The following is a 72,089-nucleotide window of genomic DNA, read 5'->3' on the forward strand; positions in this document are numbered from 1 at the left end:
TGGGTTGATTAGGAATTATATTGGTGAAGGGGTTTTCATTTATTGTGCCAATAATTGCTGCTAATTCCCTGCCTTGGGTGTGACAAGGGTGTCTCAGGTCAAACCTCTCTGCTGACTAGCTTGTGTGACAACCTCTCAACCATAAACAGCACAAAGAGTTTGGAGTACTTTGAAAGTCTTAATTAGCATAGGGCTTTTCTCAATGTTGAGTCAATGATTGCCGCCAGGCCTCCATATCCTTAGGCACCTGGGAATATATTAATCAATGTATTTGGAATATAGAAAAGGAAATATAGTAGTTTTTGATGTTAGCAATACTAGACTTTTTGAGTTAATGAATTTTCTCTTTCGTTATAAATCACTGTACTTTGTTATAAATCACTGTGTCCTTGCTATGTAAAAATGCAACTTTATCACTATCTTAAGACTAAATAGATCTTAAGGGGAACATTGGTGAAGGGTTTTCATTTGGTAAGCCAATATTTGCTGCTAAATTTCCATATTCCTTGCCCTTATAATAAATATAACTAGCATATAGGAGAAATAAGTATTAACCTTTAAGATTAATCATGTTAAACCTTAGGCTAAGTAAATTCCTTTCTTAGTTGTAACTCACTACACCCTCACCCGATAGGAATGCAACTTTATTTGGAGGGTGGCGCCTGGTTTCAGAAAAAAATCACCCCTGGAAAAAATAAGTTTTCTGGTTAACTGACCGTTATCAGAAAGGGCCATAAAATGTCAGCAGGCCTCATGGCCAGAAGATGATGTAAAACACATAAGACCTTTGCATAATTTTATATGAAGCACCTGATTGTGACAAGGGTCAGGTCTGCTGACCCCCACGTGACTCTGTATTCATCCTTATGTATAACAAAAGGTATATAAACAAACCTAAAAAATAAAGAAATCGGATCAGTTTCTGGAAAGACTGATTCCCCCATGTCGTTTTCTTCCCTTCTGGCTGAATTCCCATCTGGTACGTGGGTACTCACCAAGCCTACTAACTTTGCCTGGGCTTCTAAGATCGGACCAGGGAGGCCTCAGTGCCTCCTCTCCTTTGGGAGAACGGAAAGACGCCTGTGGCCTACGTAGGTGGTGATTGGTATGCCATGTAAATTAAGTTATTCAGCCTCTTTCTCTTCACTAATTTTCCTACTACACTATTCGTTTCTAATCTCTCTATATATCTGTAATTAAATAAGTTTTTTCCTAGGACGCCGATTCCATCCCCACCTTCGAATTACCCTGGATCCACCAGGGCTGGACCCCGACAACTGGTAATGTGACCTTGATGGGAAACCAGATGGAAACCACTTGGCTAACGATTATTTCTGAACCATCTCAATGAATCAAATCACTGGTGGTCAGGTCCCCACTCCAAGAAGTTATCCATCTGCAGGTCTACAGTGTGGCCGTTAATGGAGTCATCAGCAAATCCCATTTTTTCCGGATGTTTCTTCCCCCAAACAAACGTTCAGGAGTCCTGAGCTCAAAGCCTCACACTCACCACACCTAAGACCTCTCTGTAGGGGAGGATTTAGGGCAGGAATTTCTGAGAGAGGTAAAGCTAGAATCAGGCAGAGAAAACAGGAGAACGTGCAGTTCAGCTTTGCAGTTACCCTGAGTGAAGTGGAAAAGAAACGCAAAAAAGGAAAATGGCTGTCTGGGGAGGCCTTACAAATAGCTGTGAAAAGAAGAGAAGTGAAAAGCAAAGGAGAAAAAAAAAAAAAAAAGATACAAGCATCTGAATACAGAGTTCCAAAGAATAGCAAGAAGAGATAAGAAAGCCTTCCTCAACAATCAATGCAAAGAAATAGAGGAAAACAACAGAATGGGAAAGACTAGAGATCTCTTCAAGAAAATTAGAGATACCAAGGGAACATTGCATGCAAAGATGGGCTCGATAAAGGACAGAAATGGTATGGACGTAACAGAAGAAGATATTAAGAAGAGGTGGCAAGAATACACAGAAGAACTGTACAAAAAAGATCTTCACGACCAAGATAATCACGATGGTGTGATCACTCACCTAGAGCCAGACATCCTGGAATGTGAAATCAAGTGGGCCTTAGAAAGCATCACTATGAACAAAGCTAGTGGAGGCGATGGAATTCCAGTGGAGCTATTTCAAATCCTGAAAGATGATGCTGTGAAAGGGCTGCACTCAATATGTTAGCAAACTTGGAAAACTCAGCAGTGGCCACAGGACTGGAAAAGGTCAATTTTCATTCCAATCCCAAAGAAAGGCAATGCCAAAGAATACTCAAACTACGACACAATTCCACTCATCTCAAACGCTAGTAATGCTCAAAATTCTCCAAGCCAAGCTTCAGCAATACGTGAACTGTGAACTTCCAGATGTTCAAGCTGGTTTTAGAAAAGGCAGAGGAACCAGAGATCAAATTGCCAACATCCGCTGGATCATGGAAAAAACAAGAGAGTTCCAGAAAAACATTTATATCTGCTTTATTGACTATGCCATAGTCTTTGACTGTGTGGATCACAATAAACTGTGGAAAATTCTGAAAGAGATGGGAATTGCAGACCACCTGACCTGCCTCTTGAGAAACCTATATGCAGGTCAGGAAGCAACAGTTAGAACTGGACATGGAACAACAGACTGGTTCCAAATAGGAAAAGGAGTCCGTCAAGGCTGTATATTGTCACCCTGCTTATTTAACTTCTATGTAGAGTACATCATGAGAAACGCTGGGCTGGAAGAAGCACAAGCTGGAATCAAGATTGCCAGGAGAAATATCAATAACCTCAGATATGCAGATGACACCACCCTTATGGCAGAAAGTGAAGAGGAACTAAGATGCCTCTTGATGAAAATGAAAGAGGAGAGTGAATAAATTGGCTTAAAGTTCAACATTCAGAATACAAAGATCATGGCATCTGGTCCCATCATTTTATGGGAAATAGATGGGGAAACAGTGGAAAGTGTCAGACTTTATTTTTTTGGGCTCCAAAATCACTGCAGATGGTGACTGCAGCCATGAAATTAAAAGACGCTTACTCCTTGGAAGAAAAGTTATGACCAACCGAGATAGCATATGCAAAAGCAGAGACGTTGCTTTGCCAACAAAGGTCCGTCTAGTCAAGGCTATAGTTTTTCCAGTGGTCATGTATGGATGTGAGAGTTGGACTGTGAAGAAAGCTGGGCGCCGAAGAATTGATGCTTTTGAAGTGTGGTGTTGGAGAAGACTCTTGAGAGTCCCTTGGACTGCAAGGAGATCCAACCAGTCCATTCTGAAGATCAGCCCTGGGATTTCTTCGGAGGGAATGATGCTCAAGCTGAAACTCCAGTACTTTGGCCACCTCATGAGAAGAGTTGACTCATTGGAAAAGACTCTGATGCTGGGAGGGATTGGGGGCAGGAGGAGAAGGGGATGACAAAGGATGAGATAGCTGGATGGCATCACTGACTCGATGGACGTGAGTCTGAGTGGACTCCGAGAGTTGGTGATGGACAGGGAGGCCTGGCGTGCTGTGATTCATGGGGTCGCAAAGAGTCGGACACGACTGAGCAACTGAACTGAACTGAACTGGGTGAAGTGCCTCGGGCTTCCTAGGCTGAGTGTGGATTAATCCATTCAAACCAAGATGAGGATTCTGGTAAGCACAGTGACAGTTTTGAAAGGTTGCTTCTGCTGCTAAGTCACTTCAGTCATGGCCGACTCTGTGTGACCCCATAGATGGCAGCCCACCAGGCTCTCCCATTCCTGGGATTCTCCAGGCAAGAACACTGGAGTGGGTTGTCATTCCCCTCTCCAAGGCATGAAAGGTTGCTGCTCAACCACAAAAGATGCCTGGATTTTTGGCCTCCTGTGGAAAAGAATTCAATCTGGGGCCAGAGATGAGGCTTGATCACTCAGAGCTTTTGTGTAATAAAGTTTTATTAAAGTATAAAAGAGATAGAGAAAGCTTCTGACCTAGACATCAGAAGGGGGCAGAAAGAGTGCCCCCTCACTAGTATTAGCAAAGGAGTTATATACTTTTAATTAATTATTACAGTCAATCAAAAGAATGTCTGGAGGTTGTAAAGACCTCACTAGAATGACTCCCATACTTTACATTTTTAGACAACAGGATTAGCCACAAGGTTGTTGTTTTTTTTTTTTCCCGAGAGACTGTCCTCAAGCAGGAGAATTTGTTACATAATCCTAAGAAATGTAGAGGGGAAAAAAAGTACTTCCTCCTTGAGAATTCCAGACTCCTCTCTCCTTGGGAATCCCCAGACTTAGCAGCCTTCCCAGAAATTGATTCTCTCAGTGTGATTGAAGGGGGTCCTGTGAACAGACCCTGGGGTTCAGCAAGACTGCTGGTCTCAGGAAGGTGGTCACCTAGTGCAGGTGCTCACAGGACTGGCTGGTGTGAGCTCAGGGACCCGCAGGCTGCCTGCTCCCCAGACAAATGCTGAGGCAGCAATAGCATGGAGTAGTTTAGGGAAACTGTCTACAAAAATTTGTATAATCTTTCTTATTAGAATCATCCCAGCGTCCAAGTAGTTACAAAATGGGAGAGGAGCTACAACACAGAAATGATGGAATATATGTGAAGTTATGAGAAATCTAAAGCTAGTGAGTAAACTAATTTACACATATGCCATCTCTCTGTGTTACCAAATAGTTCATTGTGGTCTCACTACAACCTTAAATAAGGTGGGTGAGGTTACTCTTGGTGGTGGGTTAACATTTCATTCATTATAATCAACCCAAACACTAAAAGCCATTCACTTTTATTAATAACCATGTATTAATTTCAAACATATTTGAAACAAAACCTTTTACAAGCCACGGTATAATCCACGATTAAATACAGATAAAAAGTACGGAGAAAAATATTCATTTTTTGATATAATGATGTGAGATTTGTAATTTTTACAGCTTACGAAACAAAGCCTAGGAAGCACTTCGCAAGCATGATATACACTAATTCCATGCCTTTTCCAGGAAGAGTTTCTTACGTTTCTAGGTTATTGCTGTCTTTATTTCAAGATTGTTAAGTAACAGTCATGACTTGTGTTGATATCATAAAGATACATCAATATTGCAGTGAACTGTCATCGTGTTCTTCTTACAAATCAAGGATATTACTATTGAAACCTTACAACCAACTTCTGTCCTACTTTAATACATGGAAAGATTAAATGATCACTTATACCATGGCAACCTGCAGATATTCCACATCAATGACAAATACCTCCATTTAGATGTTCATTGTCCATTTTACATTATGGTATCCTTCATCTTCTAATGGAGAATAGATAGAAATGGTTGCAACACATATAAAAAGGCTAATCTTTAGTAAACCGTCAAAGACCTATGTTTGCAAACACACTAGAAACAAAGCATAGTATGGATTATTTGACTGCTGAATTATGTTCATTTCAAATAATCTCAAATCACATCATTATTAACAAGCATACACACATTGCTAAGAATTGTAACTTTCTAAAGCAGAGACATTACTTTGCCAACAAAGGTCCGTCTAGTCAAGGCTATAGTTTTTCCCATGGTTGTGTATGGATGTGAGTTGGGCTGTGAGAAAGCTGAGCACTGAAGAATTGATGCTTTTGTACTGTGGTGTTGGAGATGACTCTTGAGAGCCCCTTGGACTGCAAGGAGATCCAACCAGTCCATTCTGAAGGAGATCAGCCCTGGGATTTCCTTGGAGGGAATGATGCTGAAGCTACTTTGGCCACCTCATGCAAAGAGTTGACTCATTGGAAAAGACTCTGATGCTGGGAGGGATTGGGGGCAGGAGGAGAAGGGGACGACCCAGGATGAGATGGCTGGATGGCATCACGGACTCGACGGACGTGAGTCTGAGTGAACTCCGGGAGTTGGTGATGGACAGGGAGGCCTGGCGTGCTGCGATCCATGGGGTCGCAAAGAGTCGGACACGACTGAGCGACTGAACTGAACTGAACCATTAACCTTCATGTCACAATTCATGGTAATATATCCATTTTCTATGTGTTTTAACTATGAAGTGCTCCCTGCAGTCATTCTCCTTCAGAGAAACTTCTGAAAACAAAATTGATGAAATGACTTCTAGTATGCAATCTCTGATATTTACTTCAATTTAACTTTTGATTAAATAACTTTCAACATATTTGTTACATCATTTCCATAGGTTTCTTGTATGAACTCTTGTGTTTTTTGATGCATGTTTAGGACAATCCTCTTCCATCACTTGTTCCATTACTAGGGTTTCTCTCAAGTGTGTGTTCTCAGATGTTTAGTGAGATTACTACTATGACTAAAGGCTTTGCCACATTCTGTACATTTATAAGGTCTCTCTCCAGTATGAATTCGCTGATGCTGAGTAAGATGTGCGCACTGAATAAAGGCTTTGCTACATTCTTTGCATTTATAAGGTCTCTCCCCAGAATGAATTCGCTGATGTGTAGTAAGAACTGAGTACTGATGAAAGGCTTTGTTACATTCTTTACATTTATAAGGCTTCTCTCCAGTATGAATTCGCTGATGTCGAGTAAGATTCGAGCACTGAATAAAGGCTTTGTTACATTCTTTACATTTATAAGGTCTCTTCCCAGAATGAATTCGCTGATGTCCAGTAAGAAGTGAGAGACGATGAAAGGCTTTGTTACATTCTTTACATTTATAAGGCTTCTCTCCAGTATGAATTCGCTGATGATAGGTTAGCTGTGAGTAACAGATAAAGGCTTTGCTACATTCTGTACATCTATAAGCTCTTTCTCCAGTATGAATTTGCTGATGATAGGTTAGATGTGAGTAACAGACAAAGGCTTTGCTACATTCTGTACATTTATAAGGTTTCTCTCCAGTATGAATTCGCAGATGTTGAGTAAGATGTGAGTTGTAAGTAAAGGCTTTGCCACATTCTGTACATTTATAAGGTCTCTCTCCAGTGTGAATTCTCTGATGTTTAGTAAGAAGTGAGCGAAGGTTAAACACTTTGCTACATTCTGTACATTTGAAAGGTTTCCTTCCTGTATGAATTTTGTTATGTCTACTTAGATGGCATGACTTACTAAACACTTTCCCACATATCTGACACTGGTTTTCTTTCTGTGGATTCTGAACAGTGTGCTGTTGAATAAGTTCTGAAGACTGATTAGAAACCTGACCGTATTCACTACAAATCCTCTCTTCAGGACAAGTACTCTTATCTAGAGAAAAACCTGACATTTGATCAAAGGTATTTCTACATTTACTACTTTCAGAATCCTTGTCTGAAGATTCGGGTCCCTGATGTTTCATAAGGTTTGCATCTCCTTCAACTGTATACCCAGTTTCATTGCCTGAATACCTTCTCACTCCACCATAAATATTCTTGTAATTATCGGAATTGGAGCTCTTATTTAAGGCATGACTCATTTTATTACACATAGAAAGTTGTTGTGTATTAACCATATCACAATATGTACTGAACAATAATGGTTGGATTGTGTCTGTTCCATTATCATCACCATGATACATCTTGGAATGCAGAGGAAATATCTGTTGGGGGAAGACAAATGACCCCCTGCTCATGGATCCCTCAAATTGATTAGATTGTGAGTTTGCCCACTCATTGTTAAACTGTACATGTTCAGACATGCTTGAATGTATGTTTAGTCGAAGCCTACGTTCAGAATTGTCTGAATGAGTATCTGCAGTAGAGACTAGATTACCTTTCAGACTTTCCACGTTTCCTTTCAGAGAACATGTATGTTTCAAAAGACGATGGAAATCTTCTCTTAAACACTTACACTTCTCGGCAGATGTTGAAGACTGAAGTTGGTCTTTTTCCCAATTTGACTCACGTTGTTCCTTTCTTTCTCCAGTAATGTTAGCATTATGTGTAACTGTTTCCATTTCTTTATGTCCATAGAAACATCCTCTCTGTCCTTCATATGCCCTTGTATATTCCCAGTCTTTCAGAAATATTTGATCTATTCCTAGGTTTGCTTTTGGGAATACATCTTTTAACGCTGCATTCTTCGGCATCAAATCCTGGGTGTCTTGTGGAGACATAGCTGAAAGATACCAAATAACAAGTAATTTTCCCTGCTATTCTCAGTGAATATCTTTAAAGATTTAGAAAAAATTGATGACCATTAGCTAGTTTAAAAATAAAACAGAGACGGAAGGATCAAGATGCCAGAGGCTTAGGCAGATGTGAAGCTCATCTCTTTCTCCACAAATGAATGAGAAATGAAACAATTCTCACAGAGCCCAGCTGAACACTAGCAGAGGCCCTTGGAAATCTGAAAGGACAAGAAAGACTCCTGCTGAGCCAGGTAGGACAAAAGAAAGAAGAAGGAAAAGGAAGAAGAGAGGAAGTGGATTCAGGCCTGCAACCCTGTGGGGAGATGAAACTGAGGCGAGGTCTCCATATCGGGGGAAGCCCCTCACTGGGGGAGCTCAGTTTGGACAGATGGAGAGCCTCATTCTCTGTGACAGGAGAACACGGCAACCAGCGTGTGGCAGCAGGACAGAGTGAGACCTGCACACAGAGTACTGACGCCAGCACTGCCCACCCAACCTTAGAGGCATGTTCATCAATGAAGAAAAGAGCTGCGTGCTGAAATGTGGGGTTTGGAGAGCAGACCCAGGCAGCGGACTGCCATTGGTGATGAGGAAACATCCTGAAGGGATGGGAGTAAGGGAGGAGCTCTGAAAACGGGGTGCTTGTGGTGGAAGCCTAAATCACAAGAGAGCAGAGTGCCGTTGGTGAATGATGCCCAAAGAAGAAGCCCATTGCATCCCTTGTTCCTTGTGCTGGCCCCTGCTTGACAGGGACTATGAAGAACCCCACCCACATAGGTCTTTTGAGCCCCCAGTCATGGCCTCCCCCATTGACCTCATCCACAATCAGCAGACTCCTGTGCTCTGGGTAGCCTCAGGAGCAGACACTGTGAGTTGGCCATAGGCACAGATGGAGCTGAAAGCACACGTGAACCCCAGGGATAAAGAAGAAAAGCTGAAAACTCTCCTTGCAGCAACACAAGCCAGGGTCTTATACCCACGACCGGCTTTATAACCTCAGCCCCTACAGAGCATCTGAATCAAATACCAGGGCTCTCTCATTCATGGCAGGAATAGCTTTAGCAGCTGTAGACTTTGTGGGCTCCTACACAAGGGGGTGGGCCAGGACAGAGCCTGAGCTGCCCCATAGAACAACAGCAGGTCCAGCTCCACGCTGAATGAAATCCCAGGACCTGACTTCACTGAATCTATGCTGGTGACCTTGTGAAAACAACAGCTGAGAGACACCAGGGCCATGTGCCATCATGCCCATGGTTAAGGTGGGGACAACAGCAGTGCCAACACTACATAACATAGGAGCTTGCAGAACACATGAGAGCGGGCACCAGAGCACACCCTGAGGTGACCATCCCCAGAGGAGTAATACTCAGTGACTTCTCTCCCAGTGGGTGTGCTCCAATCCCACCTGCCTCGCACCACAGATCAGAATCACAGCGAAGACTCAGATCTGGGGGCTCTATTCCACCACGCAGGGAGCAGGCCCCACCAGAGAGAGGGCAGTAACAACCACAGAACAATGGGGAAACACAGCCTTGAATATCCAGGGCAGGCTCTGGTCAAGGTTAACAGCAATCAAAGCACAGATCAAGAGAGGATAAGGGCACAAACCTCTGGACCAACCTCACCCACCAAGGTGCAGATAGCAGAAGGAAGACTAACTACATTCCTGCACTCTTCAAAACAGAGACCACACACAGAAGCCTGGACAAAATGAGATGGCAAAGAAATCGGTTATGGGGAAGAAACAAGATAAAAACCTCCAAGGACCACTAAATTAAGAGGTTATGGGCAATCTAATGATTACTTCTTGCTTTCAGTCATCTTAAGTGGAGCACCAAACATTTTCACATATCCTAGGTGCCTAGTAATTCTTAAATCCACTTCTTGCCACACATGTTTCTGAGAATGGTCTATATTTCTGAGAGGTTTCAATTTAAAAATCATAGATGATAGTGACAGAGAACTAAGCAGAAACTGAAGAGATATAAGGCACTGTCTGAGAAGCTGAATACAAATAAGAGAAACTTAATAAAGTACTAGTTTTAAGAAATCAAATAAACAGGGAGACTTTCAAACCATGATTGAAAGAGGGAACTCTACTCATTGCTCTGTGGAGACCTAAATGGGAAGGAAATCAATAGGACGGTAAAGACTAGAGATCTCTTTAAGAAAATTAGAGGTACCAGGAATATTTCATGCAAAGATAGGAACAATAAAGGACAGAAATGGGATGGGCCTAAAAGAAGCAGAAAATATTAAGAGAAGGTGCCAAGAATACATAGAAGAACTATACAAAAAAGATCTTAATGACTGAGATAACCACGATGGTGTGATCACTCACCTAGTAACAGACATTCTGGCATCCAAAGTCAAGTCGGCGTTAGAAGGCATGAAGACCAACAAGCTAGTGCAGGTGATGGAACTCCAGCTGACCTATTTCAAGTCCTAAAAGAAGATAATGCTAAAGTTCTGCACTCGATAAGCCAGCAAATTTGGAAAATTCAGCAGTGGCCACAGGACGAGGAAAGGTCAGTTTTCCTTCCGATCACAAAGAAAGGCAATGCCAAAGAACGCTCAAACTACTACACAATTTTCCTCATTTCAAACAACAACAAAGGCTCAAAATTCTCCAAGCGAGGCTTTTAACAGTACGTGAACCGAGAGCTTCCAGCTGCTCAAGCTGGATTTAGAAACGGCATAGGAATGAGAGATCAAATTGCCAACATCCCTTGGATAATAGAATAAGCAAGAGAGTTCTGGAAAAACAACTACATCTGCTTTATTGACTACACCACAGTCTTTGATTGTGTGGATAACAAGAAACTGTGGAAAATGCTTAAAGAGATGGGAACACCAGAGTACCCTACCTGCATTCTGAGAAATCTGTATGCATGTCAAGAAGCAACAGGGAGAACTGGACATGTGACAACGGACTGATTCCAAATTGGGAAAAGAGTACGTCAAGGTTATATATTGTCACCCTGCTTATTTAACTTATATGCACAGTACATCATGCAACATACCAGGTTGGATGAAGCACAAATTGGAATCAAGATTTCACGGAGAAATATCCATAATCTCAGATATACAGATGACACCACCCTTATAGCAGAAAGTGAATGAAACGTTGTTGCTGAATCACGCAAAGATGCCGGGATTCTTGTTCTGGAGGATAAGAATTCAATTCGGGGCCAGAGACGATGCTGGATTGCTCAGAGCATTTTTGTAATAAAGTTTTATTAAAGCATAGAGGAGATAGAGAAGCTTCTAGACATCAGAAAGGGGTAGACATCAGAACGGGGTAGAAAGAGTACCCCCATGCTACTGTTAGCAATGGAGTTTATATACTCTCCAATGAACCCAAAGAACGTCTGGAGGTTGTAAAGATCTCACCAGACCCACTCCCATAATTTACATTTTAAGATAACAGGATTAGCTAGAAGGTTTAGTCCAGAGACTGCCTTAGGCAGGAGACATTATTGTTGCATCATCCTTGTAAAGACCAGACCTACTCCCATAGGTTAAGATAACAGGATTATCCAGAAGGTTCAATCCAGAGACTGTCCTCAGGCAGGATACATAATCCTAAGGAATGTAAAAGAAAAAAAGTTTGTCCCTTTTTCCTCCTTGAGAATTCGGACCCCTCTCTCCTTGGGGACCCCTAGACTTCTTATCAACCTGCCTAGGAAATGACTCTCTCACAAAGTGGAACTGAGGAGTCTCTTGATGAAACTGAAAGAAGAGGGTGAAAAAGCTGGCTTCAAACTCAACCTTCAAAAAAGGAAGATCATGGCACCGGTCAGATCGTTTCATGACAAACAGTGGAAGAAACAGTGGAAACAGTGAGAGACTTTAATTTTGTGGGCTCCAAAATCACTGCAGATAGTGACTACAGCCATGAAAGTAAAAGACCCTTGCTCCTTGGAAGAAAAGCTATGACCAACCTAGGCAGCATATTAAAAACCAGAAACATTACTTTGCTGACAAAGGTCCATCTAGTCAAAGCTATGGTTTTTCCAGTAGTCATCTATGGATGTGCGAGTTGGACCATGAAGCCAGCTGAGTGCCAAAGAATTGATGTTTTTGAACTGTGGTGTTGAAGAAGACTCTTGAGAGTTCCTTGGACTGCAAGATCACACCACTCCATCCTAAAGGAAATCAGTCCTCAATATTCATTGGAAGGACATGCTGAAGCTGAAGATCCGATACTTTGACCACCTGATGCGAAGAACAGACTCACTGAAAAAGACCCTGATGATGGGAAAAATTGAAGATGAGAGAAGGGGACGACAGAGGATGAGATGGTTGCATGGCATCAGTGACTCGATGGACATGAGTTTGAGGAAGCTCTGGGAGTTGCTGATGGACAGGGAAGCCTGGCTTGCTGGAGACCATGGATCACAGAGTCAGACTCGAGTGAATGACTGAACTGAACTGACTAATATGTATAATTGATTCTCTTTGCTGTATAGTAGAACAGCTATATTCCAATTAGAAATTTTAATAGACATTTCTTTATATATCTAAAAATTGTCATAGTCTGAATCAACCATTAATAATATAGTGGAAAATGTGGTAAGATTTCATGTCAATTTATTTTAAAATTCTATGAAGTAATAGAACATAATAAAGTATTTTAGCATGTTAGAATTGGGGCAAATACACTAGATATTTAATATGAGATCATATAAGGAAAAGAGAAACTTTGAAGTCAACCTGAGTTGTGCATTCTTTCATTTTCATGAGGTTTTGCTTTCTGCAGTGAAAAATTACTTGAATTTGACATTTATTTAGAAGGTCCTATGTGTCGCTCCCAGTGGGTAGGAAATTATAAATCAGAGAACAAAAACCCGTCCCCAGTATTCCTAGCAGTTTGGCAGTTTGTCTACCACTCCACTCACACATTTCTGTCTAGAGGTAGAAAGAAACTTTAAAAGGACTGTCATACAGTTACTCAGAAATGGGCAGAGTTTTCCTAGGGCCCCCAAGAAATCAAAGAGTAACGAATGAATGCAGTTTGTCACAAGGCAAGAGGAGACTTCTAGTTCATACTGTGAGGGATAAAAATAATCACTGGAGATAAATTCATGAATGATTTCAGAGACAGAATGGGGCAGGTGAAGCATTTCTATGACAGTAGCAGACACAAACCCAGGTTTTCGAAAACCATTTCCATTGAAGCAAATCTTCCAAAACTATATGATGAAGGATCAGTTCCTCGGACCTCTCATCAGAGTCATCGTCTCCATCCATTCATACCTACCTGGGTAAATGGCTGTTGTCTCCATTCTCCTCATCCTCCTGGGATCCTTCAATTGCTCCAGAAAGGCAACCAGGTCCAGTTTAGAGACAAGACCTATTGATCAGAGAAAGGAATATTTGTGTTGTTAGAGATTCATCAGTATTGAATCCAATATGTATTCAGGTGAGATGAGAAAGCATTTTGTTCTAGAAAACGATTTCCTGAAATACTTTATTCAAAGCCACTATACAATACTAACAAACACCTAACAATCAGATCCTGAGATTCTGGTCAAGTAGTACTAAGGCAAAAGTAAGTAGTGTCACTGTGAAATTAAGAGAGGGTGCAACTATTTAATACCACAGAATTTACACAATTACCAGTAACCTAGAATGAAGGAGGCAGAGTACATTAAGGAAGAAAAACGTCACCAGCATAACGAATCAGGAAGCCTTTCTTTCTAAACTCACAAATACCTATTTTCCCCTAGAAAGCAGAGATCTGAAACTACTGTGGGAAGCAGAAAATTTCAGAAGACATTCTTGACATGACGGACAAAAACCCAGCGGGTAAGTAAGGGATTCTGGAAGGCAGTTATCCTCACCCAAGGAGGCCAGGTTCCCATAGTTCTGTAACATCACATCCCTGTATAATTCCCGCTGACCGAGGTCCAGGCATTCCCACTCCTCTTGAGTGAAGTCTATGGCCACATCCTGGAATGTCAGCTGTCCCTGAAATACAAAGTACAGATGCCATGTGTCCATGGGAAGACTTTCTAATGTGACCCAAGATGAAAACGGCAAGTTCAGAGATCTGGTTGTCAGCTGGTGGCTTGGCTGGTATAAAATATATTTTTTAATAATCTTTTTTATACTATATATATATATATTATATATTATACTTATATTTTTATTTATATTTATATTTTATAATTTGATATTTTTTATAATAATATGATTTTATAAAATACATTTTTTTGTAATCCTTTTTACCCAATTTCTAATGTGAAGAAAGGAGGATGAGTTATGATCCACAAGCCATTAGAGAAACTACTCTCATCTGAAAGAGCAATTATAAAATGATCAGGGCAACATTAACATATTTATTGTTCAGTGTTCTATTCGTGTGACATAGGATAAATTGTTTGTCAAAGAAACAGGAATTTTTTAAAGCATATTCTGAGCCAAGAGTTCTGAAGTGGGGCCAAAGTGCCACAATTCTAGCAAGGATATTTGAGTTGGTAATGTTGAAAATTCTGCTCGATGAATGACGATTTTGAACAGAAATGAAATAGAACAGTAAGGAAAGAATTCATACTTAAGTTGGAACTTTTACAGATTTTAACAGGTCTAATAGGATAATAATTTTTCTTGTGGTCTGGGCTCGTGTTGGAAAACAATTTCCAGACATGAGACAAACTGAGAGGGAAATAAAGTTTATTAGAATGGGGGATGCTGTTAGAAAAGCAGGCCAGCTCAAGGGAGAGCGGATGTTGAACAGAGGTCCTTAGTCCACTTTCATAGCCAGGATACAAGGAGTGAAATAGGGGTCTTGTGGATCATTGCTGAATGAAGAGGCACATATACAGGGTGGGGAAAGAGTAAGAAAAATACTTTCTCCTTATGGGGTAGGAGGGGAGATCATTAATACTGCTCAGGAGGACCTGAAATCAATACTCACAACAGGAGGAGGGAAAGATGGTAAGGGGTCTTGTTTTTTCGTTCCTGCATTCCAAGACTCTCCTTGGTATTATCTACTCTTTTGTCCCTGGGTCACCACACACCTCCCTATTTTTAGGGTCAATTCTTGGCCCTTGTTGATACCCTGCTCATGTCTATCTACCCATTTCCCTTCTCACACATCTGGGAATCCAGTTTCAAGGAAAAAGGGGCAATGACCGCTCTGGCTTCTTCAGGCTGAGCAGGGGCACATGGGGCTCTGGGTTCCATTTGCCTACTCTGTCAGGGTGCATTTATGAAGAGAGATGAGAATCCATGGAATGATAAGGTGACTTGTTTCAGCATTGTCTAGGTGTTGGGCAGGGAATATTCTTGCACGACCACTTGGAAATTTGTGGTATTTTAGAAGAAACAAACTTTACAAGAAAGTTAAAGTTACAAGGCCTAAAGATTAAGAGAAGTAGAAAAGCTGCTCAGGGGTTACTTAGGAGAACCAGGACCGGACATTGGTTCATGACGTTAGTGTTTCTCTAGGTACGAGAAGAAGCCAGAGTCTGGCCTCATAAAATCTTTACCTGAAAACATCTGACTATCAGAAAGCCAGTTCTAGGTTTTTCCCAGGGCACAGATTGCCTTATTTCTGATCTCTACTCTGAACAGCTTTCAGTGGGGGGGTGGGGTTGAAAGTCAGGAGCTTGCTGTGGTCATGATGTCATCTTTGTAGAGACAGCTGGCAGAGTCCAGTTAGCAGGGTTCCTTCACAGCCACATATTTGACCATGCTTTGGGGGCATTACTCGGCTATTGTGTCCCATGGCACTGGGAAGGCTCATTCCCAGGTCTGGGGAAGGTTCCATCGATAGGCCACTCAGTGAGCTTTTTCTAGGCCAGGCCTTGTGAGTAGCAAAATCTCTGGACCATACCTGTCTTACTAGCCTCTTGGTCCAGGAAAATATTCCCTTTTCTTCCTTCTTCCCACATCTAGAGTTACATTATTACAATCATTGATAGCATGTGGAACTTCATATTAGCATTTTATCACAGGCTCAGTCACACATTGAGTAACATAAGAAACAATCTTTTGAAACAAGTGACATAGAAATTAATATAGCTGTAACTAGCAGTTATTAGTCAGGACGTAAGTAAGAATGAAAAGTCAAGAACTTTCATTAGGTAGAGCCCAGTATTCCCCAGGTCATCTAACTTCACTTGTTAAATGACTATAGCCTGGAGGTAATCTCCTGGTTGTATATCATGGAGCATCTAATCTTTATCTGAAGATTGTTTACTGAGATTAGCTTTAGAAACAAACTTAGAGTATCCTTTTTAATAACTTAATTGAATCTTTTAGAAATATAAGAAGGAACTATCTCAGAAGTGAGTCTTAGTAAACACTAGATTTAATTAACAAAACTAGAAACTTAGTTTAACAATGAAAAAAAGTTAATATTCAGTTAAACATAACTTTTTCACTATGAGGGCATTAAACCTGTAGCCAGGGAAAGCTTTAACCCATCAAATAAAAACAAGGTTTGTCAGGGAGCTGGGAAAAGCCAGGCAGCCATGCTGGATTTCCCACAGCCCTGACTCTTTGATTTATAGCTGTTTTTCACCCATTTTTAATTCCCTGATTGACACGCAGACCATGGCCATGTTTTAAGAACATCAGGATGGCAAAAGTCTAACCATGAGGGGTTATTTTTGTAGAAGAATGAGTTTTGTCTAAATGTACCATAATCTTAAGTAATGCTTATTTACTTTGCCAAACTAACAAAAAGATTTTTTAAATGAATATAAATCACTTAAATGCAAAGAAACTCATAATCTCTTATTGAAAGTTGCATTCTAAGGAAACTTTGTTTTATTAATATAGAGATTAGACTAAATTCCAGTCTGGTACAAGCTTACATGTTAGTCACTCAGTCGTGTCTGACTCTTTGTGACCGCCTGGACTGTAGCCCACCAGGCTCCTCTGTCCGTGGGATTCTCCAGGCAAGAATACTGGAGTGGGCTGCCATTCCCTTCTCCAACAAGCTTACCAGATAGCAAACAAACAAAATTTGTTTATCGGAATGTGTATTCTGTTGATAGATGAAATGTTCTGTATATGTCTGTTAAGTCCATTTGGTGTAATACATAGTTTTTAAGTCTAATTTTTCCTTATTTTCTGTCTATATGATCTATCCGTTGTTGAAAGTGGGATACTAAAGTCCCCAATTATAACTGAGTATTTCTATTTTCCTTTAATGTCTGTTAATATAAACATAAATATATAATATTTAATAAAGATGCAAACTATACAAATATACAATACACATATATAATAAACATATATTTGCTTTCCCTAAAATAAAAAGAAAAATCTTTTCCATAAATCATGAAGTAGCAGTATTCTTACAAAGGTATCAGAGTGCAATGATAGAAGGCATGTTTAAATCTGATTAAACTGCAAGTAACAATGTAGCCAGGTCACTGCTGTGACTTGTAACACTTTAACAGGATAAGTAGAATTATAGTTGACCACATTGTATTAGGGCATATCAGATCTATATGAACTCCACATAATTTTAGGATATCTATGTTAGTAACATCAACTATACAGTATAATCTGAGAAGATTTATCACCCCTTCAACAGTACTTCCCATGTAATTTAACATGTCCAATGAACTCTGGTAGTTTAATAGCTCTCTGGGATGTCTCAGGGGCCCTCTGAAGCATTCCAAAGTTAGCTAGAAGTCAAGTTACTTAGGAAGTTTTGTGGGCAAATATCAAAAGGGGTTATAACACTCAGTCAGATTAAACCATATAGATCACTGGGAAACAAAGTATTTTACTTAGCCAAAGTAACAAAGAAGATTTCAAAGGTAAACATAGAACAGATCACATCAGAGGTAAAGAAACTTAAAATCCATTATCAAAGGCAGCTCAACATCTCAAGAAAACTTGTATTTATGCACAAAACTCTTCCCTTGGTGTCCACTTTCCATGAAACCTTTTTATCACTTTCTGTACCCATTACTTTGTTCTCCCATGCTGAAACAGCCACCTGTAAGTCAGACCTACCTCCTTTTCCCTTCATAAAATGTAATTTCATTCCTCATACCTTCTTTACTGAAAATACACATGCTACTTTCTGTAAGCAACCAAGAACTTAAGCATTCTGTAGATTGGTGAACATATATACGAGTGATAATTTTTTTCCCCCCATTCCTAGAGGTACTTTGCTGGTTGACAATCTTGTAACAGATATAAAAATATAACAATATTTAACTTATAATAAATCTAGGCACAAAGAAAATACTGTGCTTAATGACTCAGACATATCTACATTAGATGAGCAAACAAACACTAATACTACATATTTACTATTTATATTTCCCAGTTCACGTGAATCTGAAATTCATTTAGGTTAATTTATCTTATAGTTAGAATTGTCTGAATTGTAAGCGCTTACTTTCCTTTAGGCCAATTAAATTAGAACTCATTTACAATTTCAGCATTAAAAAAAAAACACAATAGAGTGCACACTGACACATATATAAATCCAGAGAGAGATCTCACATTTTCCTGCCTGAGATTTAAAACTTCTCTTTGACCCTTTTTTGTTTGTTTGTTTGAAGTTCTGACTTGCCCAAGGCTGAGTTAGGTCTCAGGCAAATTGGGCAATGTATTTCAAGGACACGGAAAGGGTTAACTTCAAGCTTTTCTCTAGGCAGGACTTTTAACAAGCTAGTTGTTTTTAAATGCATATGCAAAAAGAAAGGGTTTTGCAGTTTCAAAGGGAAAGAAAATTTCATTTTAACCAGTTTTCTCCAGAGTTAAAGAATATCAGGGCCATCCTGTGTCAAAAAGCCATCTTTCCTTTCTGTAGTTTTAGTTTTATAGCTAAAATATAGACCAAATAATGCTCAAATTGACTCTCATATCAGGGGCATTTCAGCTGATAAAATTCTTGGACCGTCCCTCTGGTGGGAAGTGAGGTCTTTGGCCCATCAGAAGAGTCTGAAGGGTTGAGGGAATTTGCAGGACTGGGGGAAACTTGGTCCTTCCCAGGCCTGAGAAACAGTAGTCAGAAGGGAATTCTTTAGGATGTTCAGGAGTGGGGGAAGCTTGGTTCCCTCTCTGCCTTAGAGATAAACTTCCTTAGAAGGGGATTCTTTAGAATGTTAGGACATATTTTGATCCTTCAGGCTTTTGAATATAGAAGAAAGACCTGGACCAAAGGGAACCTCAGAATCCTTTCCTAGAGATCATGTGGATATGAAAGGTTGAGTAGGGGTCATCTAGGAAATCTGATGGAGAGAGACAGAGAGGGACAGGAGACAGAGAGGCAACAGAATGCAAGGAAATTCTGAGTCCTTTCCCTTCTTTTGGCAAAACCTAGTGTGCCATTCAGAGGCCATTTTAGGGGTGTCCCCGTTTCTACTGGAGCCAGGCGTTTTGGCGTGTCAAAATCTTCCAGTGTCTGAGAATGTAGCCAAGGGCTGATTATCAAAGAGCCTCCTGGGATGTAACAGAACCCACTCTTAGCCTACCTACCATAGAATGGGAGTACTGAGAGTCACTGGCTGACAGAAAGGCGTCCCTTTTCTCCCAGTGATCTCTCCGTGTGACTAATGCACAAAATGGCCAAGTGTCCCAACAGTCACGTCCGACGGTGAGAGGAAACCTCTGAGAAACCTGCAGCTAAGCCACCAGGTGACACAGGCAGAGAAAGACAGAGATTCCCAGGAGCAACCAGGTGACTCACCATTTGGTGATTCCCTAAAACATGGAAGGCACTCTTGGGACAGCTCAGAGGCAACACCCAGGTTCCTGTAAATCAATCTGGACCAAAAGGGAAAGGGGAGAAAGTGACAGGGAAGAAGGCTGAGGAATCCGCCTTACAATATATTTGGGAGGCGGTGGTCCAGGGACAATGGTTTCTGTTTTGCTTCAACCTAACACGGTGAACAGAAGTTGTCTTGCTGGGGCCAGATGCTCTTGTGGCCTGATCCGTTCTGTGTGCCCCCTATCCTCACATGGGAGTCTTTCTGTGGAAGGCACCCTAATGGCTTTTATGTGTCTGTCCTGTGCCCACACAATATTGGTTGGCATAGTCCTCAGTCGGAAAAAACACAAAGGAGAGACCCTCACCAGGGCTTCCCTGGTGGCTCAGAGGGTAGAGCATCTGCCTGCAATGCAGGAGACCTGGGTTTGATCCTTGGGTCAGGAAGATCCCCTGGAGAAGGAAATGGCAACCCACTCCAGTATTCTTGCCTGGAAAATCCCATGGAGAGAGAAGCTTGGTAGACTACAGTCTATGGGATCACAAAGAGTCAGACAACACTGAGCGACTTCACTTTCACTTTCACTCACCCATTCAAGCTGCAGCTACTTTGGGTGCAGTGAGCAGCGGGGCCTTTGAAACATACCAGAGGTTAACCCTGGCCAGAGTTCCTATGTTGCTGCCACAGCACTTGCCTGTTGGCAGAGGTTCCCTATGAGAAAGGAGAAGCGAAGATGGGAGGAAGAAACTCCAACTCCCCGAACAAGCCACCAAAAATGTCATGGTATGGCTGCGGGTTGGAAAAGAATTTCCAGACATAAGACAATACGGATCTGGTTGATCAGTTTCTACATTCTAAGATCCTTCTTGGTTTTATCTGCTCTTCACACTTTGGGTAACCACAACCTTGGTAGAAAGAATCATTTTAACTGTTTAGTATATACTCTATACTTTTCTGACTGTTTTTATCAGTCTTGAAAGTGTAAGAGAAATAACTAAAAATCAGTAATGTTCCTCTTGTTCCTTTTGGTATATATTTTAACAAACAGCCATTAAATGGCAGAGCTGAACCTTTACTTCAGTTTATGTACTTTAGACATAATTACTTTTAACTAATAAAACAGACAGATTCACAGAGACAACTCTAAGAAAAGTTGATACAAGTTTCTACTCATTTCAGTTCAGTTCAGTTGCTCAGTCATGTCCGACTCTTTGCAACCCCATGATTTGTAGCACGCCAGGCCTCCCTGTCCATCACCAACTCCCGGAGTTCACCCAAACTCACGTGCATCGAGCCAGTGATGCCATCCAGCCATCTCATCCTTTATCATCCCCTTCTCCTGCCCCCAATTACACCCAGCATCAGGGTCTTTTCCAATGAGTCAACTCTTTGCATGAGGCGGCCAAAGTACTGGAATTTCAGCCTCAGCATCAGTCCTTCCAATGAACACCCAGGACTGGTCTCCTTTAGGAGGGACTGTTTGGATCTCCTTGCAGTCCAAGGTACTACCAAGAGTCTTCTGAGCACCACAGTTCAAAAGCATCAATTCTTCAGTGCTCAGCTTTCTTCACAGTCCAACTCTCACATCCATACATGACTACTAGAAAAACCATAGCCTTGACTAGATGGACCTTTGTTGGCCAAGTAATGTCTCTGCTTTTCAGTATGCTATCTAGGTTGGTCTTAACTTTCCTTCCAAGGAGTAAGCATTTTTAATTTCATGGCTGCAGTCACCAACTGCAGTGACTTTGGAGCCCCCAAAAATAACATCTGACACTGGTTTCCTATCTATTTCCTATGAAGTGATGGGACCAGATGCCATGATCTTCATTTTCTGAATGTTGAGCTTTCAGTCAACTTTTTCACTCTCCTATTTCACTTTCATCAAGAGGCTCTTTAGTTCCTCTTCACTTTTGGCCATAAGGGTGGTGTCATCTGCATATCTAAGATTATTGATATTTCTCCCGGCAATCTTGATTCCAGCTTGTGCTTCTTCCAGCCCAGTGCTTCTCATGATGTACTCTGTGTATCAGTTAAATAAGCAGGGTGACAACATACAGTCTTGAGAAACTCCTTTTTGTATTTGGAACCAGTCTGTTGTTCCATGTCCAGTTCTAACTGTTGCTTCCTGACCTGCATATAGGTTTCTCAAGTGGCAGGTCAGGCGGTCTGGCATTTCCATTTCTTTCAGAATTTTCCACAGTTTTTTGCAATCCACACAGTCAAAGGCTTTGGCATAGTCAATAAAGCAGAAATAGATGTTTTTTTCTTGAACTCTGTTGCTTTTTCAATGATCCAGTAGATGTTGGCAATTTGATCTCTGGTTCCTCTGCCTTTTCTAAAACCAGCTTGAACATCTGGAAGTTCACGGTTCATGTATTGCTGAAGCCTGGCTTGGAGAATTTTGAACGTTACTTTACTAGCATGTGAGGTGAGTGCAACTGTGTGGTAGTTCGAGCATTCTTTGGCATTTCCTTTCTTTGGGATTGGAATGAAAACTGACCTTTTCCAGTCCTGTGGCCACTGCTGAGTTTTCCAAATTTGCTGGCATATTGAGTGCAGCACTTTCACAAGTTTCTGCAACTGTAAAGAATACTAAAGACAAGAAAAGTTTTAGTCACTCAGTCATGTCCCATTCTTTCTGACCCCATCGACTCTAACTTGCCAGATTCCTCTGTCCAAGAAATTCCCAAGCAGGAATAGTGGAATGGGTAGTAATTCCCTTCCCCAGAAGTTCTTCAAGAAAACAAAGCAAAAAGAAAACAAGAAGAAAAAATTGATCAAGTCATGTTAATATTTTCATACATATGGTTCAGTTCAGTTGCTCAGTCATAAACGACTCTTCGCTATCCCATGGCACACAGCTTTCCAGGCCTCCACCAACTCCTGGAGCCTACTCAAACTCATCTGCACTGAGTACAGACATACACTCAAATGGGTCTATATGCTCAATTAGGGGAAGCGGGAAAGTTTTTCATGTCACTAAATCAGGTAATTTTGAACGGGGTAAAATGCTAGAGGATGATATTCTTTATTTGCACTGAGCTGTATTTTAAATTTTAATACAGTTGAGCATAGATTAGGACTAATAAGATTCTTGTAAGTATTTTAGAAAATACAAATACCTGTGTAATTACCTGTGATGAGACTCTGTGATGTAAGCATGGAGTGTACTGGAAAAGATCAGACCTGGGCTTGGGATGAAAACTCCCACTCCCAAAACCCAACATCTCTGCTAAATGCACATGAGTGTTCATTTTCCAAAGCAGAAAGAAAGTAAGAAGACATGGAGTTACTCCGTTAATTGTGATAGTTTAGACACATCCCTCACTTTTTCTTTCCAAGACACTTGTTCAAGTGGAAAAAAAAAAAATTCATAGCATGGGAATTTCACAGAAACACCTAAACCAGTGAACATGAGTCATGGAGTAAGAAGTACATGGAGGAATGCATTATCACTGCATGTGTATTTTGGCAATATTATGGAAACTATGATCTGAATCTATGATTAAAAAATGTTATTTCGGGGACTTCAGTGACTAAGAACATGAGCTCCCAATGCACAGAGGTCTGGTTCGTTCCCTGATCAGGAAACTAGATCCCACATGCAATAGCTAAGAGTTTACATGTCACAACCAAAGAAGCTGAAAATTACAAGGATAACTAAAGATCTTACCTGCCACAAGAAGACCCAGTGCAGCCAAATAAATATTTTAAAGATGTGTCGTAAGCAAAATTCACTTCATATATACCTTCCCTGATCTGTAGCCTAATGTTGCGGTCCTTTAACGGACCAGAATCTGGTGGTCAGAGTCAACGATAAGAAAGTAAAAGAGAGAAAGGGGCTGATATTCCCTGGTTTATGCAGAGAACCAATAAAGCCCTTGACACAGGGCTTGTACCACTCACGAAGGCACAGGGCATTCTCTCGAGGAGGTCTGGAAAGCCTAGGCAAGAAAGTGAGCTCAGCAGGATTCCATGCTCCAGAGAATTAGCCTGAGGGAGAGAGAGAGAGAAAGAAAGATATGGGGACCCAAGCTCTGATGGAATAAGGGTGCTTTAATGATCTTTGTGTGAGCATAGATAGGCTGTTAAGGAATTTATTTGACAATGATAAAGATCAGAAAACCAAACGAATAGTAACTGTTACCAAGGAAACAAAGAATTAACAATGGTCATTAGGTTAGAAGACAACCCATATTTCAAGAGGGAGGGTCATGACTAGGCAGAGTAACTGAAGGGAAAGAGTTTACTGAAGTAAATCCATGCATACAATTCATCTCATTATCTCAGTCCTGGGAGCAGGACTGAACTGATGGTGTACTATAATACTTTTACACAGCAATATTTTCTACTGTAATCTGAAACCAAAAAAAAAAAAGATAAGAAATGACCCACACACTTTCAGAAACTATTCTGACCTGGAAAAGAAATGATAAAATAATCAGAACCACATGGGCATATTTGTTTTTGAGTGTTGTATTTGTATGACACAGCATGAATTGTCTATCAAGGAAACAGTTAATATTTTTAAAAAGCATACTCTTACCCAAGAGTTCTTAAGTGGGAGAAATATACCATTTATTTTAACAAGCTTAATTTTTTTCAGAGTATTGTTAACAAGCTTCTTTTAACTAGTGATGTTCAAAATTCTGCTCTGTGAACGACCATTTTGAATAGTAATGAAATACAATAGTAAGGTAAACATTCATACTTACTTTTGTATGTAAAGTGTTTTACAAATTTTACAGTTCAAATATGATAGCATCCTCAGTAGAAACAATCATTTTAACTATTTAAGATATACTATATGCAGATGACACCACTCTTATGGCAGAAAGTGAAGAGGAACTAAAAAGCCTCTTGATGAAAGTGAAAGTGGAGAGTGAAAAAGTTGGCTTAAAGCTCAACATTCAGAAAACAAAGATCATGGCATCCGGTCCCATCACTTCATGGGAAATAGATGGGGCAACAGTGGAAACAGTGTCAGACTTTATTTTTTGGGGCTCCAAAACCACTGCAGATGGTGACTGCAGCCATGAAATTAAAAGACGCTTACTCCTTGGAAGAAAAGTGATGACCAACCTAGATAGCATATTCAAAAGCAGAGACATTACTTTGCCAACAAAGGTCCATCTAGTCAAGGCTATGGTTTCTCCAGTGGTAGTGTATGGATGTGAGAGTTAGACTGTGAAGAAAGCTGAGCGCTGAAGAATTGATGCTTTTGAACTGTGGTGTTGGAGAAGACTCTTGAGAGTCCCTTGGACTGCAAGGAGATCCAACCAGATGATTCTGAAGGAGATCAGCCCTAGGATTTCTTTGGCAGGAATGATGCTAAAGCTGAAACTCCAGTACTTTGGTCACCTCATGAGAAGAGCTGACTCATTGGCAAAGACTCTGATGCTGGGAGGGATTGGGGGCAGGAGGAGAAGGGGATGACCGAGGATGAGATGGCTGGATGGCATCACGGACTCGATGGACGTGAGTCTGAGTGAACTCCGGGAGTTGTTGATGGATAGGGAGGCCTGGCATGCTGCGATTCATGGGGTCACAAAGAGTCGGACACGACTGAGCGACTGAACTGAATGGAACTGATAAATATTTCTGAGAGTTTTTACAGAGTCTTGGATGTGTAATGGAAATAATTTAAAATCAATTATGTTGTTGTTCCACCTTTTTGCAAATATGTAGCAAACATTCCTTAAATAGCTTAAATTTGCCTAACTTTATGTACTCTAAACAGACAAACACATAGGACAACTCTAAAGAAAGTTCATAGAAGTTTCACTAACTGTGAAGAATACAAAATACAAGAAAAATAACTGATCAAATCATATGAATATTTTCATGCATACATTTATTAAAATGGAACTATAAATTCATTTCACTAAAATGAAACAATCTAAGGCCATGGAAAATATGTAAGAACAATTTTCAAAGGTTAGAATAAAAATATTCATGAAATGATGGCTTTTATAAACCCTAGGTTTCTGCACACAAAGATGCACACATAAACACACTTAAGGTAAAAGCAACTGTCCATAAGTAACAGATCTTTCGGAAGAAACATTTTTAATCTACCTTTTTAAAAAAAAAAAATTCAAGTGTATTTTAGCATTTATGGTAAAACAAACATTTACAAATTGTGCATGAATGCCTGCTAAGTCACGTCAATCATGTCTAACAGTTTGCAATCGCATGGACTGTAGCCATCCAGACTCCTCTGTCCATGGGATTTCCCAGGCAAGAATACTGGAGGGGTTGCCATTCTCTAAGGGACCTTCCCAACCCAGGGATCAAACCCAGTTCTCCTGTATTGGCAGGCGGATTCTTTACCACTGAGCCACCTAGGTTCACTGAAAATAACTTTTTCTCTTTAGTAAGAATAATCAAAAACACAACATGAGAAATAGTCTACATTTTATTAGCAAATATAGCATGACACCTATTTAGAACACATTTCCAGACCTATATGAAGAAACTGTAAACCTTTACTGAAGCACATAATGTCTGAAAAGCACAAGTTTTACTTGGAAGATGTGGTGACCTAAAGACTCCAGTGATCGCAAATTCAGAACAATTCAAACTCAAAACAAACACGGATATTTCAAATGTAAGACTCAGCTGTATCCAGGAGAGCCAACATAATTTTGAATTTAAAAACACAAAAAAATGAAATAGAGGGAAATTACAGATTTCTGTAATTACAATCTGTAAATCTAATTCTGCCAAATTACAGATGAAGTTATCACTGTACAGACTAGTAAAACTTCAAAATAAATGATGCAAAATGGCAAGAAGGTAGCCAAAGAAGCATACCTAAAGAGAGACTTAGACATTATTTTGAACAATAAAATAGAAGGTAGACACAACAAAAATTTTTTTTTTAATAACGCAACAGGTGAGGTATTCCAAGGTAACAACAAAAATCAGTGGGGAGTGGGGGGCTGGGGAGGGGGGAGTCAAAGGGCATAAAAGAAAGATTTAGGTTCCAGCATTGTGTAATAAAGAATTTAGGGACTTGGATGATGGTCCAGTGGTGAGAAATATGCCTGTCAATGCAGATAACATGGGTTCCATCCCTGGTCAGGAAACATCCCACATGCCTTGAAGCAGCTAAGCGAGTGTGCCACAACTACTGAAGCCCACCTGCTCCAGAGCCTGCCAGTTATTAATACAACGACTGAACCAGTGCCTTAAAGCCAGAGCTCCACAACAAGATAGTAGCTTCTCCTAATCACAACAGAGAAAGCCCAAGTGCATCAGCAAAATCCCAGTATGGCCAAAACTAAATAAATACTAAAACAATAACAACAAAAAAAGAATTTGGCAGGCTTTGGTCCCCAGGTTGTGGAAGTTTAACTACTTGGAATTAAGTAGTTAACTACTTTCAATTTTATTAACTTGGAATTCCCTCCCCGCCCCCCCACCCCTTTGGGAATTTCCTTAGTGACTGAAGTAGCTTTATTACTCTCCGTGGGCCCTGATTATTTATGATAAAAACATGACCTACATGGTGGCCCCTAGTTTAATAATGGGACGACTCAGGTTGTGAGGCTGGCCATTTCAAAAGACCAAGGATGTTACTAGAGGTTTGGGGCTTTGAGCCAGGTGGGCTTATTAGCCCAGCCTCTAAGAAGGGGAGAATGCTGGAGATGTTATCAATCCCACCTATGAGGCTAAACCGCAATAAAAACTTGAGTGAGCTTGTTTGGCTGGCAATACTCTGTTTTCTGTCACACTGATGTGCCAGGAGGGTAATGGGTCCCTCGGGATGATGACTATGGGTCAGTTCAAACAAACTCGTTCAGAAGTTAAGAAGCTTATCAAGGCTAAAGAAGCAGCATTTCAGGAAAGAGAGACAGAACAAAAGGACTATGCCTCTTACCTCTAGACGAGTCATTTCTGACTCCTTGCTTTCCTCTTCCTCTGGGATTCCTTCTCAGGTAAGATCAGCTTTGGGAAGTGACCCCTGAGTGTTGAGAATAGGCTGTTCAATACTTAGAAAAACACACCGAGCTCCCTGTAACACAGCCCCACACAGAGGGAGGATCTCAACAGGTACAAAACACAATCTTCTACGTCCACGGACACAGCAGGGATTTTGGAACACAGAATTAAACGAGGTGTTTTCAGTTTTATTCTTTTCTTCTGAACTCGCGGCCCTTCCTCTGAAAGCCACACGTTCTAGGCTGACCCTCCCGTTCAAACCTTAGGCGAGACCCTGACCAAACTCCATACAGAACAGGACCTCCTTCCTTCACCTCTTCGTGGATCAGGGACCTAGCGGTTGGACAATGCAGGACTTTAAGCAGCGGTCTCTACAAGTTAGAAGGTAGAACTGCCAGAGAAGGACATGGACTCTAGAACGATATTAACAGGAAGCGAACGCGGGCCCCAGGGACCCGGCAGCTAAAAAGACTTCAGAACTTCTCACGGCGATGCGAGGACACACTGGGGACGGGAAAATGGGGACGGTAGTTTGAACGTCCACAGAGACCCCCGAAACCCACGTGTGAAGGACAGCAGGCTGTGGGACTACGAAATCCGGGTTTTAAACAAACTCACCAGAACGCTCTGTCGGTCATTTAAACGCGATTCCGGGTCTGCAGGATACTGCGCACGCGCGGGCGGAAGATCCGTTATAAAGGAAGGTGAGTGCGCTACGCCGCGGCCAAGGGGAGGGGCGTAAGGGGAGAGGGTGGGACGAGGCCGGAAGCGCAGGTGTGTGGGGGCGGGGCCAGTGGGGGCGGAGCTTTACCTCCCCTCACCCCGCCCCTGTCAGTTTTGGGTCTGTTGGTCCTTCTGTCCAGCTGTGCTTCAATTTGTCTCCCTTTTGATGCCTTTAAATCTCTTTGATTTCCTCTGGAGCGGAGCTGCTTCCTGCTTGTTCTAAGTTAATGTTTCACACAACTTAATGCAAAAGAGAAGAATTTTGAGAGCTGCCTCTAAGGAAAGCTGAGATGTTTTCAGCAAGTTGAAAAACGGCTAAAATTCAAAAGCCCCTGTGTGACTGTGTGAAGATGGGTGTCTCCTTAGTGACGAAAAGTAGAATGCGGTAACTCAGATGATCTGTTGGGAGTGTCACGAGAGTGTAGGCTCCTCGATTCTGTCCCGTCACAACGAAGATTTGGAGTGACGGACATTAAAGCCCCCCCTCGGCCCGTGTTATAGCTCTCAGGTCTCAAACGGACCGTGTTATAGCCCCTAGACAAATCAGGGTTACAGCTCTGTTTTATTTAGATAATAGCAGGAAATTCCATCTTCGAGGTGTGAGGGCGTGTTGACCCAAAGACTCAAAGAGAAGAGCGCCCCAGGGCGTGGGGGAGAGAGCGAGCCCTTTGACTCTTCTTTTTCTGTTTTTTCCCTTCCCCCTGGTCCTGCCCCATGCACATTGGGCTTACCAGGTTTGCTGTTCTACCCGAAGTTGTCACTCCTGTCCTCAGACCTTCCTTTGTTCTATTTTCGCGGCCTTTTCCCTTCTTTGTCTTTTCAGTTCAGTTCAGTTCAGTCGCTCAGTCGTGTCCGACTCTTTGCGACCCCATGAATCGCAGCACACCTGTCCATCACCATCTCCCGGAGTTCACTCAGACTCACTTCCATTGAGTCAGTGATGCCATCCAGCCATCTCATCCTCTGTCATCCCCTTCTCCTCCTGCCCCCAATCCCTCCCAGCATCACAGTCTTTTCCAATGAGTCAACTCTTCGCATGAGGTGGCCAAAGTACTGGAGCTTCAGCTTCAGCATCATTCCCGCCAAGGAAATCCCAGGGCTGATCTCCTTCAGAATGGACTGGTTGGATCTCCTTGCAGTCCAAGGGACTCTCAAGAGTCTTCTCCAACACCACAGTTCAAAAGCATCAATTCTTCAGAGCTCAGCTTTCTTCACAGTCCAACTCTCACATCCATACATGACCATAGGAAAAACCATAGCCTTGACTAGACGGACCTTTGTTGGCAAAGTAATGTCTCTGCTTTTGAATATGCTATCTAGGTTGGTCATTACTTTTCTTCCAAGGAGTAAGCGTCTTTTAATTTCATGGCTGCAGTCACCATCTGCAATGATTTTGGAGCCCCCAAAATAAAGTCTGACACTGTTTCTACTGTTTCCCCATCTATTTCCCATGAAGTGATGGGACCGGATGCCATGATCTTCGTTTTCTTCTCTTTTAGCCACCGCTATTTTGGGCTCCTATTTTCTATTCTACCTGTCTAACAGGAGGAAGCCTCAGTAATTGTAACTGTCACGCGAGTGTATGTTTTTCGATTTTTTGTCTCATCACAACAAAGATTTGGAGTGACGAACATTAAAGCCCCCTAGGGGTATCACAGCTCTCACATCTTGGATAGACCGTGTTATAGCTCTCAGGTCTTGAATGGACCGTGTTATAACTCTTAGAGAAATCAGTGCTACAGCTCAGTGTTACAGCTCTATTTTATTTAGAAGATAGCAGGAAAATCCATCTTCGAGGTGTGAGGGCACGTCGATCTAAAGAAGAGCGCCCCAGCATTGGGGGAGAGAGAGAGAGCTGGCTCTGGCTCCTCTATTTATATGTTTATCTCTCTCTGGGCCTGTCTTATGTAGATTGGGCCAGCCAGGAGTGTTTTACCTGAGGTCCTCACTCCGGTCTTCGGACCTTCTTTTGTTTTATTTTCACAGGCTTTTCCCTTCCTTGTCTGTAGCCACCGCCATTTTGAACTCCTTTTCCCTGTTTTACTTACCTAACATAACCAGAGATCTGGTTACATCAGGGCAGCTAGCTTTTCTCTTCGGAAGTGATTGCGAAAAGAAAGAGGGAGACCAGAATCCACATTGTCGTTTATAACGCAACCACAGAAATGACATACTGTTACTCCTGCCAGAATCTGTTGATATACAGATTGCCCCTGTTAATTGCTGCTGCTGAAGCAACCGATTGCCCTGTTTCTTCCAGGACTGAACAAGTTTCCAAGAAGCAGGACTTTTTGTGCTAAAACTGGGCACAAAACTAGCCAAATGGGACACGTGGATCATACCAACTGCTCTGCACTTAGCTTCCCAAACACCCTCCCTCAATGTTGGCCTTCTTTCCTACCCTCCTCCTCTTCACCCAGTCCTTCAAAGGATAATCTGGAGAAGAGGTAAGAGAAGACAGGAAAAACAGTGAGAGACCCACCCAATTGTATCCCAGGAGAGTACACCTTTCTCCTTCAGTGTGAGATTAACAACTTCCCTGGTAGCCTAGTGGTTAAGACACTTTGCTTCCACTGCAGGTTAGTGGGTTCAATCCCTGGTCGGGGAGTTAAGATCTCAAAGTTGAAGTTTTAATCATTTCTCACACAGAAAGCATTAATCATTACAATATAAAGGAAAATGTATGTCAAGTTAATAAATTACTTATTAAAGAAAATGTGTTTAGGAGCTTCCCTGGCAGTCCAATGATTAAGACCCCAACTTCTGATGCAGGGTTCCCTGGTGGCTCAGCTGGTAAAGAATCTGCCTGCAATGCAGGAGAACTGGGTTGGATCTTTGGGTTGGGAAGATCACCTGGAGAAGGGAAAGGCTACCCACTCCAGTATTCTGGCCTGAAGAATTCCATGGACACTCCATGTCGTTGCAAAGAGTCAGACACAATTGAGCGACTTTCGCTTTCTTTTTTTTCCTATGCAGAAACTTCCCTAGCCAGGGAACTAAGGTCCCCCATGCTTTGGGGTGTGAACAAAAATGAAAAGAAAATATCTTTCTTAAGTATCTGTGAGTGGGGACAAATTCTAAGTAGAGGATATTGATACTTATTTTCATGACAAAAGTATCAGTAGGTCAAATCTTACAGTTCCCTGCTGGAACCTCTTGTTCTGAATATGATTTTGATGACTAAGAACTAGGAGAATATTCTTTAGGGAGTTGGCACTCAGCTGTACCTGCTATTGCAGACTATAGTTGAAATTATATGTGAATTTCCATCTATCAGACATTGAACCCTAACTATAAACAGGGGTTATTCACCTCAAGATTGTTTTTGAGAACTTCTAAGACATTTCAGACAATGAGATATGAAAGTTTCACCTTTGTAAAATGACAGATGGAGAAATGCTTGAAAATCCCTCACAGGTGCTTTGGCTCCATTTTTCTACTCATAATCTAAATGGAGGCAGAGTTCAGTATTTCAGAATAGGAAATAACTCGTCTAAGGTAGAAACACATCACATAGATACAAACTACACAGGCGGACACATGAAATTCCCTTCCTTCGTTCATTTCAGTTCAGTTTAGTGGCTCAGTTGTGTCCTACTCTTGCGACCCCTTGAACTGCAGCACGCCAGGCCTCCCTGTCCATCACCAACTCACGGAGTTCACTCAAATTCATGTCCATCGAGTCGGTGATGCCATCCAGCCATCTCATCCTCCATCATCCCCTTTTCCTCCTGTCCCCAATCCCTCCCAGCATCTGTCTTTCCCAATGAGTCAACTCTTTGCATGAGGTGGCCAAAGTACTGGAGTTTCAGCTATAGCATCATTCCTTCCAAAGAACACCCAGGACTGATCTCCTTTAGAATGGACTGGTTGGATCTCCTTGCAGTCCAAGGGACTCTCAAGAATCTTCTCCAATACCACAGTTCAAAAGCATCAATTCTTCAGCACACAGCTTTCTTCACATTCCATCTCACATCCATACATGACTACTGGAAAAACCATAGCCTTGACTAGATGGACCTTATTCGGCAAAGTAATGTCTCTGCTTTTGAATATGCTATCTGGGTTGGTCATAACTTTACTTCCAAAGAGTAAGCGTCTTTTAATTTCATGGCTGCAATCACCAACTGTAGTGATTTTGGAGCCCCCAAAATAAAGTCTGACACTGTTTTTACTGTTTCCCCATCTATTTCCCATGAAGTGATGGGACCACATGCCATGATCTTCGTTTTCTGAATGTTGAGCTTTAAGCCAACTTTTTCACTCTCCTCTTTCACTTTCATCAAGAGGCTTTTTAGTTCCTCTTCACTTTCTGCCATAAGGATGGTGTCATCTGCATATCTGAGGTTATTGATATTTCTCCCGGCAATCTTCATTCCAGCTGGTGCTTCTTCCAGCCCAGCGTTTCTCATGATGTACTCTGCATATCAGTTAAATAAGCAGGGTGACAATATACAGCCTTGACATACTCCTTTTCCTATTTGGAACCAGTCTGTTGTTCCATGTCCAGTCTATGTGTTGCTTCCCGACCTGCATATAGGTTTCTCAAGAGGCAGGTCAGGTGGTCTGGTATTCCCATCTATTTCAGAATTTTCCATAGTTTATTGCAATCCAAACAGTCAAAGGCTTTGGCATAGTCAATAAAGCAGAAATAGATGTTTTTCTGGAACTCTCTTGCTTTTCCCATGATCCAGTGGATGTTGGCAATTTGATCTCTGGTTCCTCCGCCTTTTCTAAAACCAGCTTGAACACCTGAAAGTTCACGGTTCACGTATTGCTGAAGCCTGGCTTGGAGAATTTTGAACATTACTTTACTAGAGTGTGAGATGAGTGCAATCGTGTGGTAGTTTGAGCATTCTTTGGCATTGCCTTTCTTTGGGATTGGAATGAAAACTGACCTTTTCCAGTCCTGTGGCCACTGCAGAGTTTTCCAAATTTGCTGGCACATTGAGTGCAGAACTTTCACAGCATTATCTTTTAGGATTTTAAATAGCTCAACTGGAATTCCATCACCTCCACTAGCTTTGTCCATAGTGATGTTTTCTAAGGCCCACTTGACTTCACATTTCAGAATGTCTGGCTCTAGGTGAGTGATCACACCATCGTGATTACCTTGGTCATGAAGATCATTTGTGTACAGTTCTGTGTATTCTCACCACCTCTTCTTAATATCTTCTGCTTCTGTTGGGTCCATACCATTTCTGTCCTTTATCGAGCCCATCTTTGCATGAAACGTTCTCTTGGTATCTCTAATTTTCTTGAAGAGATCTCTAGTCTTTCCAGTTCTGTTGTTTTCCTTTATCTCTTTGCATCGATTGCTGAGGAAGGCTTTCTTATCTCTTCTTGCTATTCTTTGGAACTCTGGATGAGGTGCTTATATCTTTCTTTTTCTCCTTTGCTTTTCACTTCTTTTCTTTTCACAGCTATGTATAAGGCCTCACCAGACAGCCATTTTGTTTTTTTGCATTCCTTTTCCATGGGGATGGTCTTGATCACTGTCTCCTGTTCAATGTCACAAACCTCAGTCCATAGTTCATCAGCACTCTATCTATCAGATGTAGTCCTTTAAATCTATTTCTCACTTCCACGGTATAATAATAAGGGATTTGATTTAGGTCATACATGAGTGGCCTAGTGGTTTTCCCTACTGTCTTCAATTTAAGTCTGAATGTGGCAATAAGGAGTTCATGATCTAAGCCACAGTCATGTCCTGGTATATTTTTAATTTTTTTTGCTGACTGTATAGAGCTTCTCCAACTTTGGCTGCAAAGAATATAATCAATCTGTTTTTAGTGTTGACCATCTGGTGATGTCTATGTGTAGAGTCTTCTCTTATGTTGTTGGAAGAGGGTGTTTGCTATGACCAGTGCATTCTCTTGGCAAAACTCTATTTGCCTTTGCCCTGCTTCATTCTGTATCCTAAGGCCAAATTTCCGTTACTCCAGGTGTTTCTTGACTTCAATTCAGTTCAGTTCAGTTCAGTCGCTCAGTTGTGTCTGACTTTTTGCGACCCCATGAATCGCAGCACGCCAGGCCTCCCTGTCCATCACCATCTCCCGGAGTTCACTTAGACTCACTTCCATCGAGTCAGTGATGCCATCCAGCCATCTCATCCTCGGTCATCCCCTTCTCCTCCTGCCCCCAATCCCTCCCAGCATCAGAGTCTTTTCCAATGAGTCAGCTCTTCTCATGAGGTGGCCAAAGTACTGGAGTTTCAGCTTCAGCATCATTCCCTCCAAAGAAATCCCACGTCTAATCTTCAGAATGGACTAGTTGGATCTCCTTGCAGTCCAAGGGACTCTCAAGAGTCTTCTCCAACACCACAGTTCAAACACATCAGTTCTTCGGCTCTCAGCTTTCTTCACAGTCCAACTCTCACATCCATACATGACCATAGAAAAAACCATAGCCTTCACTAGATCGACATTTGTTGGCAAAGTAACGTCTCTGCTTTTGAATATGCTATCTAGGTTAGTCATAACTTTTCTTCCAAGGAGTAAGCGTCTTTTAATTTCATGGCTGCAGTCACCATCTGCAGTGATTTTGGAGCCCAAAAAAACAAACTCTGACACTGTTTCCACTGTTTCCCCATCTATTTCCTATGAAGTGATGGGACGAGGTGCCGTGATCTTCGTTTTCTGAATGTTGAGCTTTAAGCCAACTTTTTCACTCTCCTCTTTCACTTTCATCAAGAGGCTTTTTAGCTCCTCTTCACTTTCTGCCATAAGGGTGGTATCATCTGCATATCTGAGGTGATTGATATTTCTCCCGGCAATCTTGATTCCAGCTTGTGTTTCTTCCAGTCCAGCATTTCTCATGATTTTATCTGTATAGAAGTGAAATAAGCAGGGTGACAATATACAGCCTTGACGTACTCCTTTTCCTATTTGGAACCATTCTGTTGTTCCACGTCCAGTTCTAACTGTTGCTTCCTGACCTGCATACAGATTTCTCAAGAGGCAGGTCAGGTGGTCTGGTATTCCCATCTCTTTCAGAATTTTCCACAGTTTATTGTGATCCACACAGTCAAAGGCTTTGGCATAGTCAATAAAGCAGAAATAGATGTTTTTCTGGAACTCTCTTGCTTTTCCCATGATCCAGGGGATGTTGGCAATTTGATCTCTGGTTCCTCTGCCTTTTCTAAAACCAGCTTGAACATCTGGAAGTTCACGGTTCATGTATTGCTGAAGCCTGGCTTGGAGAATTTTGAGCATTACTTTATTAGCGTGTGAGATGAGTGCAACTGTGTGGTAGTTTCAGCATTCTTTGGCATTGCCTTTCTTTGGGATTGGAATGAAAACTGACCTTTTCCAATCCTGTGGCCACTGCTGAGTTTTCCAAATTTGCTGGTATATTAGGTGCAGCACTTTCACAGCATCATCTTTCAGGATTTTAAATGGCTCAACTGGAATTCCATCACCTCCACTACCTTTGTTCATAGTGATGTTTTCTAAGGCCCACTTGACTTCATATTCCAGGATGTCTGGCTCTAGGTGAGTGATCACACCATCATGATTATCATGGTCATGAAGATCTTTTTTGTACAGTTCTTCTGTGTATTCTTGCTACCTCTTCTTAATATCTTCTGCTTCTGTTAGGTTGGGGAAGGATATGGCAACCAACTGTGGTGTTCTTGCCTGGAGAATCCCAGGGACAGGGAAGCCTGGTGGGCTGCCATCTCTGGGGTCGCACAGAGCCGGACACAACTGAAGCAACTTAGCAGCAGAAGAAGAACAAAGGTATTTGCCATCTGCCTGTGAGGATTCCCTGGTGGTTCAGAGGGTAAAGAGTCTGCCCACAATGTCGGAGACCTGAGTTTGATCCCTGGGTTGGGCAGATCCCCTGGAGAAGAAAGTGGCAAACCACTCCAGTATTCTTGCCTGGAAAATCCCATGGACAGAGGAGGAGCCTGGTGGACTACAGTCCAAAGGAGCTCAAAGGGTTGACACAACTGAGAACTTCACTTTTACTTTCTTTTTGTGCTACTGCCGCTGACAGTCCTGACACTCCGTGATCCAGGAAAGGAGTGCAAAAAGTCTTTAGAGAGTTAGATATTTTCAGGAACTGATCTCATGATGCCAACCCTTGTCTCTCCTCTTATCTAGAAAAACAGTAAAAACATTAAATCCCTTCATGCAGACAGCAGCTCATGGTGACTAGCAGAAAATCTTTTGTAAAATGGGTGCTTGATTGGACTGAACTCCTCCTTCAGCACAATCTTCTATATTGACTTTCCCCCACTGACTCTTTGGAGTGGTCTCTCAGAGCTATTTCTGAGAGATATCAGCACTCCTCATTTTGTCCCAAATAAAACTTAACTCGCAACTCTCACATTGTGTGTCTTTTCGGTGGACAAGACAGGAAATGATATGAACTTCATAGCATGGGAATCTCATAGCAGAACATGAACCAGTGAACCTCTGAGGTCACGGGGTAAGAAGTACGTAGAAGAATGCATTATAATTGCCCAGTATTTTGACAAAATTATGGAAACCATGATCTAAATCTATCATGAAAAAAATGTCAGTTTTAAGCAAATTTCACTTCATATATATCTCCCCTGATCTGTATTAAATGTAATAGTACATATAATTAGTATGTCTTTCTTATCGATATATAGGATGGTGTCTCCTACTGTTTTTATTTCTGAAAATTTTCTGAAAAATTCTGGACCATTGAGTTCCAAGGGTATTTTCTTACATCCTGGTCTAAAGAGCTGAATTGCATCCACATATAAACTCATCACAGCATTTTCCCTACTTCCCTAGGATCCCAATACCAAATCACATCCTAGTGGGACTCTCGGATACCAGTGCCTCACCGTGTTGATCTCTCACAAAGGGAATATATATTCAACATTGAACGTCACTAATTCATGTTGAGAATTCATCATGCTCTATAGAAAGCCAAAATACAAACAGCGGAGAGCAAGCTCTGGTCCCTAAGGGAGAAACAGTCTAAACACCCCGTCTTCACTATTATAAGAAAAGAAAAAAATAAGAAGGTGATAACAAACTGCCCAAGCAGAAAAATTAGAAGCAGAGAATAAAGGTTTGCAGGTTCTCAGTCCAGGTGTTGCTAGAGGAAAAGCAGACACAGCCCCAGACCCAGGACGGGACATTTACCTGTGAAGCTGCCATTTCGACTTCTTCCTCCTGCCCTGCCTCTTCTCTGGGGAGGTTTTTGCCAAAATCTTGGCTCTCTGTGCACCAGTGCCAAACAGAAATACAGAGACAGAGTTATGGAGGAGAGATAAAGTGGCTGTGTTACTTTGCCAGGCAAAGGGGGAACACAGAAGGCTAGTGGTTTAAGAACTGAAGCCCCCTCCCTGGTGAGTAGGAGAGTGTATAGTCAGGCAGGAGTGGGTGATGAGGATCAAGGCAGTAACAGTCTTGTATTCATTCTTGGCAAAGTTTCAAAAGGGTGGGGTTGCTGACTAGATTAGGGTGTGTGAAGAGTCTTTGGTGATCTGGTCTTCAGATCTTGCCAAGCCTCTGTGCCTTTGATCTTGCCTCAGGTGGTTTCATTACCTCCTCTGATTAGCAACTCTTTCAAACTGAGAGAAGGTCACAGAGGCTGGAGTCTTGCCTATAAGAAACTGGGAACAAAAATGCCTCCAGGCCCAGGAGTCTTACAAGGCCCCATTAGGCATCAGTTTTATGTTGCAAACTCCCCATCCACATGTTGAGAAAATACCTTCAAAAGCAGCAACACAGCTCTGCAACCTGCAGCTTATGCAGTTTAAAAAAATGGAAAAGTTTCCTTGCTTCTGTCACCCTTTTCTGGGCTCTTTTTTACTTTTTCTGTTCCTGACCTGTAGTTGATAATCATGACTAACTGGATATGCTAATCACAGCCTGCATATGATGCTCTCCTTTCAGGCATTCTCTTTGTAGAACACTCCTGTGCCTGGAGCCAGTGTGAGGAACTCCGCCTATGGCAAAAGTCATGAGGAAGGAGGCTTGGCATACACTAAGGTGTGATCAAGCCTCAGGAAACCCCCTGTTCCCGAACATCTAACCCCAAAACCAGAATCTGTCTACTTTACTGTTTTGTGCTCTCGCCTACACTTCTGACTTTACGGGGGGCTCTCCCCAATCACCATTTCTCTCGGAGAAGGAGTAAACATGCAGCTCCAAGTCAATAAAAATTCCTGGGCATGACAAGAGTGTTTCAGCTTCAGACTCCTCTGAAGGTTATCTAGCCCGCCTGTGTAGGTTCGTCTGGCCACATGTGGTTGTTTACAGCCTCCCAACCTGAGAGGCACGAGATGTTTTAGACTTACTAAAGGCAAATTCTTTTGGGAAATTGTCAGTATAGTGGGTTGGTTAGGAATTATATTGGTGAAGGTTTTTTTCATTTGTTGTGCCAATAATTGCTGCTAATTCACTGCCCTGGGTGTGACAAGGGTGTCTTAGGTCAAACCTCTCTGCTGACAGACTAGCTTGTGTGACAGGATTATCCATACTCCTGCCACTACACACATGATTATTTACGACCTCTCAACCATAAACAGCGCAGAGAGTTTTGGAGTATTTTGAAAGTCTTAATTAGCATAGGGCTTTTCTCATTGTTGAGTCAATGATTGCCACCAGGCCTCCATATCCTTAGGCACCTGGGAATATATTAATCAATGTATTTGGAATATAGAAAAGGAAATATAGTAGCTTTTAAGGTTAGCAATACTAGACTTTTTGAGTTAATGAATTTTCTCTTTTGTAATAGATCACTGTACTTTGTTATAAATCACTGTGTCCTTGCTATGTAAAAATGTAACTTTATCACTATCTTAAGACTAAATAGATCTTAAGGGGAACATTGGGGAAAGGATTTTCATTTGTTAGGTTGATGTTTGCTGCTAAATCTCCATGTTCCCTGCCTTTATAATGAATATAACTAGCATATAGGAGAAATAAGTATTAACCTTTAAGATTAATCATGTTAACCTTGGGTTAAATAAATTCCTTTCTTGATTGTAACTCACTACACCCTCACCCTATAGGAATGTAACTTTATTTGGAGGGTGGTGCCTGGTTTAAGAAAAAACACCCTTGGAAGAAATAAGTTTTTTGGTTATCAGAAAGAGAGGATCATAAAATGTCAGCAGGTCTCATGGCCAGAAGATGATGTAAAATCCCTAAGACCTTTTTATGTGAAGCACCTGATTTTGATAAAGGTCAGGACTGCCGACCCCCACGTGACTCTGTATTCATCCCTATAACAAAAGGTATATAAGCAAACCCCAAAATAAAGAAATTGGATCAGTTTCTGGAAAGACTGATTCCCCCATGTTGTTTCTTTCTTGCTCCCCGTTTTTCTGGCTGAATTCCCATCTGGAGCATGGATGCTATTCCACGTAAACCAAGTTATTCAGCCTCTTTTTCTCCACTAATTTTCCTACTACACTATCTGTTTCTAATCTCTCTCTATATCTGTAATTAAATATGTATTTTTCCAAGGACGCCGACTCTGTCCCCACCTTCGAATCACCCTGGACCCACCGGGGCTGGACCCTGGCACTCCTGCTAGTTCTTTCTTTTTGCATTACAGAGAGGGGTTTTTGTTGTTGTTCAGACTCTGTCATATCTGACTCTGCAACTCCACGAACTGCAACATTCCAGGCTTCCCTGTCCTTCACTGTCTCTGGGAGTTTGCTCAAACTCACGTCCATCGAGTCAGTGATGCCATCCAACCACATCATCCTCTGTCATCCCTTCTCCTCCCGCCTTCAGTCTTCCAGCATCAGGGTCTTTTCCAATGAGTCAGTTCTTCCAATAAATATTCAGGGTTGATTTCCTGTAGGATTGACTGGTTTGATCTCCTTGCAGTCCAAGTGACTGTCAAGAATCTTCTCCAGCACCACCATAGTTTGAAAGCATCAATTCTTCAGTGCTCAGCCTTCTTTACACTTCAACTCTCAACATGAATACTGGAAAAACCATAGCTTTGACTAGACGGACCTTTGTCAGGAAAGTGATGTCTGCCCACTTAACTGTGAAAAAGATTTTTGCTGGTGACATTAAAGAAGACACTGAGGACATCACCTAAGAGATGATTTTGAACAGTATGGGAAAGCTGAAGTGATTGAAATCATGACTGACTGAGGCAGTGGCAAAACAAGAGGCTTTGCTTTCGTAACCTTTGATGACCATGACTCCGTAGACAAGATAAGACTCCATAGACAAAGTTCATAAATACCACACTGTGAATGGCCACAACTGTGCGGTAAGGAGAGCCCTATTTAAGCAAGAGTGGGCTAGGATGTCATCCAGTCAAAGAGGTCGAAGTGGTTCTGGGAACTTTGGTGGTGGCCGTGGAGGTGGCTTTGCGGGGAATGACAACTTCGGTCATGGAGAAACTTTGGCGGTCGAGGTGGCTTTGGTGGCAGCTGTGGTGGTGGTGGGTACGGTGGCAGTTGAGGTGGCTATAATGATGGATTTGGTAATGATGGAAGCAATTTTGGAGGCAGGCAGAAACTACAGTGATTTTGGTAATAACAACAATCGATCTTCAAATTTCAGACCCATGGACAGAGGAAATCTTGGAGGCCTTTATGGTGGTGGAGGCCAATACTTTGCCAAACCATGAAGCCAAGATAGTTATGGTAGTTCCAGCAGCTGCAGTAGATATAGCAGTGGCAGGAGGTTTTAATTACTGTCAGGAGACAAAGCTTAGCAGGAAAGGAGATTCAGAGTAGTGACAGGGAAACTACAGATTACAACAGGTTTGTGAATTCAGCCAAACACAGTGGTAGCAGAGCCCACAAAGAAGACATGCTTTAGACAATACTCATGAGTATGGGCAAAAAACTCGAGGACCGTGTTTGTGATTAGTTGTTTAACTGATTATTTTAGTTTCTGTTCTGTGGAAGGTGTAAGGCAATTCCAATAAAGGACTGTAAACTCTGATATTTTCTCATCTGTCCAGTGAGGTGTGGTACACAGGTGAGCTTAGACCTGATGCAGCCTCAGGAGCGGCAGAGATTTGAGAGTAGAAATTAGGCCCTAACTTTCTTTTCTTTTCCTTTTTTTACACTATCATTTTAGAAAAATATTTATTCTTATTTACTTATTTGACTGCCTGAGTCTTAGTTGCAGCACATGGGATCTTTAGCTGTAGCATGTAGGACCTAGCTGCCTGACCAGAGATAGAACTCGGGTATCCTGCATTCAGAGTGCGGACTCAGCCATTGCACCAGCACAGAAGTCCCTGGTGGTCTTATTTCCTTGCCTCTGAAATACTCCACAGAAATACTCCACATAATCCTGCCCAGAAAAACTTAACTGGTGGGGTTTTATGATTCTGTTCTATTGAAACAATACCCCTTCTTTGGAGCATAAACTAAAAAGACAGCAAATGTCAATTTTTTAAGTTTTCTGGGCCAATTACATTAGAAATTACTTTTAACAACGTCAAAGACATCAGATCACTGAGGACCCCCTCGTGGAGGACAAGGCCAGAGGCAGGCAGAGTGGTGGTACTTGGGGCACACGCATTTATTAGCAAACATAGGTGAAGTGCTGTGGGTGATCTGGGCTAAATGTGAATTGTTCAATCTGAACAAAAATGAGTGAGATCTGGGTGAACTCTGTGAGGTCTCATTGAAAGGGTGCTTGAGAAGAAGAACAACCTGGGATGCAGAAGGACAGATGACCACAAGTACTTCAGGGGAAGAGCATCAGGAATTTCTATTTTCTTGCTATTTTGCAAGCTGTTATCAAGTGCATGTGCTTACAGGAACAGTTGGTATCCGTTCAAAATACCTGGAGGCTGCCTGGCTCCACAAAACTGATTCCAGTGTGGCAATATCATGGAATAGTTTAAATAAACTCTCAACTATACTATATATAATCCTTATTATGACCATCACAATGTCCCAGTGGTTACAAAAAGGAGAAAATGACACAATATACAAATGATGGTGAACACAATCTCAAATTATTTGAGATTTAAAGCCAGTCAGAAAAGGGATTACTAGAGATGTCATCTCCCCATGTCCCCAAATGCTTTAAGGCGGCTGTCTTTTACCTATAACTTTAAATAAGGTGGGAGAGGTTAATGTTGGTTGCACGGTAATGCTTGACTAATTACACAAGCTGAAGACATTAAAAACTGCTCAGTTTTATTAATTAACATATATTAAGAACACACATACTCTAAATCTAGCCCTTAAAAATCCACAGTATGATCCTAAATCAAAAGATTACGAACTTTCAAAAACACTTGTTCTTCTGATATAAGGAGCTGAGAATTAGGATCTCCATAGTTTACAAAATTCATGTAATCATTTAGTAAACAAGAATGTAAATTAATTTTATGAGCTTTAGTGAAAAGTACTTTTCTTGGATATCCATGAAGATGTCTTAATTTCATCATATCGAGTAATATTCATGACTTCTGGCTATTGCTATTATTAAATACTTGACATTTTTAATGAACTACAATCTTTTTATCATTTTAAAAGACTAGCACAGCTGTTTAAAATTTAGAATGGTCCTCTGCCTTACTTTAAAAACAAGACCGTCCCTGAACACTTACCTATGGTGACATAGAAGAATGTTTTACTTTAATGACAAACAGCATCTCCATTTATATTTTCATTGTACATTTTACCTTTCAGGGTCCTTAGTCTTCAATGGAAAAGTAGATATAAATGATTCCCACCTAATATGAGGGCTTCTCTTATCTTTGAGGCAGCAATAATCAAAACCATGAGTTCACACTAGAAACTGTCATAGCATGCAATAAATTGAGAGTCAAATTATATGAAATTTCATTTTCATATAATAAAAAGGAAAAATGATACTAACTATACTGCCAAACATCTCTCACCTTAATCCTGTGATCCACATTAACAAATAGTTTTTCTAAGAGTTTTAACTTTGGATTAGTCTCTATAATATCCTGATTTAAAGTAATACCAGAAAACGGTTATTCTTTAATTAATTTTTTAATTGAAGGATAACTGATTTACAGAATTTTGTTGTTTTCTGTCAAACTTCAGCATGAGTTAGCCACAGGTATACATACACCCCCTCCCTTTTGAAACTCTCTCCCGTCTCTCTCCCCATGCCACCCCTCCAGGTTGATACAGAGTCCCTGCTGGAGTTTCCTGAGCCATACAGCAAATTCCCGTTGGCTATCTATTTTACATATGGTAATGTAAGTTTCCACGTTACTCTTTCCATACACCTCACCCTCTCCTCCCCTCTGCCCATGTCCATAAGTCTATTCTTTATGTCTGTTTCTCCATTGCTGCCCTTTAAATAGTTTCTTCAGTATCATTTTTCTAGATTCCATATATATATATGTGTTAGAATACAATATTTATCTTTCTCTTTCTGACTTTCACTCTGTATAATAGGTTCTAGATTCATCCACCTCATTAGAAATGATTCAAAGGTGTTCTTTTTTAATGCTGAGAAATATTCCATTGTGTATATGTACCACAACTTCTTTATCCATTCATCTGTCAACGGATATCTAAGTTACTTCCATGTTCTAGCTATTGTATATTGTGCTGCAGTGAACAATGGGATACATGGGTATTTTTCAATTTTGGTTTCCTCAGGGTATATGCCTAGGAGTGGGATTGCTGGGTGATACGGTGATTTTCCTTCCAAGGAGTAAGCGTCTTTTAATTTCATGGCTGCAGTCACCATCTGCAGTGATTTTGGAGCCCAAAAAGATAAAGTCTGACACTATTTCCACTGTTTCCCCATCTATTTCCCACGAAGTGATGTGACAGATGGCATGATCTTTGTTTTCTGAATTACTTGGGTCCTGCCCCGGTTGGATCCAGGATATCCTCAGGAGGATGGCATCAGCGTCTAGAAAGAGATTAATTAGAGATCTAGAGAGATATAATGAGGGAATGTTACAGTTAAGAAAATAGAGGAGGGAAAGAGGCCAATATTCCTTGGTTAATGCAGAAAGCCAACAAAGCTCCAGACAAGGAACTTGCTCTGTTCACGTAGGCCACAGGCGCCCTCTTGAATAGCGGAGGGTGCCCCGCCTTGGGCTCCCTCTTGCATGGGTCTTAGAAGCCCAGGCAAGAAGGTGAACCCAGAGAGCCCTGCACGCCAGGGAGTCAGCCAGAAAACAAAGAGGAGAATAACGATACAGGGAGACCAAGCTTCATCAAGCGTGGCCCAAACTTTATTCTTTCCCAGGAGCTTATATACCTTGAGCTTTACATAGAGAGAAATGGGAGGTGCGGAGTCATGGGGGGTCAGCAGTCCTGACCCTTATCAAGACCAGGCTTTCTTTCTGCGTTCTTTCTGACATACAAAGGTCTCAGGTGATTTACATCATCTTCTGGCCAGAAGGCCTGCTAACATTTTTATGATCCTTTCTGATAATGATTAGTCAACCAGAAAACTTATTTTCTCCAAAGGTGATTATTCTAAAGTCAGGCGCCACTCTCCGAAAGCACTAGATAAGGTTACATTCCTATAGGTTAAAGGTGAAGTGGGCTATAACATGGAAAGAATTTCTGATGTGGTTAAATCAAAGGCTACAGCTTATTTTTAACTATACTAATTAATTAATTAATCAAAAACATAATGGGTAAGGGATATGGAAACTAGCAGCAAATATTGGCTGAACAATGAAATCCTCCACCAGTACTATTCTAATAATTTCTTAACTCCCCTTAAGGCTCTATATTTTTAGAATACTATAGGCCTCCCATGCCTCTCACGGTTGGCAGGCCATAAACAATCACATTGATAGCTGCAGGAGCCTGAACAAACCTGTCAGGCTACTTAGAAAATCATCAGAGGGGTTTGGATTGGAACATTCTTATTATGCCCAGGAGAATTATTAACTAAAGCTCTAAGTTGTTTTCTTCAAAGAAAAGTGGTTGGGGATAGCCCCCTGTTAATGTCAGAGGTGTTGGTGAGAGACATGAAATAGTAAAACAAACAGATTCTGGTTTGGGGGTAGATGCTCGAGCAGGTCCAGGGGATCCCTTGAGTCCTGATTTGCCTTGCCCGTCAGGTCTCTCCACATGACCTTGTCTTGGGTGGGATCGATCCAGGGAGTCCCTCAAGTCCTGATCCCGCCTTGCCCATCAGGCCTCTCCCGCATGACCTTGTCATGGGTGGAATTTCCGGTGCTGGCTCCCGGCACTGAATGTTGAGCTTTAAGCCAACTTCTTCACTCTCCTCTTTCACTTTCATCAAGAGGATTTTTAGTTCCTTTTCACTTTCCACCATAAGGGTGGTGTCATCTGTGTGTCTGATGTTATTGATATTTCTCCTGTCAATCTTGATTCCAGTTTGTGCTTCTTCCAGCCCAGCATTTCTCATAATGTACACTGCATATAAGTTAAATAAGCAGGGTGACAGTATACAGCCTTGACGTACTCCTTTTCCTGTTTGGAACCAGGCTGTTGTTCCATGTCCAGGTATGGATGTGAGAGTTGGATTGTGAAGAAAGCTGAGCGCAGAGGAATTGATCCTTTTGAACTGTGGTGTTGGAGGTCTCTTGAGAGTCCTTTGGACTGCAAGGAGATCCAACCAGTCCATTCTAAAGGAGATCAGCCTTGGGTGTTCTTTGCAAGGAATGATGTTAAAGCTGAAACTCCAGTACTTTGGCCGCCTCATGCAAAGAGTTGACTCATTGGAAAAGACTGATGCTGGGAGGGATTGGGGGCAGGAGGAAAAGTGGACGACAGAGAATGAGATGGCTAGATGGCATCACTGACTCAATGGACTTGAGATTGAGTGAACTCCGGGAGTTGGTGATGGACAGGGAGGCCTAGCATGCTGCAATTCATGGGGTCACAAAGATTTGGACATGACTGAGCAACTGATCTGATGGTGGTTTTAGTCCTAGTTTTTTTTAAAGAATCTCCATACCATCTTCCACAGTGGCTGTATCGATTTACATTCCCACCAACAGTGCCAGAGCCTTCTCCACAGCATTTCCAGCATTTACTGATTTTTAGACTTTTTGATGATGGCCATTCTGACTGGTGTGAGGTTATATCTCATTGTAGTTTTGATTTGCATTTCTCTAAATGGATGGCATCACCAACTCAGTGGACACGAGTCTGAGTGAACTCCAGGAGTTGGTGATGGACAGGGAGACCTCAGTTCAGTTCAGTTCAGTCGCTCAGTCGTGTCCGACTCTTTGTGACCCCATGAATCGCAGCACATCAGGCCTCCCTGTCCATCACCATCTCCCGGAGTTCACTCAGACTCACATCCATTGAGCCATCTCATCCTCAGTCGTCCCCTTCTCCTCCTGCCCCAAATCCCTCCCAGCATCAGAGTCTTTTCCAATGAGTCAACTCTTTGCATGAGGTGGCCAAAGTACTGGAGCTTCAGCTTAAGCATCATTCCTTCTAAAGAAATCCCACGGTTGATCTCCTTCAGAATGGACTGGTTGGATCTCCTTGCAGTCCAAGGGACTCTCAAGAGTCTTCTCCAACACCACAGTTCAAAAGCATCAATTCTTCAGCGCTCAGCCTTCTTCACAGTCCAACTCTCACATCCATACATGACCACAGGAAAAGTCATAGCCTTGACTAGACGGACCTTAGTCGGCAAAGAAATGTCTCTGCTTTTGAATATACTATCTAGGTTGGTCATAACTTTTCTTCCAAGGAGTAAGCGCCTTTTAATTTCATGGCTGCAGTCACTGTTGTGCTGCAATTCACGGGGTAGCAAAGAGTCGGACACGACTGAGCGACTGAACTGAACTGAACTGAACTGAATCCTTTTTCAGCTGTTTCGTTTACTATTATTTTCTTCCATTCTGAGGGTTGTCTTTTCACCTTTCTTATAGTTTCCTCTGCTGTGGAAAGTTTTAAAGTTTAATCAGGTCCCACTTGTTTACTTTGGTTTTTATTTCCGTTACTCTAGGAGGTGGGTCATAGAAGATCTTGCTTTGATTTATGTCATTGAGTGTTCTACCTACATTTTTCTCTAAGAGTTTTATAGTTTCTGGTCTTACACTTAGGTCTTTAATCCATTTTGAGTTTATCTTTGTGTATGGTATTAGGAAGTGTTCTAATTTCATTTATTAAACATGTTCAGTTCAGTTCAGTCGCTCAGTCGTGTCCGACTTTTTGCGACCCCATGAATCGCAGCACGCCAGGCCTCCCTGTCCATCACCATCTCCCGGAGTTCACTCAGACTCACGTCCATCGAGTCCGTGATGCCATCCAGCCATCTCATCCTCGGTTGTCCCCTTCTCCTCCTGCCCCGAATCCCTCCCAGCATCAGAGTCTTTTCCAATGAGTCAACTCTTTGCATGAAGAGGCCAAAATACTGGAGCTTCAGCTTCAGCATCATTCCTTCCAAAGAAATCCCGGGCTGATCTCCTTCAGAATGGACTGGTTGGATCTCCTTGCAGTCCAAGGGACTCTCAAGAGTCTTCTCCAACACCACAGTTCAAAAGCATCAATTCTTCGGTGCTCAGACTTTTTCACAGTCCAACTCTCACATCCCTACATGACCACAGGAAAAACCATAGCCTTGACTAGACGGACCTTAGTCGTCAAAGAAATGTCTCTGCTTTTGAATATACTATCTAGGTTAGTCATAACTTTTCTTCCAAGGAATAAGCATCTTTTAATTTCATGGCTGCAGTCACCATCTGCAGTGATTTTGGAGCCCAAAAAAATAAAGTCTGACACTGTTTCCACTGTTTCCCCATCTATTTCCCATGAAGTGATGGGACCGGATGCCATGATCTTCATTTTCTGAATGTTGAGCTTTAAGCAAACTTTTTCACTCTCCTCTTTCACTTTCATCAAGAGGCTTTTTAGCTCCTCTTCACTTTCTGCCATAAGGATGGGGTCATCTGCATATCTGAGGTTATTGATATTTCTTCCGGCAACCTTGATTCCAGCTTGCGTTTCTTCCAGCCCAGTGTTTCTCATGATGTACTCTGAATAGAAGTTAAATAAGCAGGGTGACAATATACAGCCTTGACGTACTCCTTTTCCTATTTGGAATCAGTCTGTTGTTCCATGTCCAGTTCTAACTGTTGCTTCCTGACCTGCATACAGATTTCTCAAGAGGCAGGTCAGGTGGTCTGGTATTCCCATCTCTTTCAGAATTTTCCACAGTTGATTGTGATCCACACAGTCAAAGGCTTTGGCATAGTCAATAAAGCAGAAATAGATCCTTTTCTGGAACTCTCTTGCTTTTTCCATGATCCAGGGGATGTTGGCAATTTTACCTCTGGTTCCTCTGCCTTTTCTAAAACCAGCTTGAACATCAGGGAGTTCACCGTTCATGTATTGCTGAAGCCTGGCTTGGAGAATTTTGAGCATTACTTTATTAGCATGTGAGATGAGTGCAATTGTGTGGTAGTTTGAGCATTCTTTGGCATTGTCTTTCTTTGGAACTGGAATGAAAACTGACCTTTTCCAGTCCTGTGGCCACTGCTGAGTTTTCCAAATTTGCTGGCATATTGAGTGCAGCAATTTGAGAGCGTCATCTTTCAGGATTTGAAACAGCTTAACTGGAATTCCATCACCTCCACTAGCTTTGTTCGTAGTGATGCTTTCTAAGGCCCACTTGAGATCACATTCCAAGATTCTGGCTCTAGAGTAGTGATCACATCATCATGATTATCTGGGTCATGAAGATCTTTTTTTTACAGTTCTTCCATGTATTCTTGCCACCTCTTCTTAATATCTTCTGCTTCTGTTTTTTTCGTGTAGCTGTCCAGTATTCCCAGCACCATTTAGTGAAGAGATTGTCTTTGCCCCATTGTACATTCTTGCCCTTTTTGTCAAAAATAAGGTACCCATAGGTCCATGGGTTTATTTCTGGGCTTTCTATCTTGTTCCATTGGTCTATATTTCTGTTTTTGTGCCAGTACCATACTATCTTGATGACTGTACCCTTGTAGTATACACTGAAGTCAGGAAAGTTGATTCTTTCAGTTCCATTCTTCTTTCTCAAGACTGCTTTGGCTATTCAGGGTCTTTTGTGTTTCCATATGAATTATAAATGTCTTTGTTCTAGTTGTGTGAAAAATACCATTACTAATTTGATAGGGATCACATTGAATCTGTAGATTGCATTTGGTAGTATAGTCATTTTCACAATACTGATTCTTCCTACCCAGGAACATGTAATATTTCTCCATCTGTATACGTCATCTTTGATTTCTTTCATTAATGTCTTATGGTTTTCTATGTACAGTTCTTTTGTCTCCTTAGGTAAATTTATTCCTATTTCTTTTTGTTGCAATGGTGAATGGGATTGATTTCTTAATTTCTCTTTCTGATTTTTCATTGTTAATATATAGAAATGCAAGTGATTTCTGTGTATTGATTTTGTATCCTGCAACTTTGCCAAATTCACTGATTAGCTCAGTAATTTTCTATCTTTAGGGTTTTCCATGTACAGTATCTTGTCATCTGCAAACAGTGAGAGCTTTAATTCTTTTCCAATCTGGATTCATTTCTTTTTCTTCTCTGATTGCTGTAGCTAGGACTTCCAGAACCATGTTGAATAATAGTGGTGAACATGGACACCCTTGTCTTGTTTCTGATCTTAGGGGGAATGCATTCAATTTTTCACCATTGAGAATAATGTTTGCTGTAGGTTTATCATATATGTTGATGTAGATTTCTTCTATGCCCATTTTTTAAAGAATTTTAATCATAAATGGATGCTGAATTTTGTCAAAGACCTTGTCTACATCTATTGAGATTATCATATGGTTTTTTTCTTTCAATTTGTTAATATGGTGTATCACATTGATTGATTTGCATATATTGAATCCTTGCATCCCTGGAATAAACCCAACTTGATTGGGTGTATGAGCTTTTTGATGTGTTGCTGAATTCTGTTTGCTGAAATTTTGTTGAGGATTTTTGCATCTATGTTCATCAGTGATATTGGCCTGTAGTCTTTTTGTGTGTTGTCTTTTTCTGGTTTTGGTATCAGGGTGATGGTGGCCTCGTAGAATGAGTTTGGAAGTGTTCCTTCCTCTGCAATTTTTTGAAAGAGTTTTAGAAGGATAGGCATTAGCTCTTCTCTAAATGTTTGATAGAATTCTCCTGTGAAGTCATTGGTACTGGGCTTGTTTTTTGGGAGATTATTGATCACAGCTTCAATATCAGTCCTTGTAATTGGGTTGTTCCTAATTTCTTTATCTTCCTGGTTCAGTCTTGGAAGATGGAACTTTTCTAACAATCTGTCCATTTCTTCCAGGTTATCCATTTTATTGCCATATAGTTGTTCATAATCGTCTCTTATAATTCTTTGTATTTCTGCATTGTCTGCTGTAACCTCTCTTTTTTTCATTTCTAATTTTGTTGATTTGATCTTTCTTTTTTTCTTGATGAGTCTGGCCAAAGGTTTGTCAATTTTGTTTATCTTCTCAAGGAACTAGCTTTTAGTTTTATTAATCTTTACTATTGTTCCTTTCATTTCTTTCATTTATTTCTGCTCTGATCTTTATGATTTCTTTCCTTCTACTAATTTTTTGTTCTTTTCCCAGTTGCTTTAGGTGTAAAGTTAGGTTGTCTATTCGATGTTTTTCTTGTTTCTTGAGGTAGGATTGTATTGCTATAAACTTCCCTCTTAGAACTGCTTTTCCTGCATCCCATAGGTTTTGAGTTGTCATGTTCTCATTGTCGTTTGTTTCTGGAAATTTGTTGATTTCCTTTTTGATTTCTTCAGTAACCTGTTGGTTATTTAGAAACGTATTGTTTAATCTCCATGTGTTTGTGTTTCTTATAGTTTTTTCCTGTAATTGATATCTATCCTCATAGTGTTGTAGTCAGGGTAGATGCTTGATACAATTTCAATATTCTTAAATTTACTGAGGTTTGACTTGTGACCCAAGATGTGGTCTATCCTGGAGAATATTCTATATGCACTTGAGAAGAAGGTGTATTCTTCTGCATTTGGATGGAATGTCCTGAAGATATCAATGAGATTCATCTCATCTAATGTGTCATTTAAGACTTGTGTTTCTGTTTTAATTTTCTGTTTTGATGGTCTGTCCATTGGTGTGAATAGGGTGTTAAAGTCTCCTACTATTATTGTGTTACTGTCAATTTCTCCTTTTATGTCTGTTAGTATTTGTCTTATGTATTGAGGTGTTCCTATGTTGGGTGCATAGATATTTACAATTGTTGTCTTCCTCTTGGACTGATCCCTTGATAATTATGTAGTTTCCTTCCTTATCTCTTGTAATATTCTTTATTTTAAGGTCTATTTTGTCTGATATGAGGATTGCTACTCCAGCTTTCTTTAGCTTCCCATTAGGATGGAATATAATTTTCCATCCTCTCACTTTCATTCTAAATGTGTCTTCAGGTCTGAAGTGGGTTTCTTGTAGCATATATATGTCTTATTTTTTAATCCATTCAGCCAGTCTGTGTCTTTTGGTTGGAGCATTTAATCCATTTACATTTAAAATAATTATTGATATATATGTTCCTAGACTGATATATATGTTCCTATTTATTTCTTATATAGTCAAGAAATACAAGAAAAGAAAAAAGTCTACAAAATCAACCCCAAACAATTAAGAAAATGGCAATAGGAACATATATATCAATACCAGAAAAGGGTTATTGACTGAATGCTATCTACTATGATTTTTCTGATATTTATTTAGACCTTATTTTCTTAAATTAAATACTTTTCTATATTTTTTAGATCATTAATTGTTCTTCCCAATATGAACTACCTAGCATTTCCTGATGTGTATGTCTAGAACCAAATTCTTTCATCACTCATTACATTTGTAGGGTCTCTCCTCAGCATACACTGATGCTGAGTGAGGTGATGGCTCACTTCAAGGCTTCGTCACATTATTTATATTTGTATGAATCCACTTATGTTGAGTAAGGTTTGAGTGGCAATTAAAGGCCTTCCACATTCTGTACATTAGTAAGGCTTCTCTCCAGTGTGAATTCACTGATGAACAAGATACGAATGTCTGTTAAAGGCTTTGCCACATTTGTACATTTGTAAGGTTTTTTGTACATTTGTAAGGTTTCTCTCTAGTATGAATTCTCTGATGTTTAGTGATATTTGAGTAACAGTTGAAGGCTTTGTCACATTCTTTACATTTGTAAGGCTTCTCTCCAGTATGAATTCACTGTTGCTGAGCAAGGGAGGAACGCCAGTTAAAGGCTTTGCCACATTCTGTATATTTGTAAGGTTTCCCTTCAATATGAATTTTCCAATGTCTCTTCAGACTTGATGATTTATTAAAGACTTTCCCACATATATTACACTTATAATGTTCTTTCTTGGTATGACTTTCCTGATGCTAAGTTTTGAAGACAGGTTGAGAACTCCACCACATTCACTAAATGTGCAATTCTTCTCTCCAGTGTGCATGCTTTCCTGTGTAATAAGATTTGAACTTTGATAAAGTATATTATTACATTAATTCCTTTTACCATGGTTCTCTGAACATTTTCTCTAATACTTCATGAGACCAGAGTCTTGGTCAAAGTGATTCCTAGATTCAAGGCATGGGTAGATTCTGGCTCCATCATAAATACTGTTGTAATGATTGAAGATGGAGTTGTTGCTTAAGGCCTCACTCGTTGGATTACACATGGAAGGTTGTTCCACGTTATAATATCCATTGAATGATGATGGCTGGATAAAGACTTTCTCATTATTATCAACATTATAGATATTGGAATAGGGAGAAAATGTTTATTGGTGGGAAAATAATGAGCCCTCACTAAAGGATCTCTCAAATTGATCATAGTGAGATTTTCTTCCTTCATTTTCAAATCTCTGGCTTCCAGACATGTATGACTGACTGTTTAATTCAAACCTATATTCATACTGGTTTGAGTAATTATTTGTAGCATAGGCTAGATGATTTTCCATGTTTTCCAAAATTCATTCAGAGAATATACATATATTTTTTAATCATGTGGGTCTTACAAAAACTTGTTTTTCTGCCAAAATTACTGACTTCCAATGAAATTTTTCCCAATTTGATGTATATCCTCAATTTCTTTTGGCAATCATGTTTTCATTATGAGTAATTGTCCTAATTGGTTACATCCAAAATAACATCCTTTTGGCCCTTCACAGGCCCCCTTACATTCCCACTCTTTCATTAAGTAAATTTCCAAGCCAAGAACTCTCAGAATTTCCCAGCACATTACACATGAATTTCCTATGCATGGCTTCTTTGGGAACAAACATTGGATGTCATGAGAAGATATCACTGAAAGATAACAAATAACCAGGAGCCCATTTAGTACTTTGAGCGAATATGCTTTACAATTGTATGCAATGTTGACAAACCCTTAGCCAGATTAAGAAGAGATGAGATGCAACTAAAATGAGAAATAAAAGGAAAGACATAATAATTGATATCATAGAGCTAAAAGTAATTATATCATGCTACTCTGAACAATACTACAACAAAAAATTGAAGACCTCAACAACAACAAAAGAAAGATCGAATTTCTGGAAACAGAACCCCTTAGATATTAGCAATGAATGAATTAAAAATTACAAAATACCTACAACTATTAAATAGACTAAAAGAGTAACTAAAAAAAAAAAAAAACCCTGGAGTAGATGAATTAACTGGATTACTCCAGCAACACTAAGAATAATTAGCATCAATTCTCCATAAGGGATCAATATGTACACATGGCTATTTTTAAAATGGATAACCAACAAGGACCTACTGCATAGCACAGGGAACTCTGCTCAACATCGTGTGACAGCTTGGATGGGATGGAAGTTTGGGGGAGAATTCATACCTAAATATGTTGGCTGAGTCCCTTTGTTGTTCAGCTTTAACTATCTCATTTTTGTTAGTTGGCTACATTCCAATATAAAATAAAAAGTTAAAGAGAAGTTTAAAAAAATGAATTCTATGAGTTAATAGACATTTTAAATGGTTTTACAATTGGGGCAAATACACTTGAAATGTCTAATGTTCATTAGTATTATTTTTCTCAATTCCATACATATGCATTAATATACGATATTTGTTTATCTTTTTCTGAGTTACTTTACTCCATGACAATCTCAGGGAGTGGAATGGGCATGGGAGGGAGGCTCAAGTGGGAGTGAATATATGTATAAGTATGATTGATTTGTGTTGATGTATGGCAGAGATCATCACAACATTGTAAAGCAATTTCCTCCAATCTAAAAAAAAAAATAATAAGGGAAACAGAATTTTTAAAATTGTCTCTGTTCATTCATATGAAGTAAAACAAAATTGGGAGGTAGAAATTGAGGATAACGCTTTATGACTTTAGGGAGGTGCTTTACATTCTGATGAAATGACTGAGTCTGAGCTTTGGAGACTCGTGTTTGAAATTTCAATCAGAAATTAGAATGCAGGAAATATATATCTGTTCCCAGTATTTCTGGAATTTTGTCAACTAATCTCAGTATCTCCAGGACTCTCCTCACACCTGTCTGACGTGAGGCTGACACAGAACTTCTAAAGGGTTTAACACAGAGTTTGTCAGAACTGTTAGTAGCATTTCCTAGGTCCTCCAAAGCAGTGGAAGAGCAACCAGATTATGCAGGTCCTCACAGACAGTGAATGTGAGGGAAAACCACTGGAGCTGAAGAACACAAGGAGGTTTAAGAGCCCAAGAATTAGGCCGGAGAACTCCCTCCATGACAACAACAGAAATAAACTCAGGTTTCTCAAAGATCATTCTAATGAAGCAGATTTTCCCAAACCAAATTTTTAGCCTGGTTTCCTCTGTGATCTTTAGACCTCTCACCTGTGTCATCTGCTTCATTCATTCACACCTAGCCCAGGGAATCTTCCTTTACTCCACAAAGAGGACCTGTTTATTAGAAAAATAAACATAATTAGGAGTTTGGGATTAACATATACACTGTGCATGTGTGTGCAAGGTTGCTTCAGTCTTGTCCAACCATAGCCCACGAGACTCCTTTGTCTATGGGATTCTCCAGGCAAGAATACTGGAGTGAGTTGCCAGGCCCTCCCCCAGGGGATCTTCCCAACCCAGGGGTCAAACCTGCCTTTCTTATGCCTACCTGCACTGGCAGGTATGTTCTTTACTGCTAGTGCCACCTGGGAAGCCCATATATACTGTAGTATATATAAAATAGATAATCGATGAATGCCAACTGTGTAGCACAGGGAACTATACTCAATATCTTGCAATAACATGTAAGGGAAGAGAATCTGATTTGACTGATGAAAACGTATGGTTACAAAACTGGGTATCTCTACTGAACACAGTTGCCTGATCATATTTCAAAGCCAACTAAAAACAAAGAGAACTGGAAGAAATGAGCTTCCACATTAACTGGATTGGCTTATCCACATTCTTCACTAAATCTTTCAAAGACATTTATTTAAAGACAGAGGGGAAATTACAGGCTCCCCTGGTGGCTCAGTGGTGAAGAATTCGCCTGCCAACACGAGAGACATGAGTTCAATCCCTGGTCCAGGAAGATCCTACATGCCAGGGAGCAACTGAACCCATGTGCCACAAGTACTGAGCCTGCAAGCTAGAGCCTGGGAACTGCAACTACTGAGCCCACGTGCTACACTACTGAAGCCTGCAAGCCCTAGAGCTGGGGCTCTGTAATAAGAAGCCCATGCACCACAACTAGAGAGTAGCCCCCCCCCACTGCCTCCTCCCCCACACCACAATTAGAGAAAAGCCCTAGCAGCAACAAAGAGCCAGCACAGCAATAAATAAATAAATAAAAAGATAAAGGGTAAATTAGGAACTTCATAGTATGTGAATCTGGCGTCAAACACCTGAATCAGTGAATATCAAATGTAACTGGGTAAATCGGTGTCTGGCGACTGAAACACTAAGGACAACTCTGTCATTGGATGGATGTTTTGGGGGAAAATGAGGAAATCTGAATCTTGAAAAAAATATCAATTTCATGCAAATTTCAGTCCATACATACCTCCCATATTCTGTATCCCTAATAGTGCATTTAAATAGTAAGTCTTTTTTTGTTTGTTTGTTTTAACCAGTGTAGAGAATAGACTGATTTTTTTCTCAGAATTTTTAAAGGAATTCTGGACCACTCAGGTCATTCTGTTAATATGTGCCTTTTCTTTCTTAATCCTATTCTAAGAGCTGATCTTGTATCCAGATTTAAGGTTAACTCCTCCACTTTCACTGAGAGATCCCAACACCCACATCCAACCCGATGGGAATGCTGATTACAATGCCTGCCCGTGTTGATCTCTCACAAAGGGAATATTTTCAATAACTGAAAGTTACTCATTCATGGTGAGAAGTCTTCATGCACTATAGGAAGTCTGAATGCAGACAATGGCAAAGAAACTCAGGGAGAGAGAAGAGAGCCGATTGTGACTCCTAAGAATAAAAATAAATAAATAACATAAGTAGCTGAAAATAACCTTGCTAGGCAAGAATATCATAAGTAGAGAATTAAATATTTTATGTTTTCAATTCAGGGCATTTCAGGAGGAAAAGCAGACACAGTCTCTAACCTGGATCAGATCATTTACCTGAGAATCTGCCATTTGCTCCTCCCTCTTCCTCCTGCCCTGGGTAGTTTTCTCACCAAGGTTACATGGAGGAATGACAGCAGCATCATGAGAATATACCTTCAAAGGCATCGGCCAGCTCCTTTGCCTACTCTCAACACCCTCACAGGCAGAAGGACCTTAAAAATCTGAGAAGACCAACCTCTTGGTCTCAGAAAAGATTCAGGAACGATCAGCTCCTATGTGAATTCCCCCCTGTGAGTTGCTCTTTGTTCACCTCTCTCCTCTCCTATAGAGGTCCCCAAGTTCTGCTCCCCCAGGGTAAGGGCTGCCTGACTTGCCCTTCAAACCCGTGTTGAACAGAACTTACTGCCTCTCCTTGGACTAAATGGTCTAAACTCCCTCAGGAGCTCAAGGATTTAATGCTGGTCACACCTCAGAATCATCTGGAGCATTTCATCTAAAGAACACTGACGCTCCTACAGGACCAACTGATGGACTCTGTAAGGAAGGCACATGTGACATTACTTATTAATGCTGGTCATATGACCCTAATGAGAAACCAATAGGAACCACTTAGCCAAATGTTACTCCCACCCCTCCACCCCCCACCCCCCTCCCCCGCCCTTGAGGCATTACAAAGTCTCCCTCAGTCGTGTCCAACTCTTTGCGACCTCATGGGCTATAGCCTGTCAGGCTCCTCTGTCCATGGGGATTCTCTAGGCAAACATACTGGAGTGGGTTGCCATGCCCTAGTCCAGGGGATCTTCCCAACCCAGGGATCAAACCCGTGTCTTCCACGTTGCAGGCGGATTCTTTACCATCTGAGCCACCAGGGAGACTACAAAGCCCTTTGGGATTGGTTCTTTCCTCTAAGAAGTTAGTCAGCAGGTTGGAAGCGGGGCCATGAAATGACTCTTTTAAAAGTTCCCTTTTAGTGCTGATGCTCCCTCAAGACCTGTCTCCTGTGCAAAATGTCTTGAGCCGCCACTGCACTGTATGTTCATTAGCAGTTCCTGGGCCAAATTGTTGTTGATGTTGTCTGCTGTCTTCGCTGCTTTAAGACCCATGTTGAACTCCAATAAAAATGTTGCTCAAATTTGCTTTTTGTCTAACATCATTTCCATAGTCTAAAATAAGTAGCAAGTGATGTCATTACCAAAAAAAAAAAATTAAGTGTGAAATGCACATCAAAATGATGTATAACATAACCACGTTTCAGAATGTATTCCAATATCAAATCCCAAAGTTCAACAGTGAAAAACTGCGATTATTTTGCACTTCATCTAGAGAAAGCCCCAATCAGCAATGAAGACCCAGCATAACCAAAACTGAATAAATAAATAAATAAACTATGAAAAATGAGGATATTATATCTTTGCTATACGTTAGTTAGAATTCTTCTCTAGAACAGTCCAGTCATGGGCCTTTTTTTTTTTTTTTGGTTATCTTTATTGCAAATTTAATCTATTAGTGATGGGTCTGTTCAGATTTCCCTTTCTTCCTCACTCAGTGCTGGCAGGTTGTTTTCTTGCTTTCTCTGAGAGTTTCAAAATTATATGTAGAAATACTTAGGTATCCTGAAAATTTCCTGAAGTCATTGATTGGCGCTCATAGATTCTTGGTGGAGTCTTCAGGGATCTCTATATACAGCATTCTGTTATCTGCAAGTAGTGACAGTTTTACTTCTTCCTTTCTCATTAGGGTTCCATTTATTCCATAGGCTGCTTGCTATGCTAGGTCTTTTGACACTGTGTTAATGGAAATGGTGAGGGTGGGCATCCTTAATCTTGTTATTGATCTTAGGGAAAAGTCTCTCAGCGGGTCCTGGATCCATGGAAATGAGGACAGGGTGATGGACTGGATGCTTATGAGGGCACAGCTATTAAGAAAAACTCAAGAAATGAAAGCATCAAAACACGCCTCCCATTTATCTACTTTTGGGTTTGGGGAAATTTTGAACACCAGCTGTGGAGAAGTGCCGGAAGGAGCCAAGCTAAACTCTGATGTTTTCTCATCTGTTCAGTGAGGTGAGGTCCACAGGTGGGCTTAGACCTCTCCGCAGCCTCAGGGGCGGTGGAGATTTGTGTAGTGTCTGTTTGTAGGAAGTAAAAGAAAACTGGGAGGTAGAAAGAGGGGATTACATTTTATGATTTTAAGGTGCTTTACCCCCCCTGATGAAATGCCCGAGTCTGAACTTTGGAGACTTATGTTTTAAGAGTCTATTGAAAATCAGAAAGCAGGAAGCATATATCCTTCCCCAGTATTTCTGGAATCTTGTCAACTAGTCCCAGGATCTCCTCAACTCTCCTCACATTTTTCTGACTTGAGGCAGACATAAAAATTTTAAAAGGGTTTAACAGAGAGTTTGTCAGAACTGTTAGCAGTTTTTCCTAGGTCCCCCCAAACAGTGGAAGAGCAGCCAGATTATGCAGATCGTCACAGACCAGGGGGAAGGTCTTGGCTCTCAGTGAATGTGAGGGCAAACCACTGGAGCTGAAGAACACATGGAGGATTTAAGAGCACAGAATGGGGCGTCATGTCCCTCTTTACAGAAATAAACCCAGGCTTCTCAAAAATCCTTCTAGTGAAGCCAATCTCCCCGAACTACCTGAACAAATCTGGCTTCCTCTGTGATCTTTGGATCTCTCACCTGTGTCATCTTCTTCATTCATTCACACCTAGCCCAGGGATTCTTCCTTTACTCCAAAATGGGGACACATTCATTAGAAAAATACACATAATTAGGAGTTTGGGATTAACATATACATTCTAGTATATATAAAATAGATAACCAACAAGGATCTGCTGCTAGCATAGGAAATTATACTCAATACCTATAATAATCTATAAAGGAAAAGAACCTGACTTGACTCATGAAAAGCTCTGCTTACAAAACTCAGTATCTCTACTAAAACAATTGCCTGTTCATATTTCAAAGCCAACTAGGAGCAAAGAGAAACTAGAAGAAATGGAGTTTCAATATTAACCAGGATGGCTTATGCACATCCCTCACTAAATCTTTCCAAGATCAGTATTAAAGACAACGGGGAAAAACAAGAACTTCATAAGTGTGGGAATCTGACAGAAAACACTTGAATCATGAACTTCAGGTGTAAGGGGATAAACTGGTGTCAGGTGACCGGAACACTCAAGAGGACTCTTTGTCACTGCTCAGATATTTTTGACAAAAATAAAGGAAATATTAGTCTATCTTTAAAAAACGTTTTATGCAAATTTCAATCCATAGATAACTACTCTTTTTCTGTATCCCTAACCATACATTTAAATACTTGAGTCCTTCTTACCAGTGTATAGTCTCTAATTTTTTTTCCAGAACTTTCTAAGGAATCCTGAACCACTAAGGTCGTCCTGTTTATATGTGCGTTTTCTTATTTCAGCTCTAAAGAGTTGATGTTGTATCCAGATGTAAGGAAACAACTCCACTTTCCCCTTATTCACTAAGATACCAATATCCCACCCCATCCCAATGGGTATCTTAGTTATTGATCCCTTCCTGTGTTGATCTCTCACAAAGGCCGTATTTTCAATACTTGAAATTCACTCATTCATACTGAGAATTCATCATGCTTTACAGGGAGCCTGGATGAATACAGTGGAGATGTAAGAAAAAGTAGTCTAAAGGGCTGGGTCTTCATTATTGTAATAAATAAAAGTTTAAAAATACACTTTCAAAACAAGCTACCTAGGCAAGAACACCAAAAGTAGATATAGGTTTGCAGGTTCTCAAACCATGACATTTCCGGAGGAAAACCAAACCCAGTCTCTAAACACAAGCAGGACATTTACCTGAGAAGCTGCCATTTCTTCCTCTTCTTCCTCCTGCCCTGGATCATTTTCTCATCAAGGTTATGTGGAAGAATCACATTAGATTCGTGAGATTATGCCTTCAAAGGTGTCAGCATAGCTCCTCGCCTGCTCCCAACATACCTATAGGCAGAAGGACCTTGAAAAGCTGAAAAGGCCACACTCTCCTGTCTTTTGTCTCAGGAGAGATTTGGGAACAATCAGCTCCTACGTGGAGATCAATCTATGAGCTTTTCCTTGTTGTCAACACTTCTTCTCTCTTCATATAAATACCCGCACAAATTCTGCTAACATGGCGGTGTGTGGGATGCACTGACTTGCCCCTTCAAAGCCCATGGAGAGCAGAACTTGTTGCCTGTCCTCGGACTAAAGCATGGTCTGAACTCATAAATCATACCCAGAAAACCATGTGCTTAACCCGGGCCTCCCCTTACAATTCCCTAGAGCCACTTCCTACAAGCTACACTGATGTTCCCACAGAGCCAACTGAGAAGTCTGTGAGGAGGGCACCGGTGAGGTCATTTCTTAACACTGGTCACGTGATCTTGATGGGAAATCACCTGGCTGAATGGTTTTTTTCTGAACCTTGAAAATGAAGAAAATCTTTGGGATCATGGCCCCACTCTAAGAAGCTATGAATCTGGATGTTTGAGGTGGAACCCGTGAAATGAGTCTATAACTAAAGTTTCCTGCTGGTGCTGATGTTGCTTTCCCAAGATCCATTTTCAGTAGCCCTGAGCTAGAGATACCACACCCAGCACACCTGAGACCTCTAAGCAGTGTGAGCATTTGGGGTTGGAACTTCTAGAAGCACAAGTTCTGTCAGATTGATATCCCGAGGAGAAGGTTTAAACATGGGAAATTTGCTTGAATAGTTCAACAATTTTTTTTTCTCCTATATTTATTGGTTATGGTGCATCTTTGTTGTGTGTTGGCTTCTCATTGCAGTGGTTTCTTTTCTTGTGGAGCACAGGTTCTAAGGCACCTGGACTTCAGCAGTTGCAGCTCCTAGGTTCTAGAGCACAGACTCAGTAGTTGTGGTGCAAGGGCTTAGTTGTCCCAAGGCATGTGGGATCTTCCCAGACCAGGGGCTGAACCAGTGTCCCTTGCTGCAAGATGTATTCTTAACCACTGGGCCACCAGGGAAGCCATCAATAAACCTTAATTGGTAAACAGGACTCTCAACTTTTCTGTTTCCTACTGGCAGAAACGTGTTCACAGTTTCTTATAGAGAAATTGAGGTTTAAGCCATCCAAATTGTCAACAAAGGCACTCAGGCTACATCCTATCCTATCACACCCCCTACTGGCAGACAGTGGAAGAGCTCGTCTCACTAACTCTTCCTGTGCTTTTCCTGACAGGGATGTTGTTCAGTCCCTCAGTTCTATCCGACCCTTTGCCACTCCATGAAAGACCCTATGCAGCATGCCAGGCTTCCCTGTACTTCACCATCTTCCCGAGTTTGCTCAAACACATGTCCACTGAGTCGGTGAAGCCATCCAACCATCTCATCCTCTATATCCCCTTCTCCTCCTGCCTTCAATCCTTCCCAGCATCGGGGTCTTTTCCAATGAGTCGGCTCTTCGCATCAGGTGGCCAAAGCATTGGAGTTTCAGCTTCAGTCCTTCCAATGAATACTCATTGATTTCCTTTAGGATTGACTGGTTTGATATCCATGCTGTTCAAGGGACTCCCAAGAGTCTTCTCCAGCACCACAATTTGAAAGAACCAATTCTTTAGCACTCAGCCTTTTTTATGGTCAACACAAAGTCAGGGAAGTAGTCAATACATCATAGAACACATCAATTCCTGCTATAAATTCTGAAGCAGCAAAGAAAAATAATAGGATGTTGAATTCATCCAAAAGGTTCTGTTTTGTTATGGTAATGTCCTTCCCTGCTGTGCATGCAGGCTAAGTCGCTTTCAGTCATGTATGACTCTTTGCAATGCCATGAACTGTAGCCCGCCAGGTTGCTCTGTCCATGGAATTCTCCAGGCAAGAATATTGGAGTGGGTTGCCAGTCCCTTCTCCAGGGGCTCTTTCCCACCTAGAGATGGAATCCACGTCTGTTCCAGTCTCCTATTTTGGCAGGTGGGTTCTTTACCACTAGTGCCGCCTGGCTTAGTTCAGTTCAGTCGTTGCAACCCCATGAGTCGCAGCACGCCAGGCCTCCCTGTCCATCACAAACTCCCGGAGTTCACTCAGACTCACGTCCATCGAGTCACTGGTTCCATTCAGCCATCTCATCCTCTGTCATCCTCTTCTCTTCCTGCCCCTAATCCCTCCCAGCATCAGAGTCTTTTCCAATAAGTCAACTTTTCGCATGAGGTGGCCAAAGGACTGGAGTTTCAGCTTTAGCATCATTCCTTCCAAAGAAATCCCAGGGCTGATCTCCTTTAGAATGGACTGGTTGGATCTCCTTGTAGTCCAAGGGACTCTCAAGAATCATCTCCAACACCACAGTTCAAAAGCATCAATTTTTTGGTGCTCAGCTTTCTTCACAGTTCAACTCTCACATCCATACATGAACACAGGAAAAACCACAGCCTTGACTAGACAGACCTCAGTTGGCAAAGTAATGTCTCTGCTTTTCAACATGCTATCTAGGTTAGTCATAACTTTTCTTCCAAGGAGTAAGCGTCTTTTAATTTCATGGCTGCAATCACCATCTGCAGTGATTTTGGAGCCCCAAAAAATAAACTCTGACACTGTTTCCCATGAAGTGATGGGACCGGATGCCATGATCTTCGTTTTCTGAATGTTGACCTTTAAGCCAACTTTTTCACTTTCCTCTTTCACTTTCATCAAGAGGCTTTTTAGTTCCTCTTCATTTTCTGCCATAAGGGTGGTGTCATCTGCATATCTGAGGTGATTGATATTTCTCCTGGCAATCTTGATTCCAGCTTGTGCTTCTTCCAGTCCAGCATTTCTCATGATGTACTCTGCATAGAAGTTAAATAAGCAGGGTGACAATATACAGTCTTGACGTACTCCTTTTCCTATTTGGAACCAGTCTGTTGTTCCATGTCCAGGTCTAACTGTTGCTTCCTGACCTGCATACAGGTTTCTCAAGAGGCAGGTCAGGTGGTCTGGTATTCCCATCTCTTTCAGAATTTTCCACAGTTGATTGTGATCCACACAGTCAAAGGCTTTGGCATAGTCAATAAGGCAGAAATAGATGTTTTTCTGGAACTATTTTGCTTTTTCAATGATCCAAGGTTTCTTCAATTTGCCAGGAGTTTTCAAATTGCCAGGATGTTGGCTATTTGATCTCTGATTCCTCTGCCTTTTCTAAAACCAGTTTGAACATCTGGAAGTTCATGGTTCACATATTGCTGAAGCCTGGCTTGGAGAATTTTGAGCATTACTTTATTAGCATGTGAGATGAGTGCAATTGTGTGGTAGTTTGAGCATTCTTTGGCATTGCCTTTCTTTGGGATTGGAATGAAAACTGACCTTTTCCTGTCCTGTGGCCACTGCTGAGTTTTCCAAATTTGCTGGCATATTGAGTGCAGCACTTTCACAGCATCATCTTTCAAGATTTGAAATAGTTCAACTGGAATGCCATCACTTCCACTAGCTTTATTTGTAGTGGTGCTTTCTAAGCCCACTTGATTTCACATTCCAGGATGTCTGGCTCTAGGTGAGTGATCACACCATTGTGATTATCTGGGTCGTGAAGGTCTTTTTTGTACAGTTCTTCTGTGTATTCTTGCCACCTCTTCTTAATATCTTCTACTTCTGTTAGGTCCACACCATTTCTGTCCTTTATCGAGCCCATCTTTGCATGAAATGTTCCCTTGGTATCTCTAATTTTCTGGAAGAGATTTCTAGTCTTTCCCATTTTGTTGTTTGCCTCTATTTCTTTGCACTGATTGCTGAGGAAGGCTTTCTTATCTCTTCTTGCTATTCTTTGGATCTCCGCGTTCAGGTGCTTATATCTTTCCTTTTCTCCTTTGCTTTTCGCTTCTCTTGTTTTCACAGCTATTTGTAAGGCATCCTCAGACAGGCATTTTGCTTTTTTGCATTGTTAGTTAGGTAGAATAGGGAAAAGGAGTCCAAAATGGCAGTGGGTAAAAGACAAAGAAGGGAAAAGCCCACAAAAATAGAACAAAAGAAGGTCCAAGGACCGGAGTGAGGACCTCAGGTAAAACAACACTCCTGGCTGGCCCAATTTACATAGGACAGGCCCAGGGAGAGATAAACATATAAAAAGAGGAGCCAAAGCTAGCTCTCTCTCTCCCCTGCGCACTGGGGCGCTCTTCTCTTCGCGTCTTTGGATCAACGTGCCCTCACGCCTCAAAGATGGATTTTCCTGCTATCTTCTAAATAAAATCGAGCTGTAACACTGAGCTGTAACAATGATTTGTCTAAGAGTTATAAATGGTCCTTTTAAGACCTGAGAGCTATAACATGGTCTATCCAAGACCCAAGAGCTGTGACACACCGAGGGGGCTTTAACATCCATCACTCCAAATCTTTGTTGTGATGAGACAAAGAACCAAGGAACATACATTCGCAAGACAGTGATACCTGTACCTGTGGGGCTTCCCTGGTGGCTCAGATGGTAAAAAATCCACCTGCAATGCAGCAGAGATGCATTCCACCCTTTGATTGGTCAGGAAGATCCCCTGGAGAAGTGACTGACTTACCCATTCCAGCATTCTTGCCTGGAAAATCCCATGGACAGAGGAGGCTGTCATTCCGTCCATGGGGTCACAAAGAGTTGGACATGACTAAAGCGACTTAGCACGCATGCACACACGCATCAACTCACAGCAAACAAACCTAAATTAAACTAATTCATAAACAATGTAAAACGGAATGATATACAAAAAGAGAACACATACAAAAATACTTCATGGCTTTCTTTATTGAAAACAATGCTTGTATCACAACTGAAGTGAACCAGGTATATCATCCTAAAATACACCTGATATACAATTTATTTTGAGCTGAAGGCAATTAAGCAGCAAACACAAAAAGGCAGGAAATCAATTCTTTTGATGAAGATATTCTAACCAGCCTACAGATGGCGCCAGAGGAATTTGCAAATAAACCTCATTAAATGAAGATAAGGACTTCAGTCGTCGCTCAGTCATGTCTGACTCTTTTGCAACTCCATGTACTGGAGTCCCCCTGGCTCCTGTGTCCATGGGATTCCCCAAGCCAGAACACTGGAGTGGGTTGCCATTTCCTTCTCCAGGGGATCTTCCTGACCCAGGGATCAAACCCATGTCTCTTACATCTCCTATGTTGGCAGGTGGGTTCACCACCACTGGGTTCTAGCACCACCTGGGAAGCCCTTAAGGTATACATAACCCAAGGACAAAACAGCTTTAATGGGGCTGTAACCACAACGCTGAGATATGCCACACATAAGCCCTACTTCAGCTGGGTTCAGGATCCTCTCTGTTGGCCTTCACAGGACATGCCACTGGACTCTAACCACCCAGCCACCCTGTGCCACAGTTCTCCCACTGGCTTTAGCTCTCACCCCAGGTCTCCCAAGCTGTGTTCATCCACGGCATTTGAGTCCTCCAGCTCTCAAAGGCTCCTTCTCCAGGACTTTTTCTCCAGTCTCCCAGACCTGTCTGAGCTCTGGCTGCTGTGAGCCCCGCTCCAAGCTTATCAAACACTCCTATGGGCTCTAGTCCTCCCCTGCCCAGACTCTCAGATTCCCCACCACGGGCTCAAGTCCTTTCCCCAAGTCAACTCCCATCTTCACTTAGGAGTGACCCTCTTAAGATGGCTGACAAAGGTCCATATGGTCAAAGTTATGGTTTTTCCAATAGTCATGTATGGATGTGAGTCGGACAATAAACGCTGAGCACCAAAGAACTGATGCTTTTGAACTGTGGTGTTGGAGACTTGAGAGTCCCTAGAATGGCAAGGAGATCAAACCAGTCCATCCCAAAGGAAATCAGTCCTGAATATTCATTGGAGGGACTGATACTTAAGCTGAAGCTCCAATACTTTGGCCACCTGATGAAAAGAGCTGACTCACTGGAAAAGACCCTGATGCTGGGAAAGATTGAAGGCGGGAGAAGGGGACGACAAAGGATGAGATGGTTACATGGCACCACCGACTCAATGGACATGAGTTTGAACAAGCTCCAGGAGACGGTGAAGGACAGGGAAGCCTAGTGTGCTGCAGTCCAAGGGGCTGCAGAGAGTCAAACACAACTGAGTGACTGAATGATAACTCCTAAGACAGCTCAGGTCCCTTCTGAGTCTACCTGCTCCTTCCATACTCAGGACTTGACCCTGGGCCCCAGCCCCTCCCCCAGGGAAAATCCACTTGCATCCCTGGAGCACTGGCCTCCCCAATCCCCCCTAACCCCCTGCTCTGGGACCTCCAAAACCTGGAGAGGTCCAGTGTGCTGGTTCTGTTCCTTCAACAGGCCATGTGTGAACATTCAGCAAAGACATTGGCTCATATGCAATTTCAGTGTCAGCCATTCTGGTGTTTAGTGACTCCCAGGGCAACCTGACTTTGCATATCCCTGGAATGATGACATTTAACTCATCTCCACTTACTTGACATTTGATGATCTTACATGATTACCTAGGTCTCCTTTCACCTTGTATTTATTATTTTTATTGGCCGCACTGAGCAGCTTGTGGGATCTTAGCCCCTCAACCAGGGGCTGAACCAACGCCCTCGGCAGTGAAAGCGTGGAGTCCTAACCACTGGACTGCCAGGGAAGCCCCTCCCTTCACCTTTCAATTGATTTGCTGTTTTATTATTGACTTGAAGAATTCTTTTTATCCTTTGTGAATCCTTCATCACATTTAAGTAAATGTCTTCTTCCAGTCTGCTTCTTGCTTTTTCATCACCTTCATGATGTCACTTGATGACCGGAACTTTGAACTTTCGATAAATTCCAACTTAATAACTTTTCATTTTCCGTTGAGAGTTTTCTGTGTACTAAGAAATGTTGCCCGCCCCACGGTTATGGCAATCTCCTCTATTTTCTTCTTTTTCTTGGGGTGCACCATGCGGCTTGTGGGATCTTAGTTCCCTGACCAGGGACTGAACCTGCATCCTCCACAGTGGAAGCACAGAGTCCTAACCACTGGACCACCAGGGAAGTCCCTATATTTTCTTACAGAACTCTGACAGACTTTTCTCAACTCACTGCTCCTACAGGATGTCTTCCTGTAATAACTAATAGCAATGCTAATGCTAATGAGAACAACAACAGCAGCTAATATTTATTGAGCTTACACAATATTCCAGATACATGTTCAGGGAGTTCACATGTACCAAACTCATCTAATCACCACGACAGCAGTATTAGTTAGGTGTGATTATCCCCACTTCACGAATAAAGCACAGTGGGTAAGAGCTCCTTTTTCCAGTGTCTCTCAGGCAGTGAGAGGTAGGAGGGTGGTGGTAACAGGTTGGGTTAAATGCCACAAGAAAAGCTCTCCCACAAACTCACTAGCAGAGTTTCACCTTAGAACACATCTGAAATACGACAGAGATGAAGCGGTACTGGAAGGTTTCTATGCTCTCCTTGAAACTAACCTAATCCAGGAGATAACCGCTGACAGCTGAGTATGCTGTGATCAATAAGAAAAAGCGATTCTCCAAATTCACCGCTCACATGACTTCTGATAGTCTATAAGCAGAAGGGCGACCAGTGAAGGCTTCCTTGCATTCACTCTCAACACAAATTTTCCTCATGTCGTGGAAGAAATGAATGTTGAAGGGAGGCCTTTGTACACGAAAGGCTTTTCAACGGCGGGAATCCTCTCATGGTCTCGAAGGTGGTTTCCGTGGTTACATGTGGCCTTTCCACATTCCTTACATTCAGAGGGCTTCTCACCAGTGTGGGTTTTCTGATGCTGTGTCAGCTGGTGGCTGTGACTGAAGGCTTTCCCACACTCCTGACACCCATAGGGCTTAAACCCTGTGTGAATGCGCTCGTGCTTGACAAGGCTCGAGCCGTAGATAAAGGCCTTTCCACACTCCTTGCATTTGTAAGGCGTTTCGCCAGTGTGGATCCTCTCGTGCTGAGTGAGGTGGTAGCCGCAGTTAAAGGCCTTTCCGCATTCTGTACATTTATACGGCTTCTCCCCCGTGTGAATTCTCTCATGCTTCACAAGACTCGAACCCCAACGGAAGGCCTTCCCGCACTCCTTACACTCATGAGGCTTCTCCCCCGTGTGGATTTTCTGATGCTGGGTGAGATAGTTGACGCGGGTGAAGGCCTTGCCGCACTCCTGGCACTCATAGGGCTTCTCCCCTGTGTGGATTCTCTTATGTTGCACAAGGCTCGAGCCACAGATGAAGGCCTTCCCACAGTCCTTACACTCGAAGGGCTTCTCGCCACTGTGAATTCGCTTGTGCTGAATGAGTTTATACACCCGGCTGAAGGTCTTGCCACAGTCTTTGCACTCATAGTCCTTCTCACCGGTGTGGAATCTCTGATGCTGGGTGAGCTCGTCACCGCGCCGGAAGGCCTTCCCGCAGTCCTTACACTCGTAGGGCTTCTCTCCCGTGTGGATTCGCCTATGGATCACGAGGCTCGAGCCCCATCGGAAGGCCTTCCCGCAGTCTTTACATTCATAAGGTTTCTCGCCAGTGTGGATTTTCTGATGCTGAGTAAGCTGATTGCCCCAACGGAAGGCCTTTTTACATTCTTTACATTGATAAGGCTTCTCACCTGTATGAATCTTCTGATGCTGAGTAAGCTGATAGCCTCGGCTAAAGGCCTTCCCACATTCCTTACATTCATAGGAATTTTCCCTGTTAGGGAGTCTCTGCTGCGGCCGAACAGGGGTGCTTTCTCTATAAGCGGGGGTATCCCCACAGCTGATTATCCTTTGACTGGCACGTCCCTCTTGAGGGGCCCGTGATCTGTCCAGCTCACCTTCACATGTCCAGCCAAGGCCACGGGATTTACTTTTTCTATTTGAGGTCCGTTTGGAAAAATTCATCCCACAAGTGTTCTTTTGTGAAGGTAAACTCATGGTCTCGTATGGTGATTCCAAATCTGGAAGAAAAAAAAAAAAAACACACACACACACAAAAAAACAAAAAAATCCAACATATTTTGTTATTTTTTAAGGAAACAAAACCAAAACTAATCACAAACCAAAACCTTCTCTAACAGAAATAAAACTTCTCCAGTGGGAAAAATATGAATCACCGAGAGCTCTTATTAAGATGCAGATTCCATGTCTAGCATCACAATACTTAATGAGGAAGCACTGGAGACATTCCTGCTAAAATCAAACCCAAAAGGCACTGACTATTATGAATAGCTCTACTATTTCCTATCAGCTATAAAAATTAAGCAAAAAAAACCCCAAAAACAAAAAAACCTGGATGGACAAATCTCAAAAATGAAGATGAAAAAGATCACAATTTGTAGATGCGATGACAAGCCTGGAAAACCAAGAAAATCAAATATACTACGACTGTAAAAAACAAAAAGATATAGTTGGATGGTTGTGTATATATATATACACACACACACACGCACACACGCACACACACGTACTATCATTAAAAGTAATTCCTGATACAAAGATTCAACATTCAAAAGATGATGTGTAGAAGTAAATTTAATAATAAAACTGTGAAACACTTATGAGGCAATGCTTAGAATAATCTGAGCATCGATAAAGATGCTAACTCAAGGGACTATGAAACATCAAACATTTAAATTCATGAGTTTATAGAGACACTAGAAAAATGTTAAATGGCCAACTTAGAGCAGGCTAGAACACCAACCCTTTGTTATTAAAAGCTATTACTTTTTTTTCCTTAAAAGAACAAAGATTTAGCTTTCAATGTGAGCAGTTCCACTACACCACCAATAAGCAGGTGGATCAAGGTTTCTCTTTAAAGAATTATTACAGTGAACAAATGAAGAGGCAATGATAAAATATCATTTTGAACCCCCATAAAATACTGAATCTTGGTACTGAGTGTCAGCAACTGCTAATGACATGAAAAGAGACACAAGCAGATGTTGCTTCATGATGGAAGAATAGAGCACCCAAGAAGCAGTATCACCCCCCCAAAAAAATAATAATTATTATATATATATACATACATATATATAAATAAAATGAAGAAAGCACATGAAGCTAGGAAAATAACCACATTTCAGAAACTACCAATGGCACAGGGTCCTGTTTCCTATGCCCTTGTCTTTCAACAGGGGTGAAACATGAGAAGGAAAATCAACTGGGAGGGAAACAGGGAAGATCAACTTTAAGGTGGTAACTTCTTCCTCAGAGGCCCTGGGCCTGAGACCTTTGTGGAGACGCCCCCAAAACACCTCAAGGGGGGCAACTGCTCCCTGCCTGAGGTCTGCTCTGCACTGTTTTGGTATCTTTTCCCCTCAACGATCAAACCTCTCTCCCTTGCTTCCATAAGAGCATTGTGTCTGGCACAGAAATGAGATGTCTTGCTTTCAAAAGAAGAGAAACTCCACAAGAGGCAGAACTTGGGAAAAAACTTGTTGGCTCAAGATTTTTTTGATTGCATTTCAGTCAAATGTGTCACAATCTAAATGTCAAAATGATAAAAGACTTCAGGAAACAGAAAGGACTGGAGGACAAAGAGGAAACCAGATGGGTAGATAAAGGGTCTTGTTTTAAGCTTATAGAGGCAAGTAGAACATGGCTGAATGTATGGATCTGGGGGCCAGAAACCTTAGGTTCCATCTTTGCTTCTGCCTCCTTGACTGACCAAGTCACCCTGTGCCCCAGCATACTGATCTACAGTAATATAATAACTGCTCCTATCGATAAACTAGTGAGGATGGGATGAAAGATATTAATACACACACACACCATGCTCAGGATGCTTCCTGGTATATAGTAAGCACAACATTAGCCATGCATATTATGGCTGTTATTTCACTAACAGAAAAATATTAAATTTCCTTATAAACAAGATGATATCATCTGGTGTTTAACTCAGAATTCACAGATTATAACTTTCAACTTCACTTCAGGTCCAGTGTGTAGGGAGTGGAATATGCTTAGTGTGGTTTTACCTGGATTCTGTTTGTTCAGTTTGCATCTACACAGAGGCTGGCATGCTAGAGAAACTCATGTCATGTGTCAGGCCATCTTCCCTAAAGGTGGGTCCCCACAGTACCACCAACAGCAATCTGGGTGTAAACATGGGCTCATAGCATGAAGCTTGGTTTCTCCAAAGATGGTCATGAAATAAACAAATACATTCATTCTCATAAGTTAAGTAACCCTAATCAACCCTTTGGTCATTAAGGAAGAGAAATAATTACATGAGGGCCAGACAGTGGTAGGAAGATGGCTGATGGGTGAGGAGGTAGAGGTGTACACGTGATGCCCATTTCCGACTGGACAAAGCTCAAAATGTCCCTTGGGAGCAGGAAGAAAGAAATTCAATGAGGCTCTTGAAAGGCGGTC

At 41.5% G+C, this 72,089-nt stretch overlaps 2 protein-coding genes and 1 pseudogene across 2 annotated transcripts in view; 1 reads left to right on the forward strand and 2 right to left on the reverse strand.

Annotated features, from left to right (window-relative positions):
* Positions 1 to 6,215: 6,215 nt before the first annotated feature.
* Positions 6,216 to 28,315, reverse strand: LOC138097210 (zinc finger protein 708-like). The gene is given in 5 exon segments (XM_068993481.1): positions 6,216 to 8,014; positions 13,291 to 13,383; positions 13,874 to 14,000; positions 27,606 to 27,689; positions 28,286 to 28,315. Coding segments are annotated over 4 exon segments (2,034 nt in total). The 5' UTR covers positions 27,621 to 27,689; positions 28,286 to 28,315.
* LOC138096932 (heterogeneous nuclear ribonucleoprotein A1-like) lies at positions 28,015 to 41,041 on the forward strand (annotated as a pseudogene).
* Positions 41,042 to 68,357: 27,316 nt separating this feature from the next.
* Positions 68,358 to 72,089, reverse strand: part of ZNF331 (zinc finger protein 331) — a 6,112-nt gene continuing 2,380 nt past the window's right edge. The window contains exon 3 of the mRNA XM_068993482.1: positions 68,358 to 69,673. Within this exon, the coding sequence (XP_068849583.1) occupies positions 68,358 to 69,673 (1,316 nt within the window). The remainder of the gene's footprint in view (positions 69,674 to 72,089) is intronic.

This window comes from Capricornis sumatraensis, chromosome 20 (genome assembly GCF_032405125.1).
Source record: "Capricornis sumatraensis isolate serow.1 chromosome 20, serow.2, whole genome shotgun sequence".
NCBI classification, from domain to species: Eukaryota; Metazoa; Chordata; class Mammalia; order Artiodactyla; family Bovidae; genus Capricornis; species Capricornis sumatraensis.